The 72,089-nt window shown below is 35.8% G+C and overlaps 4 protein-coding genes, 2 long non-coding RNA genes and 1 pseudogene across 14 annotated transcripts; 3 read left to right on the top strand and 4 right to left on the bottom strand.

Annotated features, from left to right (window-relative positions):
* Nucleotides 1–3,753: 3,753 nt before the first annotated feature.
* On the bottom strand, nucleotides 3,754–5,060 carry LOC140839211 (uncharacterized mitochondrial protein AtMg00860-like). Its single transcript, XM_073205843.1, has 3 exons — nucleotides 4,919–5,060; nucleotides 3,928–4,513; nucleotides 3,754–3,820 (listed from the first exon to the last, which is right to left on the bottom strand). Exons 1-3 carry the CDS (start codon nucleotides 5,058–5,060, stop codon nucleotides 3,754–3,756), a joined length of 795 nt encoding a protein of 264 aa, XP_073061944.1.
* A 7,646-nt stretch (nucleotides 5,061–12,706) lies between these two features.
* LOC140839448 (protein DETOXIFICATION 24-like) lies at nucleotides 12,707–15,572 on the top strand (annotated as a pseudogene).
* A 12,633-nt stretch (nucleotides 15,573–28,205) lies between these two features.
* LOC140839447 (uncharacterized) lies at nucleotides 28,206–30,986 on the bottom strand. The gene is made up of 2 exons (XR_012119731.1): nucleotides 28,835–30,986; nucleotides 28,206–28,455 (listed from the first exon to the last, which is right to left on the bottom strand). It is a non-coding gene; the product is annotated as an uncharacterized lncRNA (long non-coding RNA).
* A 12,973-nt stretch (nucleotides 30,987–43,959) lies between these two features.
* Nucleotides 43,960–59,369, bottom strand: LOC140839444 (uncharacterized). Of its 9 annotated transcripts, none has more exons than XM_073206159.1 (12): nucleotides 59,152–59,369; nucleotides 58,351–58,429; nucleotides 58,081–58,201; nucleotides 57,572–57,657; nucleotides 57,436–57,474; nucleotides 55,996–56,111; nucleotides 55,652–55,899; nucleotides 54,806–54,964; nucleotides 54,509–54,662; nucleotides 45,446–45,585; nucleotides 45,188–45,223; nucleotides 43,960–44,732 (listed from the first exon to the last, which is right to left on the bottom strand). In XM_073206159.1, the coding sequence occupies exons 6-12, from the start codon at nucleotides 56,072–56,074 to the stop codon at nucleotides 44,124–44,126; spliced, it is 1,425 nt and encodes a 474-aa protein (XP_073062260.1). In that variant the 5' UTR covers nucleotides 56,075–56,111; nucleotides 57,436–57,474; nucleotides 57,572–57,657; nucleotides 58,081–58,201; nucleotides 58,351–58,429; nucleotides 59,152–59,369; the 3' UTR covers nucleotides 43,960–44,123. The 9 variants fall into 9 exon arrangements, with proteins under 9 accessions (XP_073062260.1, XP_073062256.1, XP_073062257.1 ...); XM_073206155.1 differs by lacking the exon at nucleotides 58,081–58,201 and adding an exon at nucleotides 58,514–58,579 and having other exon boundaries at nucleotides 59,185–59,369; XM_073206156.1 differs by lacking the exon at nucleotides 58,081–58,201 and adding an exon at nucleotides 58,514–58,572 and having other exon boundaries at nucleotides 59,185–59,369.
* Nucleotides 45,647–49,780, bottom strand: LOC140839443 (uncharacterized). Its single transcript, XM_073206153.1, has 2 exons — nucleotides 48,894–49,780; nucleotides 45,647–48,344 (listed from the first exon to the last, which is right to left on the bottom strand). The coding sequence occupies exon 2, from the start codon at nucleotides 48,335–48,337 to the stop codon at nucleotides 45,833–45,835; it is 2,505 nt and encodes an 834-aa protein (XP_073062254.1). The 5' UTR covers nucleotides 48,338–48,344; nucleotides 48,894–49,780; the 3' UTR covers nucleotides 45,647–45,832.
* Nucleotides 59,272–68,402, top strand: LOC140839446 (uncharacterized). The gene is made up of 2 exons (XR_012119730.1): nucleotides 59,272–59,406; nucleotides 68,330–68,402. It is a non-coding gene; the product is annotated as an uncharacterized lncRNA (long non-coding RNA).
* Nucleotides 62,893–65,717, top strand: LOC140837829 (uncharacterized). Its single transcript, XM_073203926.1, has 3 exons — nucleotides 62,893–64,677; nucleotides 65,071–65,442; nucleotides 65,583–65,717. The coding sequence occupies exons 1-3, from the start codon at nucleotides 62,893–62,895 to the stop codon at nucleotides 65,715–65,717; spliced, it is 2,292 nt and encodes a 763-aa protein (XP_073060027.1).
* Nucleotides 68,403–72,089: the final 3,687 nt, after the last annotated feature.

Raw genomic sequence — 72,089 nt, 5'->3', positions numbered from 1 at the left:
TATATTTGTAAAACCGAAAACCGAAAAACCGAAATAAAAAACCGAAAACCGAACCGAACCGACCGATGAACACCTCTAGTGACGTGGGAGCAGTTGAAGTCTCCGAACATCCATAAACATATCTTGTGTAATTAACTTTTTAACTAATGTTGTCAAACTGATTTAACTTATTAGAGCATCTGTTGGTTTAGTTCACACCATAACTGAATTAATCTAGTCTTAATATCAATATTATCAAATAAGTATTTACTCATATTCCATTATGAGTATATAACATATTTATTTTAAGAAAATAACATTCATAAATAATCATAAAATCTCAGTCTTTAAATTTAATTAAGGGAATAAAAAAATTCTATTTTTAAAAATATTCTTAATTACTCAAGATTATAACATATATCATTTTATAATTTAATAATTCTAAAATATATCTTATTTCGATTTTCTCATGTTCATTATAATTACTGAAATTAGAATCACATCCTAAATAATTAAATTTATTTTATCTTGTTAAGCATCATATTTTTAATAATAATATTGTCACGTCCCGATACCGGGGTGAGTTGACATCCGGTGTTGTTTTACAATTATTCAATCGTAAATCAACAAGCCTCGTAGTACAGTGTACAACCAAACCAGTCTTTTTCATAAAACATACATTGTCTTTACAACATAATCAACTTAACGAACGAGTGCGGAAGCGAACAACGTAAAAATAAAAGATAGCCAAATTCCAAAGTATGTCTTGATCAACTGAAACCTTGTTACCATCCCCAGAAATGCATTTGCTCTTCTTCTTCAACTTGTTTTTCATTCTTATCTGGGAGTGAGAGGTGTAAGGGTGAGTATTTTGTGAAATACTCAGCAAGTGGGAGCCGATCGATCATAATAACACAAGGATATACATATATAGATATTAACAATTCGAAATTCTCCGTGTCTGAACAAACGTCGGAACAATAAATAGACAAAATGATAGATACGACATAACTTATATATATTTATGTAAATGTTAAATGAATTTTATGTCACAATAATAATTCATAACAAAATCAAGACATGATATTAACAATGAGCAAACATAACTTATCATATGCATATAGGCATATCATATATTATTCGTATTGCACTGTTATTTCATTTTATTATCCATGGTGTTACTGATCAGTCCCCTATATGTAATTCCTCTAAGGGGTGAGGCCATATATCGGTTATTATTACCCACGGCATCAGAGCCATAAACTTGTCATATCTTATCATATTTTAGGAAAATTTTCCTTTTTACCATTTATAACTTGAATCATAACAGTGCCTTTAAACATAATTCTTAGAATACACCAATTTGGTGTTTAAGAATATATATTAGAATATAACATGAAACGAAGACAACAAAATTTTGAAACGAAAGGAACATGCACTTGAAATTGATTTAAATATGCTTAACAATTTATCGAAACGAAATATTCATATATCAAATCGAAGGAATATATCATGTCGATCGAAATTTCGAAAACATACTTAAATACTTTAAAATATAATCCCACTTACAGAAAGGTGTTCCAAAATTACGGAAGAAACAAGCTGGAATTTATCGTCCGAAAATCCGTAAATTAGCTAAACTCGTTTGGAATCCGAGCAGTTTTCTTGCCGAAGGGTTTCACAAAATTTTACCGTATGGATGAGGCTGAAATTTTGATATGATGTTTAAAACATATGAAAGTGTAATATGAATGGTGGAGATTAGATTTGAATAAAACGTTGGACTGGAAGTTTCTCTCGAAAATGAACAGAATTTCTAGCTCGAAAATATCACTCAAGAAAAGGTTGATGGTGTTCAAGCTTCATTCATGCTCTAGTTTGAGAGGTTTATGGTGTGTCTTCCCTCATTCTCAAAACATCTATTTATAGGTAAGATTGGATAATAATTCTTATAATTTATGCATGCTTTAAAATATTTTAATTATTTTAGTCAAAAATTTGGGCACAATTGTTTTTCAATGTTTTGGACTCTTGTTTTTCAATGTTTTGAGCTCATGTTTGTCAATGTTTTGAGTTCATATTTGTCAATGTTTTGAACTCCATAATACCTAGTAAATATAATACTAATACTAATAATTAACAATAATAAATCATATTCTTACATTCATCCCTCCTTATTGGAAGTTTCGTCCCTGAAACTTGAGTTTTCTAGATTTTCGAATAGATAGGGATATTGCTCGAACATCTTCTCTTTTAGTTCCCAAGTAGCTTCTCTTTCGGTATGATTAGACCACTGTATCTTAACATAGGAAATGTTGTGTCGCCTTAATACTTGTTCTTTGATGTCCAAAATTCGAATTGGAACTTCTTCGTATCTTAGTTTTTCATTCAGATTACTTTCCATCAGGAGCGGTTCAATTTCAAGAACATGACTTGGATCTGGGATGTATTTCCTCAATTGTGAAACATGAAATACATTATGAATTTTGACATATCTGGTGGCAATGCTAGTCTGTATGCCAATGTTCTGATTCTTTCTAAAATTTCAAAAGGTCCTATGTATCGAGGATGTAATTTCCCAGCTTTATTGAATTGAACAACTCCTTTCATGGGAGAAACTTTTACTAAGCTTTTTCTCCAACGGTGAACTCCACTGGCCTCCTCTTTAGATCAGCCCAACTTTTCTGTCGATCTTGAGCAATTTTGAGTCTTTCTTTAATGATTGTTACTTTGTCCACGTTTTCTTGGACATGTTCAGGTCCAGTTATGGACTTCTCTCCTACCTCATCTCAGTGTAGAGGTGATTGACATTTTCGACCGTACAGAGCTTCGTATGGAGCCATTCCAATACTGCTATGATAACTGTTATTCTAAGCGAACTCAATTAAAGGTAGATATTCACTCCAATTACCACTGAATTCTAAAACACATGCTCGTAGCATATCTTCAAGTGTTTGTATTGTTCTCTCTGTTTGGCCATCATTTTGAGGGTGATAAGCTGTACTGAGAGTAACCTTAGTCCCCATAGCTTGTTGAAAACTTTTCTAGAACCGAGATACAAATCTTGGATCTCTATCAGACAGAATGCTTGCCGGAACTCCATGTAATCGCACAATATTGTCCATGTATATGGTAGCCAATTTTTCCAGATTATAATTCATGCGGACAGGTAGAAAATGTGTAGATTTTGTGAGTCTATCTACGATTACCCATATTCCATTATGACTTTTCCTAGACTTTGGTAAACCTACTACAAAATCCATGGAAATATGTTCCCATTTCCATTCTGGAATTTCCAAGGGTTGAAGAAGTCCTCCAGGCCGTTGATGTTCAGCTTTAACTTGTTGACAGACATGGCATCTAGAGATGTATTCTGCTACATCCTTCTTCATTCCGCTCCACCAAAAATTTTTCTTTAAATCTCTGTACATCTTTGTACTGGCGGGGTGGATCGAAAATTTTGATTTATGTGCTTCAGACATTACTTCCTGTTGAAGATTCTCGATTTTTTGTACACACAATCGTCCTTTCATCCACAGAACTCCCTTCTCGTCTATATGAAGATATTGTGACTTCTTTTCTTTGACTTGTTCTTTAAGTTTTGTCAAAGTAGGATCTTCATTCTGTCTTAACTTGATTGTTTCTTGAAGACATGGTTGTGCAGAAAGTGAAGCTAGGATCACTTTACCCATGTTTTTCCTACTTAAAGCATCAGCTACTTTATTTGCCTTATCCGGGTGCTAGCTTATTGTTAAATCATAATCTTTTAACAATTCAATCCATCTTCTCTACCTCATGTTCAATTCTTTCTGTGTGAACAAATACTTGAGACTTTGATGATCTGTGAAGATCTCGCATTTGGCGTCATAAAGATAATGCCTCCAAATTTTTAAGGCAAAAACTACCGCAGCTAGTTCGAGGTCGTAAGTAGGATAATTTTTCTCGTACGGCTTCAATTGTCTTAATGCATATGCGATTACTCTTCCTTCTTGCATGATTACGCATCCTAAACCCTCTTTTGATGCGTCACTATAAATGGTAAAGCTTTTGTCCTCAGTGGGTAGAACTAGTACTGGTGTAGATGCAAGCTTTTCCTTGAGCGTTTGGAAGCTCTTTTCACACTCCTCACTCCAGTTAAATTTTGAGTTCTTTTGTGTGAGTTTTGTAAGAGGCGTAGCTATTGAAGAGAAACCTTCAACAAATTTTCGATAGTAACCTGCCAATCCCAGAAAGCTTCGATTTTCAGTTACTGTCTTAGGTATCGGCCAGCCGGTGATTGCTTCCACCTTTTTAGGGTCCACAGATACTCCTTCTTTTGAAATGATATGGCCTAAGAAAGTCACACTTTTTAGCCAGAATTCGCATTTCTTGAATTTCGCGTATAACTCTTTTTCTCTTAACATCTGAAGAGTCAGTTGAAGATGTTCTTTGTGATCATCTTCACTTGGGGAATATACGAGAATGTCATCGATAAATACCACAACAAATTTGTCGAGAAATGGCTTGAATACTCTGTTCATGAGATCCATGAAAGCTGCTGGAGCATTTGTCAATCCAAATGGCATTACCGTAAACTCATAATGGCCATATCTTGTTCTGAAAGCTGTCTTTGGAACGTCTTCTGGTTTGACCTTCAGTTGATGATATCATGTCCTCAAATCAAGCTTGGAAAATACTGTGGCTCCTTTGAGTTGATCAAAAAGATCATCTATCGTTGGAAGAGGATATCTGTTTTTGATTGTGATCTTGTTGAGTTTTCTATAATCGATACACAATCTCATACTTCCATCTTTTTTTTTTACAAATAAGACTGGAGCTCCCCAAGGAGAGACACTTGGTCTGATTTGTTTCTTGTCTAACAACTCTTGGAGTTTTTCTTTTAGCTCATTGAGTTCTGCTGGAGACATTCGATAGGGTGCCTTTGATATTGGTGTAGCACCTGGTACCAAGTTAATCTTGAATTCTATCTCACGGTCCGGGACCATTCCAGGTAACTCTTTTGGAAAGACATCCGAAAATTCTTGTACCACTGGAATATCTTCTATATTGAGCTCGACTCCTTCTTTCACTTCATTTACCATTGCTAGATAGACTATTTCTCCAGACTTCGTGGCTTTCCAGGTTTGAGATGCAGAAAGGAGGGATTTACGTTTCTTAGCCTTGCCATGGTATGTGATTTCATTTTGGCTTGGAGTTCAGAGTTTGATAATCTTACGCTGACAATCTACTATTGCATGACTCTTGGATAACCAATCCATTCCCAGAATAACGTCGAACTCCACCATGTTGACTTGAATCAATTCAGCGTTGAATGTGTGTTCATTGATATATACTATGCAGTTCCGATGTATCTTATGTGTTTCAATTGTTTTACTGGTGGGAGTAGCAATTCTAAAAGGTTCAACAAGTATCTCTGGTATAAGCCCTAACTTCTTAGTGAATCTCTTAGAAATAAATGAATGAGTGGCACCACAGTCAAACAACACATAAGTTGAAATTTTATTGATTATAATGGTACCTGCCACGACATCGTTTGCATCATCTGCCTCTTCTTGAGTTATGGAAAACATACGAGCATTGGTCTTATTCTCGTTTGGTTTGTTGGAGGTAGCATTAGTGTATGACCATGTCATTTTCTTTAATGGTTCAGGACAATTAGCAATTCGGTGTCCCATCTTCCCACAATTGAAGCAAGCACCAGTGTTCCTTCGACATTCTCCAATGTGTCGGTAGTTGCATAATGGGCACGGTTTTATGCTTGAGAATGTCGTAGTTGAATTGGAAGGAGTTCCCTTGAATGGTCCACTCGATTGGTTTGACCTTTTAACTGGTTGTTTACCTTGAAAAGATTGTCCAGTAAGAGGTCGTTTATTTTTATTTTCATTTTCTCTACGCTTGATATCTGTCTCAGCTCTAATGGCTGCTCCCATTAAATCATCAAAACCCGTGGGTTGGTAAACTGCCAGAGCTGATTGGATATGGCTGTTCAAACCTCGTTCGAAACGATGCATTTTCAGGATATCATCTGCCATGATGGCAGGAGCATAGGTTCCAAGGGAGTTGAATTTAGAAGTGTACTCCACAACAGACATATCCGGGGTTTGAGTAAAATTCTCAAATTCACTCAACAATTTTAATCTCAACTCTGCTGGATAGTATTGTTTCAAGAATGCTTCTCGAAATCTTTTCCATGTGATTGGTCCTAGTACTTCATCTTTCATCTGTTCTTCTACCGGTTCTACTTCCGGCTCCAATGCCATAATGATGGCATCCTCAAGATGATGAACATGATTCTGCAATTGTTCATTTTGCATAGTCAAATTCTGCACCGAATTCTGCAGTTCTTGAATGGTTGCCTCATCTTGCTGACGGCGTTGTTTTTCCATTAGCAAAATTTGTTGAATCTGAGACTGTAGTGCTTGGAATTCCTCTAACATTCGTTGGCGTAATCCATCCATTTCAAGGGCGATTGTTTGGAAAGCCTCTAGTTTGTTCTTGGTCATTTCGTGCTGTTTTTCTTCTGAGTTAAGATAATAAGCAAACCTTTGCACGTCAGCCCGAAGATGATCTTTGATATCTTCTAGTTCTTGTTTTTCCTTCTTCAAGTTTTCATATTCCAAATCTTTGGCTAACAATTGATCATGATATTTTTGTTGTTCCTCGTAAAGTTGCGCTCTAAGATGCGCCGTTGCAATTTCGTGGTCGCTAAGGGAGAGTTCACGCATACATTTGGGTATTTCAGCGCGAGTACAGGGAGCCATTTCCTGAAATAAAACAAATGGAAAGGCTTAGAACAAGGAGTTATGATATTCACGATTATTACCAAAAACGGCAAAACGTGATTTTTGGATGCTTCAACAATAGAATTTTGCGATTTTCAGATGTCACGATAAGAATAGTGAATATTGTTCATTGGTACGAAGTCGCTAGGGTCTTGCCAAAAACTGACTTTGTCAAATTTCCTATGACAATTTCCCAGCCGGATTATGAACCTGGAGGGCTCTGATACCACTTAAATGTCACGTCCCGATACCGGGGTGAGTTGACATCCGGCGTTGTTTTACAATTATTCAAAATCAACAAGCCTCGTAGTACAGTGTACAACCAAACTAGTCTTTCTCCTAAAACATACATTGTCTTTACAACGTAATCAACTTAACAAACGAGTGCGGAAGCGAACAACGTAAAAATAAAAGATAGCCAAATTCCAAAGTATGTCTTGATCAACTGAAACCTTGTTACCATCCCCAGAAATGCATTTGCTCTTCTTCTTCAACTTGTTTTTCATTCTTATCTGGGAGTGAGAGGTGTAAGGGTGAGTATTTTGTGAAATACTCAGCAAGTGGGGGCCGATCGATCATAATAACACAAGGATATAAATATATAGATATTAACAATTCGAAATTCTCCGTGTCTCAACAAACGTCGGAACAATAAATAGACAAAATGATAGATACGACATAACTTATATATATTTATGTAAATGTTAAATGAATTTTATGTCACAATAATTATTCATAACAAAATCAAGACATGATATTAACAATGAGCAAATATAACTTATCATATGCATATAGACATATCATATATTATTCGTATTGCACTGTTATTTCATCTTATTATCCATGGTGTTACTGATCAGTCCCCTATATGTAATTCCTCTAAGGGGTGAGGCCATATATCGGTTATTATTACCCACCGCATCAGGGCCATAAACTTGTCATATCTTATCATGTTTTAGGAAAATTTTCCTTTTTACCATTTCTAACTTGAATCATAACAGTGCCTTTAAACATAATTCTTAGAATACACCAATTTGGTGTTTAAGAATATATATTAGAATATAACATGAAACGAAGACAACAAAATTTTGAAATGAAAGGAACATGCACTTGAAATTGATTTAAACATGCTTAACAATTTATCGAAACGAAATATTCATATATCAAATCGAAGGAATATATCATGTCGATCGAATTTTCGAAACATACTTAAATACTTTAAAACATAAGCCCACTTACAGAAAGGTGTTCCAAAATTACGGAAGAAACAAGCTGGAATTTATCGTCCGAAAATCCGTAAATTAGCTAAACTCGTTTGGAATCCGAGCAGTTTTCTTGCCGAAGGGTTTCACAAAATTTTACCGTATGGATGAGGCTGAAATTTTGATATGATGTTTAAAACATATGAAAGTGTAATATGAACGGTGGAGATTAGATTTGAATAAACCGTTGGACTGGAAGTTTCTCTCGAAAATGAACAGAATTTCTTGCTCGAAAATATCACTCAAGAAAAGGTTGATGGTGTTCAAGCTTCATTCATGCTCTAGTTTGAGAGGTTTATGTTGTGTCTTCCCTTATTCTCAAAACATCTATTTATAGGTAAGATTGGATAATAATTCTTATAATTTATTCATGCTTTAAAAAAATTTAATTATTTTAGTCAAAAATTTGGGCACAATTGTTTTTCAATGTTTTGAACTCTTGTTTTTCAATATTTTGAGCTCATGTTTGTCAATGTTTTGAGTTCATGTTTGTCAATGTTTTGAACTCCATAATACCTAGTAAATATAATACTAATACTAATAATTAATAATAATAAATCATATTCTTACAAATATTGTTATTGATTCGTAAAAAATAATTTATAGTTTTATTAATAATAAGAATTAATTAAAATAATTTTTTTGTGTGATGAAAATAAATATTGGGTTGATAATTATAATGATAATATTAATTAAATAAAAAATATGAAAAAAATATAGAAAATTAGATGATATCATAATTAATTATTGTAAAAGATTATTTATACTAAATAATCCAAAATCGTTATTCGATTATTTTTGCTTCAAATATATAATTAAATAATTAATAAAATAATATTGGAAACAACAATATAACAATGAAAGATAAGAAATAAATTAATAATAGAATATTCATCATAAACTAATAAAAAATATAATGTTATTACTGAAAAATATAACTACTAAGAATTAAAATTTTATTAAATTTTTAATATTAATATAAATTAACAAAGAGTTTTATTATTTGGGTGATAATGTTTATCTTTTATTTTTGTATTTAAATAATATAAGGACCAAAAAATAAAATGTAGTTAAAAGAGAGTTGAGGTTAAAATATAGGCTTTCTCAAGTACCAATTTACAAAAGATAATACACAGAGACTGAATCCTAATTAAAAATTTGGATAAAATATTTTTCCCAAATTTACAGTTTTTTATGTGTAATATTTTTACCGAAACATTTATTTCTGTACAACATATTAATTAAGTTATTTTCTTACCAAAATTTTAGCACTAGGCCTCTATCTGATAAGCTGACGATTATCTATCGTCTAGCGTTTAAACGATTTTTTGAAGCTGAAATCTTTTGAGACATTCATGAATATTATGTTTTTTTATTCTATTAAAATTTAAAATTTTAATAAAAAGTTAATATAATATATAGATATTAATAATTTTTATACATCAATGAACGAGATCGTATGTTTACTACAACATTCACGAAATTTCAACTTCTTCAACATTTTTCCAACCTTTTTGCTGGTGTTAAAGTTTAAAACTTTAAACTGGAGTCAAAGTTTTATTTTCATTTTTTTTTAAAAAATACGAAACAGCGAGACATCCGATCCGTGCCATTAGTGACCTATACTCCCAGCAGATCTGCCACCATCATTGACGTTTGGTACTTGAGATGGAGGGGGCGGTTGTTGAAGATGGTGAAATGGATTCGTCCGGTATGCAGGGCTGTGTCGATTAGGAAGCAAATGAGTCCAATAACTCAGGTCCATCTCTTTTTTCGAGCTCAATTTTTTTTAAAAAAAATTATTATATATAATACTAGTTATTAGATAGACCAAAACCAAGTCTTTATTAAATGGAACTTGCTTAGCATGTTATCGATTTATTCCCCAATCTTTCCCAATATTCATCTGCATACAAGCCTTAATCGACTCCAGTCATTGCGTCGTCTCTAAATTTGATTGAAAGATCCGTGAGGAGCTGTAAGTCTATTTTCTTGTATTTGTTTTGTTCGTGTTTCTAATTTTCTATTGTAATTTTTTATTTTCTTCGGGACTTTATGTGGTATTTATATCTACGTTTTTTTTGACTGAAATTTTGGTGGATGTAAAGCTTATCCGGTTTTCAAATGCTCATATTGCTTATAAAATCTTGTTGACTGTCCCGGTCACAGTAGTAAGTGCAGAACGATGTTTCTCAAAGATAAAGCTCATCAAAACTTTCTCCGATCAACCATGTCACGAGAAAGATTGAATGGATTGGCTATGTTATCGATTGAGAAAGAAATTGCTGAACAACTTGATAATACAGACTTGATTAGTATTTTTAGCTCTAAAACTGTGATGCGGTTTGTTTTTTAGCGATCATTTTGGACATGTTTGATATTATTATTTTTTTAGTTTTTTATATTGTCTTTAATGTATTGATTTAATTTAAAAAATTGCTATGGAACGAAAAAAAATATGAACACATATTATGATTCGGAGGCCTCTTTTTAAAAGTTAGACTCAAGCTCAAATATTGTTAAAATTAGCCCTGCCGGTATGGTTCAAAATTTTGGTTTATCGGTAAGTGGGTCGGACGGAAAGTCACACAACGGAGATTAGGTGTTGTCCGGTGTTTCTCCTTTTGTCGACCTTTTTCTCTTCTTCTGACTCACCCTCTTCTGATGTGCAGATCGTAAAATGGAATCCATCCATTTTCTTTTTAAAAAATATAATAATGAGTGAGTCTCATGTGAGACCGTCTCACGGATCATAATCTCTGAGACGGGTCTATCCTTCCCATATTCACAATAAAAAGTAATATTCTTAACATAAAAAGTAATACTTTTTCATGGGTGACTCAAATAAGAGATCCGTATCACAAATACGACCCGTGAAACCGTCTCACACAAATTTTTACCTATAATAATAATAATAAAACAAGTTTATTGTACACCAGTATGCAGGGTATCATCATCACACACACACATATATATATATATATATATATATATATATATATATATATATATTATAAAGTCGAAATTGGTAGAAATTAAAAATAGCAAATTATGTATGATTAAGACATGATCATGATGATTTTACACTCATCGATGTAATCAGTGACAATAATATTAAAACATGGCAGTGACATTTGTTTAATAACCACGTAAAAATAGTCCTGTGTCCTTAAATTTGAAAAAATATTATCGCTCGTGTATTAATGTAGCCGGGGGACAACATTTGTCAGATGTTGTCGGGTTAATTTATGGTTTCGTTGTCAAATGTAATGATGGACTGAACTATATATTAAAGATAAAAACATGTGTGAGACGATCTCACGAGTCTTATTTGTGAGACCGATATCTTATTTGAGTCATCCACGAAAAAGTATTATTTTTTATGCTAACGCTATGTTTGGTAGGATAGATTATGGGAGGATTAAGGAACGAATCACATATTATCCGTTGTTTGACTCGTCTTTTAGCTTACATTTGATAACTTCCGGCCCGTGATAAAAACACTGTACGAGACTGAAAACAAGAGAAATTTGTCCCAACTTTTTGGTGGTATAGTGAATCCTGAAGTGAACAGTAGTTGATATTTATGCTTCTCGTTCCCAATTTACCCTTTTAGCTCACCAACCCAAAAAACCAATCTCTTCTCATCTCTCTTCCATTGATGCCTCTCTTACTCCCTCTCAGGCTTCGAAGCTCTTTGGGTGACATACTTTTCTTTCTTCTGTAGCAGTTTTTGGAAGCATCCGTGTCTGGAGGTAACTGATGGAAGATGGATGGAAGATAAACCAAATCGTATGAGACCTGTAATTGATGGAAGATAAATTAAATGGAGGTATGAAAAAAAAATTTGTAAAACTTACTATGCAAGATATTCACCAATTCAGTCGTCCTCACTACACCCAATTTTGCGAGGCAACGATGACGAAATCAGAAATCGGTATGAGATTCCCACAGCAACGGAGGTGGTAAGGGTTGAGATTTCGGTTGACGAAGAAATTCTGGTGCCTCCCAATTTTTACGAATTACATTTGTGTTATTTTTAGTAAATATATATTGTAAAGTTAATTATTTAATTATATATACAAAAAAACTAAAAATATTATTTTAATTAGAATTGAGGGTATTTAGGTCATTACATTAAATTGTGAAGAAATAATCCCCCATTTTAAATTCATACCAAACAACATGTTATTTATCCGACCATGTTATTAATCCATATATTTCATTCTTTAATCCCTTTGATTATTAATCATTCACTTATATCATCACTCGTACCAAACGTAGCCTAAGAGTATTACTTTTTATTGTGAATATGTGTAAGATTGATCCGTCTCACAAATTAAGATCCGTGAGACGGTCTCGCATGAAATCCACTTTATATTAAATGGTATCTATCGGACCACAAACTAATAATCAGTTTTTTTTTTTTTTTTATTACAACTCACGCAGAGAGGGGGATCGAACCCGGGGTGGGAGGCCAGCTAATCCGACGGGTGAGACCATTGGGCTAGAAGCCCGTCTCAACTAATAATCAGTTTTTGTAGATACTAAATTGAATATATTTAACAAACCACGCACCACCTCGTGCAATTGTCGAGGTTGACTCCTTGGAAATCGTAACCATTCATTCCAACCGCCGGTTAAGTGAACCCTTCATTTTCGGGGAAGAAGGTTTAATTATTTTTTATTGCATTTAGAATTACATTTCTTATAGTAAGAACTCCAGTCTTGAGTTTATTCATGCACAAGCAGATTAATGCCTTGTGTTAGATATTTGAGCAAGTAGAGTTAGATTTAGAGCATTGGGTTGGAACCAAGATCTTGACTTGGTGAAGTGGCAAAAGGTACTTGTGCCTTGTGAATTATGCAAAAAAAAAAAAAGTGTGATTCATAGGAGAAATTATGCCATTTGCTCGCAGTGGTTAATCGTATTATTAGTTAAGTCTGAGTCTAAGTTCTTTGTTGTAGAGCTATGGACGAGGAAATCCAACAGAGGCTGCTCGACTCAGGGCAGGAGGGTGATTTGAAAAGGAGAATTTGTCAAGAATGGAAAAAGATATGGAGGGTTGCGTTGCCCAGCGTAATCTCGAGAGTAACTTCTTTCAGCGCAATTTTAGTTACCCAATCGTTTATCGGGCACATAAGTTCTGTGGATCTTGCTGGTTACGCACTTGTTCAGACTTTGATCGTCCGATTCGTTAACGGGATACTGGTAATTCGGCCTATGTGACCATTTACATGTCTTCCTTTAACTGCATCTCTGCAACTCAGTTTTCTTGATAATGATTAGATGTTTCGAGTTTTCATGAATCTCTTGATGTGTTAAAACTATATGGGAGATTATATTTGGCCACACATTCCCTTTTACTAATGTCTATTTCCACAGTTAGGAATGTCTAGTGCAACTGAAACTCTATGCGGCCAAGCATTTGGAGCAAAACAGTACCATATGATGGGTATTTTCTTGCAAAGATCATGGTTCGTTGATCTCATCACTTTGACAATCTTGCTTCCCTTGTTTTTCTTCGCAACTCCAATCTTTAAGCTCCTGGGTGAAGAAGAGACCATCGCGAAAGCTGCAGGATATATTTCTCTATGGTTCATACTCTTCTGTTATGCCCTCGTCTTTAGCTTGACAATACAAATGTATCTGCAAGCACAGCAAAAGAACATGGTCATTGCATGGCTTTCGGTTATGCAGCTCGCTGATCCATGTTCCCCTATCTTGGCTTTTTGTTCGTTTCCTGGATTTCGGGATTGCAGGTGCAATGGGTTCTCTGTGTGTATCTTCATGGCTTGTTGTGTTTGGAGAGTTTATATACATTTTTGGTGGTTGGTGTGGTGATTCATGGAAAGGATTTAATGTGGCTGCACTGAAGGATATTTTCCCGGTTGTGAAACTCTCGATTTCTTCTGGTCTTATGATTTGGTAAAATGTTTCCCTTCAATGTTCAGGTTACAGACTTACGTGAATAGCGTATACTTGTTTAATTGATCAAGGGTAGTTATTGTATAGCTTGGAGTTGTGGTACTATGCCATTCTTGTCTTAGTGGCAGGATACATGAAAAATGCAGAAGTTTCCATTTCAGCCTTCTCCGTTTGGTAAGAATTTGATTCATTTTCATCCTGTTTTGCGTTTAATGTAAAGATGGCCACTAAAATCCTCAGACTCTCAGTATCAACATCACCGGCTGGGAATTCATGATATGCTTAGGACTACTTGGTGCGGCATGGTAAGAATTTGTTATGTATCTTACGTGCTTCGATTCAAATCCACATATTATCACTAAAGATTTGAATCTTTTGTTTGGCGAATGGCTTCTTTTGATGTTATAGCGTGCGGGTCGCAAATGAACTTGGGAGAGGAGATGCAAAAGCTGTTAGATTTTCAATCAAAGTCCTACTCTCCACTTCAGCTGCCTTAGGGATCCTCTTTTGGATTCTTTGCTTAGTGTTTGGCAAGAAAATTGGATACCTGTTTAGCAACGATGAAAATGTTGCCCAGAGAGTGTCTGATCTCTCTGTTCTGCTCGCATTCTCCATGTTGTTCAATAGCATTTATCCAGTTTTCTCAGGTTTTCCTTATTTCAACTTCACTATCCGGATTGAAAGATTTCTCCATCTATGAAATTCTAAACCTTAGTTTTTAAGCTACGCTTTAGTGACTTGTAAATGTTTCAAGTAAATGAAACACGTGAATTTCAAATCTGTATGTCATGCTTGAAAAATCCCGGAATTTTGTCGTCGTCATCTCAGGTGTGGCTGTCGGAGCTGGTTTGCAAGCAACAGTGGCTATGATCAACGGAGTTTGCTTCTATCTGATCGGTCTACCAATCGGCCTGTTTCTTGGATATGTGACTGATCTTCAAGTAAAGGTAATACATGCGTTTCCTATACAACTAACTAAACATATATATATATTTATATATATATATATATATATATATATATATATATATATATATATTTACAATTCGATTCACTCAAGTAGCGAATTTAGAGAATATCTAACAAGTAACACAGTCTATAGCTGAATCGAAATGGGTAAATACTATAGATTTATATGATCCTGACTCTTCCATCTGAGAGCTCGGATGATCACTAAGAAAATATCCAACTTTCAGCAATCAAGAACACAGACACTATACCAAACCTCCTTTGTTAGCTTACAGAAATTCGGGTTTTCAATCTTGAACTCGATATTTTCCTTGACACATCATGACACCGTACTTTTACTTGAAAAATGACGATGATCTAACAGGGACTTTGGATCGGATTGCTGTGTGGAGTTATCAGTCTGACACTTGCTCTGAGTTTCATGATGTGGAGAATAAGCTGGGATGAAGAGGTATTCGATCTTCGTTCGCCGGATGGATTAATTTTTCTATCGTTTTCTTTCGTGTTTATTTGGTCGGGACTAAAAACGGCCATAACAGGTATTGAAAGCTTCAGCACGGCTCAAAAGATGGTACTTGAAAACTCCTGATGAGGCTAATAAAGCGACTGATCCTGCCTAATCGAGTTCTAGCTAGGAACATGATACAGAGCGTGGGGAATTTCGTGTCTAATTCTTTTGAATGCAAAAAAAAAAACCCCCAAAATTCTTGTCCTTGATTTAATTTTATTTTTTTCGTGCCATTTTTGTAGATTTGTATTTGGGATTTCTTTTAGTGACTCGTGAGAAACTATTGTATTTGCTCTCGCTTGCATTGAAATTTGAGCGTTATTAGTTCTTTTTTCTTGTGATAGTGAAATAATTAAGTGCATTTCTTTTTATACTTCTCATGTTTTCACTATTTATCATCAGTGATGAGTTTTTTTTAGCTCAATCTATGCTTCTTAAGAATTTTGAAAATTAAAATTTGTATTAGAAAATATCGTACAAAATGTGTATATGCACCAAAATATGTATTTTATTTCTGTCTGTTTTGAGCATCAATGCATTTTTATGGGTTTATTTTATAAATTATTAATCTAGTTTTAACTGATTCTCGATTATATCCTTAAAGACCAAAACTTGTGTGAGACGTTCTCACATGTCGTATTTTGTGTGACAAATATTTTATTTGGGTCATCCATGAAAAAATATTACTTTTTATGTCAAGAGTATTATTTTTTATTGTGAATATCGATAGAGTTGATCCGTTTCACAGATAAAGATTCGTGAGATCGTCTAAAAAAAAACCTAATCATCCCTAAATATTTTTAGAGGCCAATTCGTCCCTCTTCATTTAATATTTATCTTGATATCATCCCTTCAATCAACTCCATCATTTGTGGCTGACGAAATCACAACGTGCATCACGCGGGAGGATTTGTTTCACCCTGCCCGTGCAGGCAATATGAACGGCCCGGATCACTCCATATGAGTGATCCGGGCCCACCTCCCTGTAAAAAAAAAAAAAAAAGTGACTCGGAAAAATCCGAGCCGTTGGATCGACTCTGACGAGCAATGCCAACAGGGCACGCGTGAGTGTGTCCCTAAAATAAAGACCCGATTGTATATGCTCTTGCAATATATCCAAATTGCATAATCCTTTTTGTCTCAGTTTCTTTCCAAGCCGCTGAATTTTCATCGATTGCAGGCCTCGATGGCGCCGGGAGCACGCACCGGCCTTGTTCGACCATATATGTGTATCGCTGATCTTTAAACGTAAAAAATCAATGTGGTCGAAAGAAGCCATTGTCTGCTCCCGATGCCATCGCAGCCAACGATCCACGGAAAGGTGCTATTATTTTGTTAATTTGTATCGATTGCTATATTTATTTTTTGACAACTACTTATTATTAAAAATCCTCCACCCCCATAAATTTTCCGACTCCATTCCCTACCACAAATGACGAGTTTCCGGTAGGGATGATGTCGGGACAAATGTTAACATATAAGGTACAAAATTGGTCCGCAAAAATCTTTAGGGACATAATCGAGAATCCGTTGGTACTAAATGGATATTTGAATGAATTAAAGTCATATTTAACGTTTGTTTCATTCTTCATGTTTCATTTATTCTACATCTTCTATTAGAGATAATAAATTCAAATAATACATTGTCTTTTTTAATATATACATTTTAATTTTCATATTTATAAACATATCGTGTAATATTTTGAAATAAAAACGCAACTAATTCCATAATTAATATAATAATAAATGGACAATCAAATCCACCTCCATTACTCTTGATGCAATGAATCCCCAAACCCCCCAACAATTTTTTTTTAATTTGTGGAAGTAAAACAGGAGAATGTTATTATGTGTGTAGCATAGACAAACCCGATAGAGAAAAATAGGAGACGCATAACTTCGTTAAGCTAAATTTCAAGATTTCAAATGCGACCCAATTTTTCGAATTCTTCTAATTGTTTAGAATAAGTATGAGCAAATCAAATTATTATAAAACATTGTTTCAGCAACGTGTTTGGACTTATTGAAAAATCCTAGAAGAAAATAAAACTGCATCAAACTAAATGAAAATAAATATCGAATTTATTCAAAATAATTTGAACTACAAAAAAAATAAAAAAATAAAAGAGACCAAAAACTAATAATCTGTTTTTAAATATTTTTTATTTTTTTACCAACAACTAAATATTGTTTTCCACCTCAGTACAAATCTTGAGATCAATCATCCCCTATACTTCCATCCGCCGGTTAAGTGAACCCGTCATTGACAATCATTTCCCACTCGTGAAAGAATCTGCAAAAGAACCTTTTCATTTTAGGCAAAAACTTATTTGAGACGATCTCGCGGATCATATTTTGTAAGACAGATCTCTTATTTGGGTCATCCATAAAAAAAATTATTTTTTATGTTAAGAGTATTACTTTTCATTGTGAATATCGATAGAGTTGACCCGTCTCACAGATAAAGATTCGTGAGACCGTCTCACAAGAGACCTACTCTTAGTTTTAAAACCAACCAGCTAGCTATATATTGGAAATCTTCCAATAAAATATATTTCACCTACTTCCAACCGCCAGCATGTAAATTTTTCTGTCATTTTATTTTGGTGTTTATTGGTGGAGATTGATAATGGGTATTGAAAGCTTCAGCACTTGGGTTTTGTTCTAGTGACTCATGAGTTGTCCGTAGGTTGAAATATATATATAATATATGTTTCAAAAGACGAAGATGAGAAATGATACATTACAATTAATCAATTTTTTTCCTTGAGAATTCATCTGTTTTTAATATTTCTTGTTTGATTTTGATCACATGATGAAAAATATCTTGGATCTTAGATCGAATGTGTTCTTCTTTTATTCGCTTGTTGTAATTAGCTTTCTCTTGATATCAGGTGCAACATTTTGCGATACAAATATGAAAATAAAATATAAAATTAGATACATAGATTACATGAAAAATCCATAAAATTTATTAGGGTAAAAATTACGTGTAAGATGAAAGAATTCAACTATAATATTTTGTAATTACAACCTTCACTATGCTTTCAAAGAGAAAACACTCTCTTACTAGTTACAACAAGAAAAAATACATCGACATAACTATTATAAGAATAAGCAATCAAATAAATATGCTTGTACTGTGAGAGAAAAAACTTGATGAAAATATGTCTTAAAGAGCCAATTACGAATCAATTTATAGATGCATCTCACTGAATTTTCATTCGGATAACAAGAACCAAATTTTTCATTGCCATAATTATGACAATTCATCAATACTATATGTCGAATATCATCTTTCACCATCAATGCTATATGGGAACCATTCATCTTATCTCATTTGGAGACTTGATTGGAAATCAAATATATCTCAACATATATTTTTCAATCTTGTCATTTTCCGCTGCTTACGTTTTTGCTAGGTTATTTGAAGAGATTTCTTCTTCAAGATCTCCATGACGAAATATCGTTTTCACATCTAACTGTTTTAGATGTATGTCAAACACTGCAAACAATGCCAACACTACTCTGACTATTGTATAACAAACAATAAGAGATAATATCTCATTAAAGTCAATTAATGTCTTCTTTTAGAGCATATCTTTTTACCACCAATCTAACACCCTTCACTAGGCTATTGCAATTAAGCTTGATCTTATAGACTCATCTGTTATCAATGGCTTTCCTCCCTCGTGGTAGTGTAACAAGATCCTAAGTTTTATTCATGTCTAATGACCACAATTCTTCTTGCATTGTTATCATCCACAAGGATACTTTTTTTTTTTTTTTGAATTTCAGCAAATTTGCAAAAACGTTTTCGATATACTGAACCATTGGATCAACCTGAAATTTGGTGAGTACGTCTGAAATGGGATCAAATAAATTATGAACGGTGAAGATTGATGATGGAGTTAATTTGAATCAATGTATGGGCAAAGAATAGAAGCTGTCGTTTTTCTCGTATAAAATCTCTGCAATTTTCTTGCGGAGGTCGGTGATGTAATTGTAAATATTGAATGGGGTTGAATTTTGTACAACATATTTAGAACTCGATTTAGTATATTCGAGAAACATGGAATAACACATTCAGAGCTCTTTATCGAGGGCGAAATGTTACGGACTTGTAATGGCTGTTATAAACCTATTAAATTCTATCATTAAGGTGGTTGAAATACTTGGTCAATATGGTTTTAGAACTAAAATTTAGATGGCTTGGTATAAGGTCAACATGGCTCGAAATTTAGAGGGGTTTGATTCTTGTTTTGTGTTGTACTATCATGCACAAGGTAGAGACATTTATAGGGTGCACAGAAGCTTGACGTTCAATTATGATAATTACCATTAAATTGCCTCTTTATAGTCATAAATTTGTCACTAATTGTCTGCATAATGGCTAGTTAAATATGATATTCAAATATAAACTAAAGGTTGAATGGTGGTTAAAGATCTGTTCAAAAAAAGGCATTTAACTTGGCCATTGAATTTTAAATTAAGGGGATCTTAATATATTGTTACAAATCTGAATATCACATGTCGACAAATGCTTGGTCATTGGTGATAAATTTCGAAATGCACATTTGAAATGAGTGGATATTACGCTATAAACGAATAAAACAATATGAAAATCGAATAAATAAATTCCTGTTATTATTATGTATTTATAAATCATAAAGAATTTATAAAATATTAAAAATATAATAAAATATGTTGAAATTTGGAATGAAAAAGACGTAAAATATTTGAAAATAGACTAAATAGATGAAAAATTATTGAATATATAAAACTGTAATTTGCAGAGAACTAGTTGTTTTGAGGGATGTTGAGGTGTCTGTCTTGGAATCCGGATTACCTATAGCGGTGGTAGGCACAGCAAATGATGATATGCTTACATGGCATTTTTTTTTTTTAATTCTTCTCTTTTTCTTCAATTTTTTCCCTCTCTTTTTCTCTTTTGTTTTTCTTCCATTCTTCCAATTTTTTCCCTCTTCTACAAACATTATTCACACATTTTTATATGAAATAATATAAACATTTTAATTTTGTATGTTAAATTAATAATTTGGCAATTGTGTTCACCTATCAACTTTCTATTTGGTGATATCTAAAAATTTTGTAGTGGGTAAAATCTTAAGCCAAAAAAATTTTAATTCTTATAATATTTATTTTTATAATATAGGTACAATTTGATCATACTCACCGTTCTATTGAAACCATTGATTTCAATAGAGATATATCCAATAATGCTCTTGAGTAGTTTTTTTTTATTTAAAAATAGCCGATTAACATCGTTAGTTGAAATGAAGTCTCAAAACGTGTGAATTATTTATTTTTGATGGAATGTGGTGTTGAATTTTAGTTTTTGATATTGCATGATGAAAATGTTCTAAATTTTAATTTAAGCATTAACATGTTAATAGCTTTATATTGCTAAAAATTTTGTTCATTGAAAAACAAAATTAATAATACTCATCAAATTCGAAAAAAATGATACGATTTTTCACATGAAAAAATTTAATATAGAAAATTTTAATTGTAAAATTATTAATTTAACATAAAAGAATTAAAATGTTTATATTATTTTATATTACATGTGTGAATAATGTTTGTGGAAGAGGAAAAAAAAATAGAAGAAAATAAACGTAAAACAAAATAGAAAAAGAGAGAGAAAAAAGTGAAAAAAAAAAGAAAAAAAAAAAAAAATACCATGTAAGCACAACATCATCGTATGATATGCTTACCACCACTGTAGGAGATCCGGGTCCGTCTGTCTTTATCATTTCTTCCGATTTCTTCTTTTGTTCAACCTGTGTAGTTTCGTCCACTCCATGTTCGATTTTACATTATCATCGCCACGATCTTATCTGGTTTGACTGTTTACCCACTTTAGACCCATTCAAATTATTTTTTAATTTAATGTTTTTGTTGTCAAATTTTTTTCCTTGGGCTTCAGTGAATTTAATTAAGAAAAAACAATTTTAGCCCAAGCAACACCAAAATACTTTCCATTTCTCTCTGTTTTGAACGTCATATTTTTTTTTTTTCATTCTTTCTGTTGTTTATATGTTTTATATACAAAATTTGTGTAAAATTTTTAAAAATTATTTAGTGCGCAGGATTTTTTTTTTGTTTTTTTTTATTAGTGTAATACTTTTCAATGCCAATATTGGAAATATAAACATTCAGATATCATGGTATATCTAAATGTAAAGAAAAGAAAAAAAAATGTGATTTTTTGTTTAATCGATCAGACTGAACATATTAATATTTATCCATATTCATTCTGTACTATTTAGGTTAGCATTGATATACTGTTCTTATATTTTAATTTTCTTGACTTTTCTTTTCTTTTCTTTTCGTTTTTTTTTTTTTTTGCAAATTGGAACCCATTAACGATTAATTGAATTTGTAAAGTTTTGTTTAATTATTTGACTGTTATTGTAACTTCAACCTGCTGATGTTTCAAATACGGAATAAGAAGTTAATATGAATTGTGAGAAAATTAATTCTTATTTCAAGAAACAACTTTTTCATGTCTTTGTCTTGCTTACTATCGTATTGGAGGATAGCATTTTGTTGATCCCAATTTCGACCAAAAAAAACACGTAAGAATAATCTCGTAGTGTTTGTCTCTTTATCAAAAGATATAACTTATGATAATGATACAAGTTACTCACATATTTTAAATTTTATAGCAGCCCAAGAGACACGATTCGACCGCTCTGCATATCAGGAACGATTATTACACCTCAATAAATCTTAACTGTTTATTTTATCCTTAATATCGGGTTAATCATTTTATCATGCTTTCCTGGACAATATTTTGCTTTAAATTTATGTGTGTCCCCATTCCTAATTTTCTTAGGCGAAGAGAGATTGGTTATAATTGGAACAAGAAAAGAAATACATTATTGCTAATGCAACACACCGATTTCATAGAAAGCTGTATGAATATCGAAGGACAGTACAATACTCATTTTCTAGATTTATTTTAGACTCACCACACAACCTCGAACTTGAGATTCAAAGTCTCTAAAACCAACCACTCTGTTACAAATAACTAACTGGTCGACCACAGTATCAAACCAGCTTAAGTTAATACAGAGTTTACAATATTAAATCAGACATGAGTCCCATTTTTGGTCTTGGAGCCGCAGCAGAATAGGCAAAGTCTGGGCGGGCAATTGCATGCACAGTCACACAGGCAGTCATCCAGTTTCCGTTGGTATCTCTCTGTGGAACCATTCTCCATTAAAGTTCCAAGGTATTTCTTGAATCCGGCAGTAAGATTCATATTGGAAACAGGGTACTCGTTGCTATTCGAAGGAACGTGAACAGATGCAGGATTGGTAAGGCAGCACCAGAGTGCAAACCCCACCAAAAACGCGAAGATAATTGTTGGCAATGCACCGGTATTCATGATCTTGGGCATGCTTGAGTGATTTTGAGATGAGAAAATTAATGGGCTCCTAAGGGTGTTATATAGTGTAGAAGCTGGTGGGTGGGTACAAGAAGATGGGTTTTTATGCCGTCTACTTGGCATCTTTTTTGCCTATGATGGCTTTTAAATATTCTCCCTCCAAATTAACAAGAAAATCATTTTTAATATACTAATCTGATCTATACTTCATTATTAAATTAGTCCCTTAATTAATTTTAAGGGTCTCTATTTGTGTTCAAGTTCAAACAAATATTAATTACAAGAAGTCATGGTCTGAACTTGTGTGTCATTTCATTTGTCTCTACCTAGACATTAGCGAGTGGCAACTGCTTTTTGTTTTGGAGGGATTATATGATGCCGAATATTTTCTTGATCCCAACTTTGAGCAAGGCTTAATCTTTGCATTAGCTACGCTTTTATAACTCTGTCTCCGTCCAATGATTGCCGTTTGGTTCTCAGGAAAAAAAATATCAGTAATATTCAGTTGATACTATATTATTAAGTTTGAATTTCTTAGAATAAGGAACTTTGTATCATAGTGAATTTTTTTTAATTCATTTTAATATAAAAAAATTATTATAAAAAAATAATTAAAAATAACACAACATTGCGATGCGTGCGAATGCTTGATAGGCTCATAATAGTTTGTATTTTTATTGTCATATCTTTCATTGTTACAACTACCAACGTGCTTAATTGACACATTTTTTGTAATTTTATTATAGAAGTAAGTTTTCTGTTCTTGCGATAAATTTGGGCTAAAAAGAGTGATTTTGCATCACAATTAAAGTTGCCGGTATGATCTTAGTGGAAGACGTGAAGCAGAAAAATTCAGAAGATGTTTTTGGATAAGGCGTGATCACGCCTTGTGACAATTCCTAAGCTGCCTAGTGAGATAAAGAATTTTCACATCAAACAATAAATAGAAGACATAGTTTTTTATATTCTTAATGGATATTTCCTAATATCTTTTATTTTTTAGTAATTAGGTTTAAATTTAGATATTTGGACTTTTATACTTTTTTGGACCTAAAAATAAAAACAATTCCTTTCTTTCCTACAAAAACTCACGTTCAACAAGAGGCGGCACAATCAAACTCCCAACCTCCTCCAACAAAAGAAAAACAATTCACGTGAAGAGCAAAAGAAAGGCGCAAGGATTTTCTCTCAACACCTCTCCACAACTTTAGGCTAAGTGTTAGTTCTATTCAGGGGATATTTTTACTATTTCAATTTATCACTGTGAGGCATTTGTGCTTTAATTTAATATTCGTGCTTTGTTAAAGTATTTGTTGATTTATGATTTATTTATATGAAAGTTGTATGTTGATTAATCTGACAATTTAATTCGATATATAATTTTCTACTGCAATCCATGAATTCAATGATCCGTAATTTTCATGAACGATTGGTACATGAGTAACGATAGATTAGAAGTGTTGTGCTATCATAGCATATTTAATCTAAATAAATCAACGAAACTGTACTTATCAATTGCAGCTATCTCGGTTGTTAGATTTCAGGATTAACTACCCTGGAGATCAAGACATATATTTTCACGTACAATAGTTAAAACATGGATATTAATTTGGCGTCATTCTGTATGAATTTTGTCCTTTTAAATGATAAAATTGTTGTTTGTGATCAAACCATGAAAAATCAGAAGATGGTGAATGAATTCTGCAACGAATGAGAGTTGAGACTAGTGTTAAATATTTTCTCCTTGAGAAGAATTTGCTCTGTCTCGGTGCTTCGGTTATGTGGCAATCTTCTGCCAAGATACAACAATTTTTTTTTTTAAAATGCAACACAGTAATTTGCAAGAACAATAACCAGTAACAGATTGTGCTTTCTTTTGTATAGAAATAAATATAAAGAAGCAAAATGGGTGCAGGAAAAATGCCTTCAAAATCTGATTCAAAAGTGGTTGTCAAGGATCAAAGATCATGTATTTAATGTTTTTTTTAATCTGCAAGGACATGTTTCTTGGTCATATTGTCACGCCCCGGGACGGGGGTTGGTTGACACGGGCATTGCTCTCAAATTTACATTCGAAAGTAACAAGCCTCAGAAGTACAAAATTCAGAAACCAGTCTTTTATTCATAATAATCGTTGTCTGATACAAGCTCAATGATAAATGTTTTACAGCGTAAATGTAAAACCAGAAATAACATTGCTTCTACAGATACATCGGAGAATATAATCTAAAACTGAAAGTAACAGTCTTCTCCTTCACCATCCCCAAAACTGGTTCTGCTCCTCTGCTTCTAATCTTTCTTCGTCGTCCTTATCTGAGATGTTTTGGTGGGTGAGTGATATGGTTGTCAATCAGTAAGCAGGGGCGGGAATAACTCCCATTTCGAAATCGTTTTCAACAGAAACAGTAATACAATAATATGCAGAAACTCTTTATTTCAGAATAGAAATCAGTGTTCAGAAATCAGCAGTCGGGAATCAGTATTCGGTATTCAAAAATCATAATTTAACAAGTAAGCACTGAGCACATTCGTGAATTTCATGGCTAAACTGATATCAGTCCCCTATATATTCTCTCCTCTAAGGGGTGAGGCCAGTAATCAATAATCAGTAATGTTCAGAATATATATTCTTACCACTAGTTCACTAAGTTTCAGTGCTTCGAAATCAGATATCAGGATTGAAGAATATACTTTGCTTTAAAACAGAAATCATCAAACGGTTTTCAAGATATTTATACATAAGCCCACTTATAATAAATTGCTGGAAGTGTTTCGGTTGAAGTCTGAAATCCGCTTGTTCTTGCTACTGGTTTCTGCTGCTCGAAAATCAGCACTCCCTTATCTCAAATATTTCAAGTGATAACTTAAGATTTGTGTAACACCAATTCAGAGGTTGAAGGTGCTATTTATAGGCCAAAATCTGACTGTTAGCCTCCCAAATAAATGGCCATAATCTGCCATTAACAGCCTTTATTTCATGTTAAATGCTTCAGTTACAACTCAATAGCCGAATTAGTAACTGTTTGCTGGAATTCGCTCTTCTGCTGCTGGATTTTGTCTGTTGGATTCTGTTTGCTGGATTTTGTCTGCTGGAAAATATCATCTTCTGAAATATGAGTTGCTGCTGGAATTGTTAGCTTCTGCTGAAATTGGCCAGCTGCTGCTACTGCTGGAATTTCAGGTTCTCACATCTCTCCCTTCTTATAAGAACTTTCGTCCTCGAAACTTGGCTAAACATGATTCTCAAAGAGGTAAGGATATTGTGCTCGTATCTTTTCTTCCAACTCCCAAGTGGCTTCTCTTTCGGTGTGGTTGGACCATTGTATTTTGACATATGGAATAGTTCGTCGCCTCAGTACTTGGTCTTTGAAATCCACAATTCGAATCGGAATTTCCTCATACTTCAGCTCTTCATTTAGGTTGCTCTCAACCAGAAGTGGTCCAGCTTCCAGAATATGACTTGGATCAGAAATATATCTCCTCAGGTGCGATATGTGGAATACATTGTGAATTCTTGACATGTTGGGTGGGAGTACATCTATAAGCAAGTGTTCCCACTTTCTCAAGAATTTCAATTGGTCCGACTTATCTGGGATTCAGTTTCCCAGCCTTATTGAATCGGATTACACCCTTCATGGGTGACACTTTCACACATGCCTTCTCTCCAACTTCAAATTCCACAGGCCTTCTTTTCAGGTCAGCCCAGCTTTTCTGTCGATCTTGTGCAGTTTTTAATCTCTCCTTGATCACAGCAACTTTATCCACTGTTTCTTGGATTAGTTCGGGTCCAACGATGGCTTTTTCCCCTACTTCCTCCCAATACAGTGGTGATCGACATTTTCGTCCATACAGAGCTTCGTATGGTTCCATTCCAATACTACTGTGGTAACTATTATTGTATGCGAACTCGATTAAGGGCAGATGTTCGCTCCAATTGCCACTGAAGTCTAGAGCACAAGCTCTCAGCATATCCTCAAGAGTTTGAATTGTTCTCTCTGTTTGGCCATCGGTCTGAGGATGATAGGCCGTACTAAGAGTAACCTTTGTCCCCATAGCTTGTTGAATGTTCTTCCAAAATCGAGATGTAAACCTTCCATTCCGGGATTTCTAATGGTTGAAGAAGTCCACCAGGTCTTTGGTGCTCTGCCTTGACTTGCTGGCACACGTGACACATAGAAACAAACATTGCCACGTCTTTCTTCATTCCATTCCACCAGAAATTTTTCTTCAAATCTTTGTACATCTTGGTACTGCCAGGATGTACTGAAAATTTTGACTTATGTGCTTCATACATTACTTCTTGTCGAAGGTCATCAATGTCTGGTACGCACAATCGTCCTTTCATCCACAAGATTTCTTTGTTACCCGTCTCGAATTCTGGTGCCTTGTCTTCTTTAACTTGCTCTTTCAGCTTCACTAAAGCGGAATCTCTATCTTGACTCATTTTGATGGCCTCTCGAAGGCATGGTTATGCTGAAAGTGACGCTATGATTACTTTGTTCATATCCTTCCGACTCAAAGCATCGGCTACCTTGTTTGCTTTGCCTGGGTGGTAGCTTATCGTCAAGTCGTAGTCCTTCAAGAATTCAATCCATCGTCTCTGCCTCATGTTTAACTCTTTCTGAGTGAACAAGTACTTGAGGCTTTGGTGATCAGTGAAAATATCACACTTAGCACAATATAAGTAGTGTCCCAAATCTTTAGTGCGAACACTACTGCAGCTAATTCAAGGTCATGCGTTGTGTAATTCTGTTCATACGGCTTCAACTATCTTGACGCGTATGCAATCACCCTTCCCTCTTGCATGAGTACACATCCTAAACCTCCTTTAGATACATCACTGTAGATGGTGAAGTCTTTGTCTTCCATCGGTAATACCAACACTGGCGTGGAGGTAAGTTTCTTCTTCAAAATCTCGAAGCTTTGCTCACATTTCACTCCATTGAAACTTAGAGTTCTTTTGTGTGAGCTTGGTGAGAGGTATGGCTATTGAAGAAAATCCTCCAACAAATTTTCGGTAATAGCCTGCTAGTCCCAAGAAACTTCGAATTTCGGTCGCATTCTTTGGTCTGGGCCAATCTGAGATTGCCTCTGTAACATTTCACTCATTTTTAAAAAAATGCGGAATATATATATATTTTTTTTATTAAAGCTCGTATTTTCGAAATAACATTTCAAAAATTGATTTTAAATATTCGAACATAAAATAGCGTCGTTTAAAAATAATCACACTCATCTTTTAAAATAATCATATTTATTTTAACATAAAAATAGGCGTGATGTCGTACTGAAAATATCATTTAAAAATACTCATAAGCATTTGCAAATAAAAAGGAGTAAAAATCGTAACAGAAAAATATAACATTTAAAAATGATTTTAAATATTTGTCAGTAAAAATATCGCAGTTTAAAATAACTCAACTCGTCTAAAATCATACGTAAACATAAACGTATAAAAATTCTTAAAATCATCAACGTATGAAAATATTCATCTCCTCTCAATCTCATAAATCGTAATGCGGAAAACATGTGGTCCTCGGGTCGTGTCACCTTACCAGGTCTGCCTACTAAGAGTTCAGCACCTCCAGTCTCCTCATCATTAAGATCACCTGCATCACACACGTCTAGTGAGTCTAAAGACTCAACACACCTGCACCGTTAATAACAAGTACATATACGTAGCACACAGCAGTGAAAAATATCATACTCAATATATATTTCATGAACTTAAAAGCATTCGTGTCTGCAGTAAAAATCATATATGTAAACGTGTCCTTTAAAAACATGGTAATAATCATAGCATGTCATCTCATGTCATCATATACGTAAACGTGTCGTGTAAAAATCATATCGTGTAAAATCATGTCATCTCATGTCATCATATACGTTTACGTGTCGTGTAAAATCATATCGTATTAAAATCATGTCATCATATACATATACGTGTCGTGTAAAATCATGTCATCTCATGTCATCATATACGTATACATTTTCTTTTTAATTGAATTCAGTTCATTAGCTGTGACTTTCGTATCATCATGTCATCATGTCAGTCGATGGATCCATCTACGTATAACCACAGTACTGGGCGGCGGGGACACCAGCGACACTCTCACCCGTCAACTGGGCCTTGGCCTATCATATCATCATATCGTGTCAATGGAAATACGATCGTCGGGCTCCCTCTGGGGCCTTCTCCCGTAAACGGGCTCCCTCTGGGGCCTTTTCCCTCATGATATCTCCAATCATATCATCATGTCATCTTGTTATCGTATTAGTCACAACTAAATCACTTCCTTCAAAACGTGTCATCATATTCATCACTTAATAAAATCATGCATATACGTAATTTTTTTCCTTTAAACCAAGCATGCAACGCATTTATCATAATTACATAAAAATCATGAACGTGATGCATAAACATTTAAATCATGATAAAATGTGCTCAGGGCGCTGCCAGGACCAACATCTCACCCCAGGTGCTAAATGACCATTTTGCCCCTGGAAACCCAAAAATTATCATTTTGCCCATAGACGTAAAATTTCACTTCTTTGACATTTTCTTAATTCCATTGACCGTAACACGTCCCAAATAATTATTTAAGCTTACAAGAACTTTCCCATATTTTTATTTGGCTTAAATCTATGACTTTTAAATTAATCTTTAAATATAACCTATTAATGCGTTTTAATCCCGAATTAAACCAAACCTTAGCATAGAATTCCCAAATTAAAAACTTAGACTTCTAATAATTATTTGAGCTTAAATAAAATTTTCCATAAATTTATTTAAGCTTAATCTAGACGTTTCAATTAAATCTTTAATTAAAGTTTCGTGCGGCGATTAAATCCCGAATAATTCCAAAACTCATTATTTTGATCCGAAGCTTACGAAACTCCTAAAAATATCCCAAAACATATTTAAAAGCATCCCTAGACGTAAACTCGAGCCCATTTCATAACTTAACCGAATTGTTTTAAAACTTGGACCGGAGTCCCGGTTTTAACCCGAATTGACTCGAAACTTAACCGAATTTTTCCCATCTTTTTACCACACCTAATAAACATCTAAAAGGTCCTAAAAACCTCAAAACCATACCTTTAGAGACTTGAATAATAGGCCAGCAAGCTGCTGGAATTTCCAGCAAATGCTAACCCGAAAGCCTTAGTCACCATCTTTCCTTAATTCGACTCCCATGCTTAAACCGACTCGAACCGGACCCAAACCAGGCCCTAGACCCAACCCTTAGACATAACTTAAGACCATGAAACACCCATTTCAAACTCAGAACTAACTCCCGAGCCCCAAAGCAAGCAAGAGCATGACTAGCCTAACCCGTCTTCCATTGGTGCAGCTGGTTGCTTACTGGTCCAGCCACCTTCCCTAGCCAACCCAGTCTGAACCAACACCACCAGGCCCTCCCTAGGACCCTAAGGAACGACCCAAGACACTGCCCCATGCCCTGGCCCCGTCCAGCAACCGCCCCAAACCCCACAGCCGTAACTTGCTCTACGTGAATTCAAGTTGTACAGCCGCAGCTTTCTTTGTTCAGCCTCTTGGCTGCCGCTCCAGGCCATGAACCACCATAAAGAGACTCATCCTAGGACCCTTATACACGCACCAGACCATAGCCTCAGGCCCTCAGCCGATCCATACACCTGACCGAGTCCCACAACCAACACAGTGCCTCAAACCTCAACTCTCGGCCTACAACCAGCTCTCAATGTCTCGACTCCAGCTTATAGCCATCTCGATCCTCAACATTTTCAGCACCTTAGGACCTTAATTAATTCGACAGCCCCTTGCACCATAGTAACAAAAACGTGAGATGTATGCAACAAAATACGGTTTTCGTGCCAAACCAAGAGCATAAAAGCTTTGCCGTTCCAATACCGAAAAATGCATAAACATAATACACATGACAGCACATATATGACGTGAATGATGCAGAAATAATGATACAATGCGTGCCTTGATGCTTCCTACGCAAGAACGTCGAAGAAATGAGCAACGGGGAAACGCCGGAGAAATTTTCTTCTTTGCAAAAGTGATCACCGAAGCTTGTCTGAAGAAGGAGCTGAAAACCGAGAGAATGGAATGGAAAACAAGGAGAATTATGATGAATGAAGAGGCTGTCGGTTGGTGGGAGGGTGATAATTGGTTTGGGGTCAACCATGTATTATTTAAATAGTTAATTATTATGTTAATGAGTCCTTATTTTAAATTAAAAAGAATTAAAAGAGTTTAAGCCCAATAATCTTAAAAGTTGGCCCATTAAATTCAAACACACTCCCGAAAAATATTTTGTGTTGAAACATTTTTTTGAAAATATTAGCCGAACCCTCAGAAATTCACCCGATTCGATAAAATTTATGTATCGTTAAAAATTAAAATCATACGGATAAAAATATCCAATAAATTCTAATTCATGAAAAATATCTTTAAAACATCTTATATTAATTAATAAAAATTAATCGTGTAATAAAAATAATTTTCTTGAAAATTCTCCGGTCGCCGCTTCTCGTTCGTGCGCGAAATGAAACTTAAAATCATAGTGCATGAACTTTTAACATTTCATGAATTAAATTCTACCATGCAATAGTAATGCATAAAATACATAAAAATAATTAAACACAAATTAATAAAATAAACATGTATTTTATGCTTTAAAATAATTTAATAAAATACCAAAGAAATTTAATAATTTGCATGCATGTGGTTCACGTAGACTTTTAAATTTTCGGGACGTTACAGCCTCTATTTTATTTGGGTCCACAGAGACTCCTGCTGCTGATATTATGTGTCCCAAGAATGTGACGCTCTCTAGCCAGAATTCTCATTTCTTGAATTTGGCGTAAAGTTCCTTTTCTCTCAGCGTCTGGAGGGTAAGATGAAGATGTTCTTTGTAGTCTTCTTCACTTGACGAATATACTAAAATATCGTCGATGAATACCACCACAAACTTGTCTAGAAATGGCTTGAACACTCTGTTCATGAGATCCATGAATACTGCCGGTGCGTTTGTTAACCCGAACGGCATCACCATGAACTCATAGTGTCCATATCTTGTTCTGAAGGCTGTCTTCGGAATATCGTCTGTGTTGACCTTGAGTTGGTGGTAGCCTGACCTTAAGTCGAGCTTGGAAAAGACCTTAGCTCCCTTGAGTTGGTCAAACAAGTCATATATCCTTGGAAGTGGGTATTTATTCTTGATTGTGATCTTATTCAGTTCTCTGTAGTCGATACACAATCTCATGCTTCTGTCTTTATTTTTAACAAATAGGACAGGAGCTCCCAACGGAGATGCGCTTGGTCGTATCTGCTTCTTATCCAACAACTCTTGAAGTTGCTCTTTGAGTTTTTTCAATCCTGCTGGAGCCATTCGATACAGTGCTTTTGAGATTGGTGTAGCATTGGGCACTAAGTTAATCTCAAATTCCACTTCGCGATCGGGAAGTTCGCCAGGGAGTTCTTCAAGAAAGACATCCGGAAATTCTTGTACTACCGGAATCTCTTCTAGTGTAAGTGTGGTTTCTTTCTTTACCTCGCTTAACATAGCTAGGTAAACTTCTTCTCCATTTTTCATGGCTTTCCAAGTTTGAAAAGCAGAAAGAAGAGTCTTTCGTTCTTTTGTCTTGCCATGAAATGAAAGTTTCTCTTGGTGTGGAGCTTGGATGGTTACCGTCTTTCCATGACAGTCTACTAAAGCATGATTCTTTGCTAACCAATCCATTCCATGAATTACCTCGAATTCCATCATGTTTAGTTGAATCAGGTTTGCCTTGAAATTCCGATCTTCTATGAGAACACGAATATCCTAATATAGAGTGCGAGTTTCTAAAATACGATTTGCAGGAGTTGCTACTCTATATGGTTCTTCTAAGTTATCAGTCTTAGCTCCTAACTTCTTGGCAAATCTCTTAGACATGAATGAATGCGTAGTACCACAATCAAATAACACATAAGCAGGTATATTATTGATTAGAATGGTACCGGCTACGACATCATTTGAGTTGTCAGCTTCTTCTTGAGTGATAGCATAGACTTGCGAATTGGGCTTGTTCTCCTTAGGCTTATTTGGAGTTGCTCCGCCTACTGGACCATTCCTCGGATCCGGAAAATGACATTGAGCAATGCGATGGCCCATCTTTCCACAACGGAAACAAGCTCCCGAATTCTTAAGGCATTCACCAGTGTGAGTGAATCCACAATTTTGGTACTTGACTCCTTCTTTGCTTGATGGAGAAGAAGTGGTTCCTTTGGCTGGATCACTGGTGAATTGGTTGCTTGGAAACCTAGGCCTCTTGAATTGTTGGCCCTGTTGGTATTGGCTTGACTGAGGACGTTTGAGTTTCTTCTCACCTTCACGCCTCTTAATGTCATTCTCAGCCCTGATGGCGGCTCCCATCAATTCATCAAAACTGTTGGGCTCGATAACGACAAGGGCAGATTGAATACGGCTGTTCAATCCCTTCTTGAAGCGATGCATCTTCAAGGCCTCGTCTCCCATGATGGTTGGGGAGTAAGTTCCCAATGAGTGAAACTTAGTGAATACTCCACCACTGACATGCTTTGTTCTTGAACCAAGCTTTGGAATTCTGATAGCTTCTGCACTCGGACTGCTGTCGAGAAGTACTGCTTCAGAAATGCCTCTCGGAACCTTTGCCAAGTGACAAGTCCCGCCTTTACCATAGCTGGTGAGACTCCTTCCCACCATTTGGCTGCTTTATCCACAAGAAAAGGTGTAATCACATCTACTCTGATCCTTTGTGGAACCTCAAGTAGTCGAAGGTGATTCTCCACTTCTTTCATCCAATTTTGTCCGACCTCAGGATCGGAGCTTCCATCAAAGTTTGGGACTCTTGCTCTTCGGAGAGCCTCATATTGCTGCTTAGTCCCATTCTGAGCTGGAGGTGGTGGCGGTGGCTGGTTAGCATTAGGGTTCACTAACCTTTGTAGCGTAGTGGCCACAATCGTGGCTATAGCCATCAAATCCACTTGACTGAGGTCAACTGGTGATGGTGGTTGTGGTGGTTGTTGCTGTTGTGCATCCTCATCTTTGCGGTTATTATTGCGGTTTCCATATCTAGGGTTGCGGTTGTTTCTCACTGGTCGTCCGTCCATTTCCTACAATACAAAAGTTCTAAGGTTGTGGCGGAATATGGACCAAATAAAAGAAACAAAATGATTGAGTAATTGCTCAAGAATTTAAATATGAAACCAATTGATAGAATAAATTTTATTGATTTCTCAAGAAAGTGCAATTACAAAGAAACATCGAAATGAAAACAGAAATGCAAATGGGACAAGTGTTATTACAAAGAACTACTAACTGATGTTCTAATCTATCACTTCTCCCAAATCTAAATCCATCTGAAACTCTTCAACTTCTTCTTCTTCTTCGGGATCCTCCTCGGGTTCATCTTCAAGGTTGGCTATTACTGCTTCTAGATGTTCAATATGACCATGCAGAACTGCATTCTGGTCACTAAGAACTTCAAAAGTATCTTGCAACTCATGAATTTGAGCATCCGTCTGCTCACAATACTGATTATGCTGATGCACAAGTTGGTGATTCTGATCCTTAAGCACTTGGATCTTCTCAACCAAGGTATCACGTAATTCGATTAACTCTGCAACCGTCTCTTGGGAGGTTTCGAACTCATCTTGAGCTTTCCTATTCCCCTCTTCTACCTCATGCAAATAGTGAGCATATATTTGAACATCACTCCTTAAGTGTTCTGCTCGACGCTCTAACTCATCCTTGTCCAGCTCGAGGCAGTAGTTATGTTCTTTTAGTTTCTCTAGCTTCCTCTCTAAGCTCTTAATGTAGCTACTCTGGTCCGCCATATCCTACATCCCAAAACATGAGAGTGAAGATTCAGAAATGATATCAAGAATATAGGTCGAGTTATAGACTAATACTGGAATGAACAAAATCAGTACTGCCAATATCTTTAATAGAAGAAATAGCTCAAAAATTTTCTGTCTCAGAATCCCGTGAACATTTTACTAAAAATCCTTCACATCAAGAACATGAATGATACCAAGTTTGGTGTAAGAATGCTGAGCCATTTGGAAATGAAAAATCCTCCAAGTTTCAAAAAGTTGGAATATTTTACGGAAATGATGATATCACTATATTAAAGAAGGATTTTGGGGTTCGTCGGTGGTGCTAGAATAATTGAATGGTTCTAGGTTAGGTTCTTCTCATCGAGAGCTTTCCAACGCCTACTTTTAATAGTAAAAATTCCTCCTGCATCAAAAGTTATGGCCGTTTGAAGTTTGCGCGAAAAAACCTCAACTTCCATGCCATTTGCAAGGTCTACTGCATTCGCTTGCTGGAATACACTGTCTACTTCAGTTCTGATGCTACTGCAATCAATCTGCTACTTTTCCAGCATTGTCTGCTGCCTTCCAGCACTATTAGAACCAGTCTGCTGCATTCCGAGTCTACTGACCCAGTCTACTGCATTCAGATCTACTGTTTTCCATCTACTGGTTCTAATTTCCATCTACTGCTTCTTGTTTCCATCTACTGGATCTGATTTCGGGCTACTGGTTTCTATCTACTGGTTCTGGTTTCCATCTACTGGTTCTGGTTCCAGATCTACTGGTCTACTTCTTTGTTTCCCTACTGATTTTCCTAACTGTACGTATTCACTCTATCATTTCAGTAGTCTTAGCTTATTTTCAGTAGTATATTCCCGAAATTTTCAGAACTTATTTTTCAGAAGTCTATTAGAACTTATTATTTCTAGTTCCTCCTCCCCAGATTATGAAACCTGGCTTGCTCTAATACCACTTCAATGTCACGTCCCGGGACGAGGGTTAGTTGACACCGACATTGCTCTCAAATTTACATTCGAAAACAACAAACCTCAGAAGTACAAAATTCAGAAACCAGTTTTTTATTCATAATAATCGTTGTCTGAAACAAGCTCAATGATAAATGTTTTACAGCGTAAATGTAAAACCAGAAATAACATTGCTTCTACAGATACAACGGAGAATATAATCTAAAACTGAAAGTAATAGTCTTCTCCTTCACCATCCCCAAAACTGGTTCTGCTCCTCTGCTTCTAATCTTTCTTCGTCGTCCTTATCTGAGATGTTTTGGTGGGTGAGTGATATGGTTGTCACTCAGTAAGCAGGGGCGGGAATAACTCCCCATTTCGAAATCGTTTTCAACATAAACAGTAATACAATAATATACAGAAACTCTTTATTTCAGAATAGAAATCAGTATTCAGAAATCAGTAGTCGGGAATCAGTATTCGGTATTCAGAAATCATAATTTAACAAGTAAGCACTGATCACATTCGTGAATTTCATGGCTAAACTGATATCAGTCCCCTATATGTTCTCTCCTCTAAGGGGTGAGGCCAGTAATCAGTAATCAGTAATGTTCAGAATATATATTCCTACCACTAGTTCACTAAGTTTCAGTGCTTCGAAATCAGATATCAGGATTGAAGAATATACTTTGCTTTAAAACAGAAATCATCAAACGGTTTTCAAGATATTTATACATAAGCCCACTTACAATAAATTGCTGGAAGTGTTTCGGTTGAAGTCTGAAATCTGCTTGTTCTTGCTACTGGTTTCTGCTGCTCGAAAATCAGTACTCCCTTATCTCAAATATTTCAAGTGATAACTTAAGATTTATGTAACACCAATTCAGAGGTTGAGGGTGATATTTATAGGCCAAAATCTGACTGTTAGCCTCCCAAATAAATGGCCATAATCTGCCATTAACAGCCTTTATTCCATGTTAAATGCTTCAGTTACAACTCAATAGCCGAATCAGTAACTGTATGCTGGAATTCGTTCTTCTGCTGCTGGATTTTGTCTGCTGGAAAATATCATCTTCTGAAATATGAGTTGCTGCTGGAATTGTTAGTTTCTGCTGAAATTGACCAGCTGCTGCTACTGCTGGAATTTCAGGTTCTCACACATATGATGTGTTATTTTGATCAAAGGACATGTATGAACCACCAAAAGACACCATGAAGTCTGTAAAACTCGAAAAACCATCATTAGTTCGTGAATCAGTGTGCATCGCACTGGAACGACCAGATTTGGCTTCCCCATCACGCCTGTTGCTGCCTAGAAAGTTCAAGCATTTAGGCCGTCCCAAAGTGCCTGCTGCTGCCTGGAATTATCCAAGCAACAACAGCTTCCCTTTTTGGCAAGCTCGGATTACTTTAATCCATATTTGTTTGATTTTTAGTATTGGATTCTAGTATTCATATAGTACGTAAAATGTATGTGTATAAACATATATTTCGATGACAAATTTTTTTTAAGGGGTTAAGAAATATAAGACTCTATAATTAATTATTTGATAATTTGACATAATTATAATAATTATTGAGTTTATTAATTAAATAATTAATTATACCAAATAAATTTTGAAATTGTAAAAAATATGTATTTTAGAATATCGGATTTAATGCGATATAAAATATACTTGGAGTTCAAATAACATACGAGAACAAAATAGAGACGAAATCAGGATAAATTGACACACATTACTATTATTATTAAATAAATATAATACACACATATACAAACACCATCTCTCATTCCAATAAAATAAAAAGAAGAAGAAAACCCATCCCCAACCTCTTTTCTCGTCATTATTGTAGCATCAATAAAATAATCATCAAAACTTCTCCGTCCGACGTCGTAACTCAAAAATTATTGACGTGTTTGTTCCCCACCAAAGTTTGCTTCAAATCTCTTCATATTTGACTTCAAATCCTTGTCCAAAATTCGAAAATTCTGCTACCTATATTGTGAGATTTCTTGATCTCATGGCCCTTGATTTGGTTTGAACATATGGTAGCTTGATCCAACGGTTTCGGTGCAAAGTTGAAATGATTTCCTTCCAAATAACCAAGCAACTAATCCTTACAAAATATTGGCATTTAACCTAGAATGAGTCTCATGTGAGACTGTCTCACGGATCTTAATCCGTGAGACGGGTCAACCCTACTCATATTCACAATAAAAAGTAACACTCTTAGCATAAAAAATAATACTTTTGTATGGGTGACCCAAATAAGAGATCCGTCTCACAAATACGACCCGTGAGACCGTCTCACACAAGTTTTTGCCTTTAACCTAAGGGGATTTTCGAAACTCCCATGTAATATTATGTCTCAATTCTTTACTTTGTGTGATACTCAAATCTTGCAAGAAAATTCCCTTCCTTATTTTCGAAAATTTATTTGTACTAGTGCATGAATAATTCTTTTGACAATAAGAATTTTCCCATAAAATGTTTCCAATACAAGGATTAACAATATAATTGTCATTTATTCCAAGAATACAATATCCCAATAATTCCCTTGAAATAATGATTTCAATTGCTTAAAAGACTCGGTTCTCACAATATTATTCCAAAATTATACAAAATTTACATATAAATTTTTTAAAAAAATTGGACCACCCAGGCTCGAGTACATGGGCATGTAGCTCCGCCACTGACTATACGGTTTTTTTCACTCTCTCCATGACTCGCGATCTACCCATATTTCTTTCACACAATCTCCTCTTATTTGCAAGTCATTTGAATTATTTGAACCAATTTTGAATTAATGGACTTTCTCTTCCTAAGTTTGATTAAGACCCAATTTTGGGTCTGTCTAACTTTGAGCTTAATTAAAATATAACCCAACAATATATATAATAATAAATTCTTCATTTATATATATTTAGATTCAACGCTTAATAACTAAACTGTAAAATTCCTTCAAAAAAAAAACTATACCGTAAAATCATTAAATGCATGTTCAAATATTTTGAATTTTTCAAGTGGGATTAGCCACATGAGCCATGAATCGTTGTTTTTTATGTTCGTTTCTGTCCGCACGGAGCTCTGTTTTTGAGTTTTTTTCTGCGCGTGGAAGGGGGGCTGAGCTACTCGTAGATTCCAACTTTTCTTCTCATTTCCCTTTGTACTTTAGGGATTGAAGATCTCATGTCCTGCTTTATTTTGTAGCCCAGAGTTTTTTTAAGATATACCAATTTTTAGGCTTCAAAGTTTAAGCACTTCGATTCATTTTGGTTCAAGGTTGAGATTTGTGGTATAATATGCTTGTTTTCTGGTTGTTGCGATTTATTCAATGAGAATTTTTAATTATGATCAAAATAGAACATGTACTGCTCTGTGTTACTTTTTTGGCCACTTGAATAATTGAATTTCAATCAATTATGAATTTGATATGAATTTTCTATCAAAATGTGTCCAAACTATATTTTGTATTTGAGTTGGGATGAAAACCTACTGTATCTCGGGAATATGAGCTGCGTGCACTAGGATTCAAGAATTTTAGCTCACATAAAAGTCTACGCGTTATATTTGAAATGAAACCAGAATCATTTAATTCCATTAAGAATCGAGATAGTTATACCTGTTTTCTTAGAATTGCTCTGTTACATAATTCTGTCCGTGAATTGGGTTAATGCAGTGTGTTCTAATAAATTTTGACCACAAACGATTGAGAATTTGATTATGTTTTCAATTGTAGAAACTAGATATTTTAGTTTTATTTCATTAATAATTTACGGATATTGATTTGAATCAATACTGAGTTAAATATAAATTTTATGCTATTAAGTGTCAAATCCGCAAACCGTGACAGAACCAACTGCACTTGATATCTAGTTTTGGGTGTATAAGCATGTCGAAATGATCGAATCTCACATTTATGTCTTCTGTTGAAATATGATGGTTTGAGTTAGGATTTTCAGCCGTATAATAAGTATATTTTGGATAAGTATTTGGTTGAGTTGAATCTCTAATAAAATCATTCTAGGTTGAGAAGTTTGGAAAGTTTTATATGGATTATTTGTTATTGTGAATTGACGTAAAAAATATTCGACATGTTATCTTATTTGTTATATCGATGAGATCAAAGTTGAGCTTGTTGACCACAAAGTTTGTTTTAGACATATTTGTATGATTCAAAGTTGTTAATGTTATTATGTGGAGTCAAATGAGTTGTTAAATACCTTGTTGATGTTATATTCAATTATTTGACATAATTATGACATTTAGTTTAGGGCATGATTTTATGGCATTCATGTTGAGCCATATCTTTCTTGTGACATATTCCTCTTGTTATATTTTAGTCCTGGCACTCATGGTTATTTTGGAATCAACCGGCGGCTTTCGAATCGAGTTATCCTTGATATTGAAATTATGATTGTCATTTTTTTTATGCATTTTATGTGTGACATGCACTTGAAACATTGACATCATACGTTGTTCGTTATCGTGCTTTCCTTTTGTATCATTATCAGCTGTATGAAGGCCAGTCATGTATGTTTATTAGACACAACAAGACATACCTCATATATTTGGCAAGACAATTTAGCTGGATGATGATGTAGCTCCCCTGTGTTATTGCTCGAGCATTATTCTTGTTGTTATTATACCGTTTATTGGATGAGTCTGTATATTTCATTGTACTATATGTATATGTATGATTTTTGATTATCGTTATTATTTTTTAATTGTTACATACCAGAATCCTAACATCAATATTTTATACTAAGGAGGGTATTGTGGTTGCTGTTGGGAATCATGGTAGGTTACTCGAGTAGTTTTGCAGCACCAGGCAGAAGGTCTGCCAGTGAAGCTCGTGATTGAGATAAGATTACTCGATTCTCAGAGTTGAAGTCTCGCAGTTAGTCCATTTTTATTATATTGGAGTCTGGTCATTTTATGTCAGAGTCTATTTACCGTAGAGATACCCGTGTATTTGTATGGTAATTTGGAGTTGTTATGGTGAATTTGGATTTAGTTTATGTCTTGTTAGCCTTGCTGACTTTATTGGAACTGTTGTCTGTGGATTGTTGATTTTTTCCTAGTCGGAACTTGTGTGTGATTGTTTATGGATGTAGCGGTGTCTTCCTTGAGTCATTTTTCTTTTACATGTATTTTCAATTTTTGATGTGTCCTATTTGGGGAGGTTGTGCCGAAATTTTTTCAGGCCATAAGTCCATTTTTAAGTATTTTAAATCATTGTCCACTGCAAATTTAAATTTAATCATGATTGGTTTATAATTAATACTAATTATAATAACTAGGCCTCACAAGAGGCATTTTTACACGAGAATGGTCATAAGCATTAATCTTCCTCAAGATAGTTTCAACATAATGATACCGAGATATGAATATTGTGTCAGAATTCATAGAGATTTTAATCTCTACTATAATATCAGCTATGCCAATATCTTTCATATCAAAATATTTCTTCAACATTTTTTTTTTGGTTGTCTTGATCATGTCTTGACTACTCTCCATTATAAATTTGTCATCTACATATAGACATATTATTACATAAGATTCTCACGTGTTTTTAATGTTAACACATTTGTCATATTAGTTAATCTTAAAACCATTTGACAACATTATTTTGTCAAACTTCTCATGCCATAGCTTAAGAGCTTGTTTAAGTCCACACAAAGACTTAATGAGTCAGCATATTATTCTTTCCTTACCCAAACAATATAACTTTCGATTGTTCCATGTATATCAATTCCTCAAGATCACCATTCAAGAAAGTAATTTTGACATCTATTTGACATATCTCAAGGTTATACAAAGTTACAATTGCAATTACTACACGAACGAAAGTTATTCTTGAAAATGATGAATATGTATCGAAGAAATCAAGGCCTTCCTTCTACCTATAGCCTTTAGCCACCATAGCCACCAATTTAGCCTTGCATTTTTCTATTGTTCCATCAACTTTATACGTTCTTTTTAGGACCCATTTGCATTCCAATGGTTTGATATCTGGTATAAGATACACTAGTTCTCAAGTATGATTCTGCAATATGGAATCTATTTTGGTATTGTTGGCTTTTTCCAATAAGGATATTTAGGACTAGACAAAGCAACGTGTAAGTTCTTTGGTTTGTTTTCCAAGATATAAGTGTGAAAATCTGGACCAAAGGACTTCAAGGTTCTAGCCCTTTCACTTCGTCGAGGTTCTTTTGTCTTAAAAGAACCTCTATGTGTTCCATTGTTTTTATCTTGTGAAGGTTCATTAGTAGGTGCAGAACCTTCAACTACCATTTCTATCTTTCTTTTGCTAGATCCCTCTTCTTTCCTTTCCTATATTTTCAAAGAACGCTACATTTTTTGAATCAATTGTCATGTCTGCACTCATTTCAAAATTTTAAGACTTGTGAACTATAAATCTATAGGAACTGCTATTATGTGCATATTCAATGAATATGCAGTCGACCTTGTTTGGCCTAACTCTGACTTGTTTTGGCTTTGTTATTTCAATATTGACGAAGCATCCTCATCCTTTGAGGTATTTGTAAGAAGTTTTATTGCATTTTCACAACTCATAAGGAGACTAATCATTTTTATTGTGTGGAATCTTGTTTACTACGTATTTTGCAGTCTCATAGAGTTACTTCGCAGTCTTGACTTGAAAATACACATCATAGAGTTCATTTTCCAGTCCATTCAGAATATAGTTCATGCACAGAAAATCACTTTGATTCAATGTATCTAGTGCAGCCCTCTTATTAGGGTAGAATTCTTTACTGGGAACGATGGGAGGATCTTCTTTAAAAACCTTGCCAAACTCAGTGCGGTAAGGTAGAATAATATCTTTTGTTGCCATTTTTAAAATCTGCGCCATTGAACTTCTTTGGTTTTTCCCCTTGCGCTATTGGGACATTTGTTGTAGTAGATGAAGAGACTATCTTTCGATTTTTCAGTGTATCGATGAAGTAGAATAAAATTCTTCTTAAGATTGTTGTTTGTAAGACCTTGAAAAACCTGAAGATGGTGAATGAATTCTACGAATGAGAGTTGAGGCAAGTGTTGAACATTTTCTTATTTTCCCCTCGTTGGTGTTTCGGTTTTATGACAATTCTCTCCGAAAATACGACGACTCCTTTTGCAAATACAACACAGGATTTTGAAGAACAATAACCAGAAATGTAGTGTACTCTCTCTTGTTTAGACAAAAGTATAAAGAAGAAAAACGAGTGCATGAAAAATGCCTTCAAAATATGATTCAAAAGTGGTTGTCAAGAATCAAAGATCATATATTTAATGTTTATTTTTTAAATCTGCAAGGACATGTTGCTTAGTCATATGATGTGTCCCTTTGATCAAAGAACATGTATAAACCACCAAAAGTCATCATGAAGTATGTAAAACACGAAAAACCATAATTTAATTCGTGAATCAGCGAGCTTCGTAATTGGCAGCTCAAGCGCACCGCCCTGCACTGTCCTTTTTTGGGCGGCCGACGCGTCCTATACGCTTTTGGAGCTCAGGTTACTCTCGATGCTACCGTTTCGAGTTTACTCCAACTTAGTTTACTTAATTTCCATTCATTAAGTCTATAAATTCCAAAAAATATTCTCATAAAACACGTATATTTAACGTAAAATTGTTTGTTTTGGTATTTATTTTTACGAAGTAAGAGCAGATAAAAATAGTTGTTAAATATATCAAAAAATACTGGTCGGGGAGAAAAGAAAAGTAAACAAAATTTAGTTTTCGAGTATATTTTGTAACTTAATTGTTATGATCAGTTTTTCAGAAAATATGGGATCCAACAATATAATAATTTGCCAAGCCAAGCCAAGCCAAGCCAGCCAAGCCAGCCAAGATGCTATACAATTCAAGTAGATATATATCATTCAAATAACTTTGTAAAAAAAAGAAGATACTTAGCTTAGCTAACGACATCCATCCTACAAAATAGCAGGCGTAAGGGCAGTGATTACCCTTCAAAAACATTCTATATTAATGCTTTATCATGCAACACATTATAATATGGTTTCAATTTATTATGAAGATAGAAACAGCTAGCTTTTAACGATTTCTAAAACAGAACAGAAACTGTATATCAATCAATAAACATTACAAATATTTGAACATTGAATTTTTTAGATTCGTTTCGTGTTATGGTATTTTTACGTGCGATAAACGTGCAGATTACGTGCATTTTGTTAAGTTAACAGGAAAAATATGACAAGTAAAACTCCGAAACTTAAAATTACCAGGTGTGTGTGTATATATATATATATATATATATATATATATATATATATATATATATATGTCAACTTCCAAGTTGATTTTTGGCTACGTTCTATCTACGGTTATATACTCTTCTACTTGTAGTTTAAGAATCCTATCATACCCGGGATAAACGAATGCAACAAAAACATCATAAAAAATCCCTACGCTATCAGTAACTATCATGGTATTATACGAAAATGTCACTGTTTCTGTACAGGAGGGATAGACGGTTGGTGCCCATAGAATCCGGTACCCACTGTCACGAAATGTCCACCACTTCCAGGTTGCTGATGCTGCTGAGATGGCGGCTGCTGGCTGGGTTGCTGCGGTGATGATCCAGGCCCACAATATGCCATAGTTGGAGGCAGTAGTTGGTTGCTCAAACCATGGTTATAAGAGCTACCAACTGGTGGGTAATACGGAGCTTGTGATGGGATCAATTGAGGAAAATAGGTAGAACTAACTACCTCGGCATTGTTCAAGCTAGAAAAAGGTAGTGGTGGTGGTGGTGGTGATTCTAGCTTGGGCCGTTTCAACCCAGCACTCCTTGATGCCACCTCTTCTGTTACGAGAGATGAGAGCACGGACGTAAGCATCTGCGCAGAAGATGATATGGAGGTAAGTTGTGCGGCTAGAGCAGCAGCTGCCGCCTTCGTTCGCTCCTCTTCGTAGGACAACGAAGGCCCAACCCGATTTTTCACTGTTGAAAACCCCGTTTCAACCATAGGTTGATTCATTGTCCGAAGAATTGGGGAAGATGCTAGCTTCAGTTTTATTTTTTCTGCTTTCTTGATCTGGCTCTGAGCAACCTACACGTCACAAGAACTGTTAATGCACAAAAGGCGCACAAATAATATGATCTTTCAAGATAACGCAGCCAAATATCAAGAAAATCAGAAACTTCATAGTTTGAATCTAAGAAATTTTGGATTTGATTAATTTTTAAATCCATTGCTGCCACAGTACAAAAACGCTTGTACGTATCTTTTTGATTTTGTATCAATAGATAACAAAACAATAAAATTACTTATCATATAAATAAGGAAACATAAGATCCCGCACTTATGGCAATCATGGCGAGACCTGCACAAGACACCACCATCACTAACTCATAAAACGAAAACAAAAACACTGCAAACGTCCACCATATTCTCTCTTCAATAGAAGAATAAACTGAAGACAATATCAATCAAGAATGTAAATTCCCGTGCAATGCACGTGGTTCTTGCTATATATAAGTGCATGAACGAGATAGAGAGATTACATGTAACTCAGTTTGAAGCAGATCCAGCTTTGACTCCTGGAAAAAATAATTTGTCAGAATTTAACAACTGACGACAAAAAATGTAGACCATGTGATTATCACTCTCTTAGATCAATTTAGCATTTTTACGAAGAATTGAGACACTAAACTAAATAATAAGACCGATCGAATTCAAATACTACAATAGTACAATGCATAAGCAAATCCACATAACTAACTTCATTGCACAAAAATAATTTCCAAGAAATAAGACCATACTTGATCCTGCAGAGCTTCTTTGATCTGAGAAATTAGAGGGACTCTAATTGCCGTGGAGCTCTCAAGCTGGCTAATGCACTGCTGAAGGATGTTCTCTTGTTTCTGAATGTAATCCACTATGTCAGAACCTTGCAGGTTGCCTAAACACAAAGTCAAAGATCAATATTTGATGTTAACAAGTTAAGGAATGGGTATCTTAAGCATAAAGTCAGGGCCGATCCTAACAATATTTGGGCCTGAGTCTAACTTTTAAAAAGAGGCCTCTGAATCATAATGTGTGTTCATATTTTTTTTAGTTCCATAGCAATTTTTTAAATTAAATCAATACGTTAAAGACAATATAAAAATCTAAATGAATAAAAATATCAAACATGTGCAAAATGATCACTAAAAAACAACCCGCCTAACAGTTTTAGAGCTAAAAATACTAATCAAGTCTGTATAATCAAGTTGTTCAGTAATTTCTTTCTCAATCGATAACATAGCTAATCCATTCAATCTTTCTTGTGATATTGTTGATCGGAGAAAAGTTTTGATCAGCTTTAACTTTGAGAAACTTCGCTCTGCACTTGCTACGGTGACCGGGACAGTCAACAAGATTTTATAAGCAATATGAGCATTTGGGAAACATCCATCCATTTTCTTCAAGTAATTCACTACATCAATGGCCGATTTTGCTTCTCTTGGTAATGAGCACCGCAAGAATGTCAACTCCGAAAATAGATCATCCCCATTAATATCAGAACAACCCTTATGAGTCAAAGAATTTTCAAGATTTTTGCAAGACCCCAACAAAGTTTCATCATCTGCACGTTGTAACCTCTCTAGATTGAACAAAAAACCAAATGTTTCTTCATATTTTTGAAACTGTTCAAATCGAGCTTTCATAGAAGAACGAGCTTGATCGATTATAAAGAGAAAGTAGTTAATTCGAAAAGATTCTGCAGCTGATTGTATCACTTCTTCACTGTTACTTTCACAAAATTGTTTCTTTCTTCGAATAACACGTTTCTCTCGAAATACAGCTTCAATGCCCATCTCACATGCCATTTCTTTAGCTTCAACCATGGCCTTATCGTAACCATCTTCTCTAAATTCTTCAAGAAATAAAACAATTCCTTGTAAAAGTTTGATAGCAACATCAATATCCATATTTTCAGATTGAAGAAATTTGCTCACAGTGTTGATAGCATGCAACAACTTGTACCAAATTACCACACCAAGCAAGAATTCAAAATTCTCAAGTTCATATAACGCTAAGGACTCAGCTTCACTCTTTGTTTTGGGATCTTCACTGTCATTTGCCAAGTCATACAAAGCATCTCTTATTTGTGCAATTTGCTCCTTTATAGGTTTAACACTCTCAACATGACTTTCCCATCTTGTTTGTGATAATGGCTTAACTGTCAAACCCTTCACGTGATCTTTGAAAATCTTCCACCGCTTGGTAGAAGAGGAGAACAATGTATATATCCGTTGTATTACTCCAAAAAATGACATAGCCTTAGGACAACAATTCGCCATATCACACAAAGCTAAATTGAGACTATGACAACCACAAGGAGTATAAAAAGCTCTGGGATTCATTTCAAGCAACCTTTTTTGTACACCTTTATGTCTACCTTTCATATTAGATCCATTATCATATCCTTGACCTCTAATATCATCAATATCAAGCTCAAGATTGACTAAAGCATTTTTAAGATGCATAAAAAGCCCAAGTCCCGAAGTATCATCAACATCTAAAAATTGCACCCAATATTCTTCTACTTTTGTGAAACTTTTTGAATCATTTAAACATCGTATGACAATGGACATTTGCTCTTTGTGACTGATATCAGGAGTACAATCTAATATGATTGAAAAATATTTTGCTTGTCTTACCTTTGCAAGTATTGTTTTTCTTACCTCGCTTGCCAACATCTGTATCAACTCATTTTGAATTCTGCAACCAAGATATGTAGTATAAGTCTCATGGTCTTGAATCCGTCGGAGGTGCTCTTTCATTACTGGATCAAACTCTGCAATCATTTCAATCATTTGTAGAAACAAACCATTGTTTTCAACATAAAGTTTTTCACAACTTCCTCGAAATGCTAAGTTATTTTTTGCCAATCGTTGAACAACTGCGATTATCCTCTGTAACACTTGTTTCCAATGCTCTCTTTCTTTATTAATTTGTATTTGTACTCCTGCATCAATCACTTTATTTGTCTTCAATCTTCTTTCCAATTCAAGCCAATTCGTCATACACTCCATATGCTCCTTACTCGCTTCATGATTTGCAAGACATCGACTCAAATTATGCCAATCATTGTATCCTTCATTAGCTAACTGACCATATCCAGTCTTGGTTACTTGCTTCTTGAATAACTTACAGCAAAAACAAAAAATCTTGTTACAAGAAACTGAATATAATAGCCATCTTCTATCACTTTCTTCCCCGTTTGGCAAAATTCTCTTATAATGTGACACATTGAAATGCCTGTTAGCGCTATCTTTAGGAAACACATTTATGACATCTCTATTCGGACCTCTTTCTACTAAAAAGTTTCTAACTTTTTGATCAATGTTGTCCCACTTTGCCGGATCATCAGACCAAGTTTCCTGATTCAAGTTCTCATATTGAACAAACTCTTCATCTTTCTCATGATTAGTGAATACATCCACATCGACAGACTCAAGGACTTTTTTAGTATCAATCTCATTCTCATCCAATTCATTATCTTGTTCTCTGCTAATTGAATTATCAACCGTGTTTTCAACCTCTGCAACTATGTTTTTGTTTGAAACAAAGTACTTGTTGATATCTCCAGCTTGACTTTGAATCATTTCTTCAATCTCTAGCTTTCTTTTTCTTTTTTGAGACCCAGACATATACTTAGGAGGCATGATTAACCTAAGAATTCAAAAAATAATTCAATGAACAATTTAATAAATAAATGACACAGAATTCAGATACAATCCACTGTTTATTCTAATTTTACACTTTCTCCAATATCCCTAAATTCTCAAATGTGATTATGATTAAGTTAATCTATTTTTTCATATAATTAATTCATCAATAGACCAAACCAATCACAGTACTTAATAGAAACGTTTCACAATGTACTTGTAAGTTGTAATTGTAACATTAAATGAGTTGACAGCCTTAGTTTTGGTGCGAATAATATAGATCCGGGATTAATAATTAGAGCCTAACTACATGGGCAACAAAGATTAATTTATTCCCATAAATTAATTTCTGCAAGGAGCACAGCTTAGTGTGAAGTACTCCACTACAGGCTACAGACTACAGTACTACACGATTATTATTGGAAATCAGGTAAATTTATGGGAATAATGTGGCCCATAGTTCCAGATCTGGATGCGTTATGCGTGTGCAAAACTGATTTACAAGCTTGAGTCAAACATCGACAAGGAATTCACAATGACAATTGACAAGTACCTGATCTTTAACAGTAGAAGGAGCGGGTGAAGGTCCAAGCTCGGGTGCAGGAGATGGAGGCGACTGAACAAGAGCAGGAGCGGCTGTCGGTTGTGAACTCACCGGCTCGGAATCCGGCGGAGAAGTTGAGACCGTGGGTGGAGAACTCACGGGAGCTACTGCCGGAGGAAGGGAAACAAAAGGAGCGACTGGAGCTGCAAAAGAATCTCTTATAAATTTATAATACTTTAGTATATATATAATAAATTTTTTTTGAGATTTTTGGGCCCCCAAACAAGATTGGGCCTGAGTCAATTGACTCCTTGGACTCAGAATAGGCACGGCCCTGCATAAAGTACAACCAACCGATTAAATAAAAAAACAAAAGCTATCACACACGTTATCACATTTATAGTGTGTGATTGCTGAACCAACCGAATTTCTGTGCTTTTTAGAAGTTTGAAGCAAGGTCTATATCGTGTTTGGCTTTAAATAAATAAAATAAAACTTTTGCTACATTTGCTTTCTTAATAAAAAAGTGTTTCTAGGAAAAAAAAAAATTGACGTTGGCTTGAGCTTTTAAAATATAAAGAGTTCGAAAAAACTCAAATCTACAAGCTGGCAAATGTCATATTTACAGATTCTGATTCTTTCTAAAAAATGAAAAGAAGAAAGTTTTTTAAGCATAATATTCAAACATGAAACTACTGTTGGTTATATAGAGTTGAATAAAACGTGTTTTACTTTTTATCTTTCTTGTATTAGACTAGCACTTTTACACTTACAGAAGATTGCGGCTTAAATACTTGTATTCATCCTACACAGCAGGACTGAATAATTGAAAAAATATGGTGAGTTTTTCAGCTCATTTCTTTGCATTTAACATGGTATCAGAGAGTGTGTTTCGATCCTACCTCTTGATGCGATACATGATCTAGCTCACTCGGCTGGGATCTATTGTGTGATTGTCGCAATTGAACAGCGAAGATTGCGAAGACAGACAGAAACCTGATCAAAGTAGCTGCTGACGATTAGCTTAATTGATCAGTGCTTAATTCGAGTCATGGCAAATTCAGGTAATTTCAACGATCCTTTGTTCTTGCATCTTTCTGATACACCAGGAATGAATTTGGTGAATGATCAACTGCTTGGGGTCGAGAATTATGGAATTTGGAGTCGAGCTATGATATTCGCATTAAGAGCTAAAAATAAGATTGCGTTTATTGATGATTCTTATCCACGACCTACGGTTGGACATGCTTCTTTGCAACAGTGGGAGCGATGCAATGCTTTAGTATTTCATGGCTTATGAATACTATTTCTAAAGAGATTTACGGAGGGATTGTATATTCAACAGATGCTTCAATAATTTGCAATGATTTGAAAGAACAGTTTGATAAAGTGAATGGTTCTCGAATATTTTCTATTCATCGTGATATCAGCCGTATGACTCAAGGAAATAATACAATATCAGCTTACTATTCGAAACTCAAACATCAATGGATGAGTATGCTTCGTTGGTTACGCTTCCTTCTAGTGAATGTGACACAGCAAGGAAATACGCGAGTCATGATCATCAACAAAAACTACTTCAGTTTCTCATAGGATTGAATGATAGCTACATGTCAATTCGGGGCCAAATCCTTATGATGAGTCTGCTCACAAGTGTTGGACAGGTTTCTCAAACTAAAGAAACTTGTTGTGGCTGTGAACTTAGCTGAAGACAATGCTCCTAAGGAATTGTTGACAGAAGATAGCATTTCCCCTGCTCCAGTTTTTACTCAAGAACAATATGCTGAGATAATAAAGCTGTTGGGAGGCCATAACATCCATAGCATGAACACACTAGTCGCTAATATGGCAATTAACGTGCTTCCAAAATTTTATACAGATTGGATAATAGACATAGGTGCAAATGAACACATGACTGGATGTCCATCATTGCTGCAAAACCCATGGCCAATTCATCTAATTCTGTCAAGTTGCCAAATGGTAATAAGCTGTCCATCAGCCACATTGGTTCAGTATTTCTATCTCCATCAATTACCTTGCATAATGTACTTTGTGTTCCTCATTTTCAGTTTCATCTTTTATCTGTTTCCAAGTTTGCCAAATCTCATAATTGTTGTGTCACCTTTTATCCGCGATTTTGCTTGTTTCAGGACCTAACAAGTGGGAGGATAGTTGGGATTGGTAAAGAAAAAAATGGGTTGTATCATCTTGTCAATCAGCTGATCCAGCACTTCAACCCCTCTTATACTGTAACTTTATTGCCTTCTTCTAATCCCAGTTGTAATACCTTGCATTACCAGAATAATTTTGTGTGTCAGAATTCAATATCGGTTGACTGTGACATTTGGCACAACAGATTAGGACATATGTCTGTTTCTAGGATGTATTTGTTACCCTTTTTGACAAAGAATATATCATTAAAGCTAGGGGTGGATTTTCGGTATACCGTGGCAAAAATATCGATATCAAAAAATTCATACCGGTACCGTTACCGAAATTCCGAAATTTTTCTATGGAAAAAATTCACACCAATACCATAATGATACCGAAAAAAAATTCGATATACCGAAAAAATGTGGTATACCTAAAAAAATGTCGGTACGGTATGATTATTTTTCGGTAATTTCGGTATTTTTCCCACCCCTAATTAAAGCATTGTTCGATTTGTCCTCTATCAAAGCAATCTAAGTTAGCATTTCCCAAATTAAACTTGACAAAAACCTTGTCTCCTTTTCAACTCATACACATGGACATTTGGGGTCCATTTAATACACTTATATATACTGTGGAGAGATATTTCTTAACAATTGTTGATGATTTTTCGAGATGAACTTGGGTTTTTTTGTTGCAATCTAAGCTAGATGTGTTTGGGATTCTTACACAGTTTTTTCGCCTTAGTGAACACACAATTCTCTGCTCAAATTAAGTCCATTAGGTTGGACAATGCAGCTGATTTTTTCAAATCTGAGTGTAGCAAATTTTTTGCCTCACAAGGTGTTGTTCACTTCAGTTCTTACCCTTATACACCACAACAAAATGGAGTGGTTGAGCGCAAGCATAGACACATCCTTGGCATAGCTTGATCCTTAAGATTTCAAGCTTCTCTTCCTCTACGGTTTTGAGGTGATTGTGTGTTGACATAAGTTTACCTCATCAACAGAACAACAAGTCCTGTTCTAGGAAACAAAACACCTTTCGAGATCTTATTTCACAGAAGTCCAGCATATAATCATCTTAAAGTTTTGGAATGTCTTTGTTATGTTACATCCCCCACCATTGATCACAAATTTTCTGCTCGTGCCATAGATTGTGTCTTTTAGGGATATTCCAATGTCCAAAAAGGATATTAAGTCAAGAATATTTAGAACAAGAAATTTTTTGTCTCACGAGATGTTATTTTCCATGAGGACTTGTTTCTTTTTGCTGAGAATGTGCCATTTGTTTCCCCATTTCCAACTTCGTCTACTTGTCCAGAAACTTTCCATGAAGATGAATGCCATCTTCAATCCACAAACGAGTCTTCGGTTTTGCCACTGCCAGGTAGTGATCATGTTTCACCATTGAGAAGATCTTGTAGGACTAGAACAATTCCTCAGTGGACGAGAGATTTTTCTTGTCCTACGTTGCCTCAAAGTAACTCTACTCAATGCTTGTATCCTATCTCTCAACACCTTTCTTACTCCAAATTTTTTCCACCCTATCAAAACTTTGCAGCTGTCGTTTCCTCATTTTCAGAGCCTCGCTTTTACCATGAGGCAGTAAGAGATCCTAGATGGCAAAAAGCTATGGAATTAGAGCTTGCAGCCCTGGATTCTAATCGTACTTGGGATGTGGTTGATCTTCCTGATAATGTTAAACCCATTGGTTGTCGATGGGTGTACAAAGTAAAGCATCACCCGCATGGATCAGTTGATAATTCAAAGCCCTTTTGGTTACCAAAGGGTATATGCAACAACTGGGAATTGATTTCCATGACACTTTTTTTCCTACTGCCAAGATAGTCACCATCCGTTGCTTGCTTAGTTTGGCAGCAACTAATAACTTATCTCTAACACAAATGGATATGGCTAATGCCTTTATTCAAGGTGATTTGGATGATGAGATTTTTATGACGCTTCCGCTTGGCTATCACATTCAAGGTCATCATAAAGTATGTCATTTGCGCTAGTCGTTGTATGGTCTTAAGCAGGCTTCAAGGCAATGGAATCATAAATTTGTAGTGATAATGCAAGATGCTGATTACACACAATCCCACCAAGATAACTCCCACCATGAGATTCCCAGCATATCACCATTCTAGTGGTTTATGTGGATGACATTTTCATCACATAATTCAGAGTTAATTGCAAACCTGAAGCATTTCTTGCACTCTCGTTTGCATATCCGAGACCTTGGCAAGTTAAAATATTTTTTGACATTGAGATTACTCGATCACCTAAGGGAATCTATCTAAATCAACGCAAATATGCATTGGAGCTCATTGCAGATACTGGTATAGCTGGGAGCAAACCACTCGATACACCTATGGAACAAAATAAGAAATTGACAACTGTGGAGTTGGATTACATTATTGATCACTACAGACCTGGTAATCCTCATGATCCTTTGTTGCACAGTCCAGACTCCTTTCAAAGACTGGTTGGTCGGTTGATCTATCTTACTATCACACGGCCTGATATATGTTATGTGGTTCAGCATCTTAGCCAATTCATGCATTCACCAAAACAATCTCATATGGCTATTCGAGTGGTCAAATATCTCAAGTGTTCTCCTGGTTTGGGTATCTTGTTGACATCAAAGAACTCTATAGTTCTTTCAGCTTATTGTGATTCCGATTGGGCTTCTTGCCCTATGTCCAGACGTTCATTGACTGGATTCTGTGTTAAATTTGGTGATTCCTTATTATCTTGGCGAACCAAGAAGCAAAATACCGTGTCGAGATCTTCGGCCGAAGCAGAATACCGAGCTATGGCAGCTACCACCTGTGAAATCGTTTGGATCTGTGGTATTCTGCATGATATGGGAGTCACACTTCCTCAACCAGCAACTTTTTATAGTGACAATAAAGCAGCACACTTCACATTGCTGCTAATCCAATGTACCATGAGCGTACTAAACATATTGAGATAGATTGTCACGTGGTCCGTGAGAAGATCGCGATGGGACTCCTTCAAACCGCTCATATCTCTACCACTGATCAACTTGCTGACATCTTCACCAAGAGCTTGGGAGAGGATCAGCATCAGTATCTACTGTCCAAGCTTGGTACTCGAAACTTGTATCAACCTCAAGGGAGGGGGTGTTGGTTATATAGAGTTGAACAAAACGTGTTTTACTTTTTATCTTTTTTGTATTAAACTTGTACTTTTACGGCTACAAAAGATAGCGGCTTAAATACTTGTATTCATCCTTCACAGCACAACTGAATACTTGAAAAAATATAGTAAGTTTTTCAGCTCATTTCTTTGCATTTAACAACTACTACTGCTTTGTATCAAAAATACTTTCAAAAGCAAAGCCTTGCTGAATAAAATATTATTTAGCTATCTGATTTTGTTTCCAAACTCGCCTATAATCCATTTCCAACAAGAAGCAAATCTAATGGAAACTCACCCAAATCATACCTTGAGAAGAAGCATCTACAAAATCGACTATTTCTTGAATGCTAGAAACGGCATTTCCACAAATGTTTAAGGTGGTTTCTTCATTTACTTCTTCTTCTCGTACCAAATGGAAAGTGGTTAAAAATTTTCTTGGAAAGCCTCCAACAGCCGATTTCTAGGATCAACCAAAGGGGAACATACTGTTAAGAAATTGACCAACGTATGAGGTGAAAGTTGAGAAGCAGAAAGCCAAAATACTGCTGCAATCGGATGAAACCTGGACCGATTAAGCTCGCGCCTCGATGGAATTATACTTACATCTCTTTTTAAAACCTTGATAGGATCAGAGTTCTTTCGAGTGGTAATATCAGGAGAAGGACTTCCACTGTGGATTACAGAAGGATTCTCTCCCAGCATTTCATTTTTAAGATTTTGAACCCTCGATCCAAATACTTTCCGTTCTTCCCAGATGTCAACCTACCGTAAAGAGCGTGCAAGATGTCAGTAATCAAGAAGATGACAACAAACTAAAGGGTCGTTGATAGTAGTAAGCTCTTAGAAAAGGATCACAGACTATGATTCAGAAAAGTATGGAGTTCACTAAAAGTGCAGCATTCAAAAGATAGGTAGTGGACGACAACTCCAACTTAGAATTGTAATCTCAATCAGCGAGAAATGAACAGAAGTTCTATGGTTTCACAACTAAATTCAGTAAGTACAAGATGTACACTCCCACCCACCGTTCAGAGTTCCCATAATAATTGGCTTAATATCCCTCCCTAGCATGGTTGCGTTTTTAAAGTCCATTATTTTTGTTACATCTCTTATTTTCTTTACCCAAATTAGTTCCATTTACACACACACCTAGTTAACAGAAGCTAACCAGAGTGAGACAGAACTGTGCTTACTTTTAAGAAACTTGGTTCTATTGGGTCAGGTTAAAATTTGGATTGGTGCCATAATATATAGGATAATCTATCAAAATTAAGAAGCAATCCTCATCAAACATATAGAGCAGAAAGGCATGACTATTTGTATAGGACACAAAAAAGTGCATAATCATTCATAGTATCATGGCAAAAGCAAGCCACGCATATGCAAGAACAAGAAAAGAGTAAAATGAAGTTATAGGATCAATCGAGTAAGTAAGTAGAAAAAAAGTACCAATCTAGACAAGACTTTTCTGCAATTTTCATCGCCAGTTTCATGAACAACCTTCAGAGCTGATGGAAGGACCTTCCAGTAGTCGCTCACAAATTCACGGCCCTTACGCCTGCTATTTTGTAGGACGTCGTTAGCTAAGTATAAAAAGGAAACTAGTTGCTCCTTTTGTGCAGATTTAAATAACCCATCCCATATTTCAACAACTTGCTTGGCCCTTTTCCGGTGAGAAATGCACCATTGAGACAAAGCTGATTGGTGATTGGATGTGGAAAGAAACCACAGTATATTATATATCTACATTATCGCATTCAATACAAAATGGTAAGGGTCAAAAGAAAGGATACATTCTATGCTTTGTCGAGAACTGTTTAGTTTAGACAAGTTCTCCATCAACAACTGCTCATTGAAATTCATATCAGCCATTCTTCTATTTGAGGAATTTAATTACACCGAGAAATGCCTGCAATAGTATCCATGAAATTAAACCTTAGAGAAGTAGAAGAAAATTTGGTTAGCAGGTGAAGGTGGAAAAAGAGATAATGTCATGTAATACCAGAAAGGAGAAGATGAAAATGAAGCATCTCAAGCCAAAGCTGACAAACAGTTTAAAACATAAAGCAATTAAGAATGTCAACAAAAAAGAATTTAAGGGGACAAAAAAGGGTCTTTATTTTATTGCTCCTTTCCTACCACAATCCCAAATTATAGAGGCAAGTGGCTTGATGACCAATCTATTGATCACCAAGCTCTTAGATTCTGATGCCTTAGCAGAAATAAATAAAATCGGGAATTCACACCTAAATCTAAACCTATAAACAAATGATTTGCGGAAGCAAAGTCTCTCTTTGACATAGGAATGGCTGTGATCACATACTAAAAAAAACAGAACAAAGAGGAAATGAAAAGAAAAATAATTTATCGTCTGAGATTATAATTCTTCTTAACTGGGAATTCAACTAAATAAAATTACCTAGTCAAATGATATTCACTGCATTTCTCCAAGAAGATGTAAAAGGAATTTGTCTCATACATCCCAAACATTTTAACATAATTTCTAAATTATATTAAAGTATGGCCCAACTTCTCGATCCTGACTTCTTAATCCTTGTGCTCTAAACCTCCAGAGCGAACTAACTCCATTCCTCCGGCATCTCATATGAAACACTTGCATCATATTTCAGGTAAAGAGTGGGTTGCCAACTCAGTAAACATACAAATGAAATAAAATACTAATAATAACATAAACCATTTTCAAAACATATATTGTATACATTTGTCAAAGGGAAATTGAGCATATACTTATATCGTGGTACATAAACTCGGAATTATCTCACAATGATTGCATGAAAAGTACTCGCCTCAGACAATATGGTCCATACCCATGCTAAGAGGGTGTATTAACAAATACTGATTTTTTCGCTATGGGTCTTACACGCTTCTTTAGCCTCGTTAATGGAATTAATCCCGTCATCATGGGTCCAGAACAGGCCTTACCCATAATTAGATCTCAAAATGTTTTAAGTCACAGTTTTTAAATCTCAACTAGATGCACATGATGAGGAGAAATAATAAGACAACTTTGAATCACCATTTACTAGTTCATTAAATTTTGTATTCGACGGTAAGTGTGATAATACAAACTAATTGGCATGACACAGATCGTGGATCTAGACGTTACGAATTATGCAACCAGGGACACCTATTTACTTTGCAATCCTCAAAGATCATACTGGAGATTTGGTCAGGACAAAGAGAGCATAAAAAGAGGAAGTCTAAACTCATACCAGTTAGAAATATGTGAACACTATATCTGGATTGCTGATCTGCAATCAAAATTGGAGTATCAAACATGATGAATCATAAAATCAAAATCACAGCAAAGCAAAGCAAAGCAAACAAATGAAAAGGAATAAATCTTACCAAAATTTGCCTTAGAATTAATGCTAATCAATTTTCTAGCACTTGACTTCTATTCACTATCTGAGTGAAGATGTCCAGGTCACAGTCTGTGCACAACAAAAAAATGGTTACTGCAATGAAAAAAGTAAGACTGAATAAATAAATTTTTTCTCTTCAAATTTTTTTTTCCCAGATGTTGAATAACAACATGGCTTAAATTGCAAAGATGTTTGTTGAAGATGAAAATTTCTAGGCGGCACAGAAGGAAGGGAGACAGAAACAAAGTGGGATGACTTAGGGTTTTAGAAATTTATATCGAACCTTGTCGCTATTGGTGCATGTTAGTCGTCAACACGTTTCATTTACGTGTATTTTATTCTTAACCAAAGCACTTGTGCCATGTCTTAAATGATTTTGTACAACCATAGAGTTTCTCATTTTGGATGATATTTCAAAGAGTTTGACCACACTATTACTTTGCTAATTTTATTACAGAACGTTAACCATCCAATCGATGGCAATATGCATACCAGTAAGTACATCATGTTCCAGCTACTGTAAATGTGCATTGTTTCTCTTAATCGTGACAACTAGGGGAGTTGGAAAGTTTCTCAGTTTACATTTTGCAAGATCTTCAGAAATCCAAGTGTTCTATCAGATTGAAGAAGCAAGTGTCAAATGAGAGAAAAATATTGGCAAGTTTTATGTTATGGTTTAAAAGAATGAACTACAACCATATCTGATGCAACGATTCCAAACTTAAAAGTACTCAGCCAATCAATAATCAATGCAAAATATACCTTCTAAATCGCAACTGTTGTTTCCTCTGTCAGCAATTGAACTAAATGTTGAGACTTTTAAAAAGCTTTCTGTGTGAATCTGTAATAATCAACCCAGAACTATTCAAATGGATGAGTAAAAACACTAATTAAACATATATTTTACGAAGAACATCAAGCTTACGATGGTTATAAAAAGGCCAATAAGGGGTGTGCTCAGGCTCAAGATGTAGCAAAACCAGCCTTTGTGCTGATGACATGCCAAACACAATCCTTATCAGGCATGTACTTTGAGCCTAAAGCATGCATCTTGGTGCATCTTAAATGAATGGATTATGTATTCTATGTGAAATTTGCTTTTATAATCATTCATATTAGCTGGATAAATTTGTTTTCTTGTTGTCAAATGGACTGAAAATTATATACCATACGCTGTAAGACACAATTTACTCGATGTTTCTAGATTTTAAAATATTATTCATCTATGTGCACCTCGTGCATGTTTTAACTTGTGCCTGGCTTCCAAGGCACATGTTACCTTAGCGCACATGGTGACTTTAATAACTATGATTCATATATTTAGTTAACAAAACAGGGCTATTTTTGGAGACGTTTAATCATGGACATTGGACAAAGAAGTATACAAAGGCATAATTGCAGGTTTGAAATGTTCTAAAGGAAACATTACAAATTAGAAAACCCCATGTTGATACCAACTCAGTTTCTCTTTCTGAAATCATTTCATCATTACACATCACAAAGATAATGATAGAGGAGATAATTCATGAGACACAGCAAAACTAAATTTTGGTTGAAGCATACATAGAATGTAGTGATTTCGAATGTCAAATTTACCATAGTTGCATCACTTTTAGAGGAATCCAGGAGACACAAGCTTCAATTAATTCTTAAAAAAGGAATTTTTTACTTGAATAGATCCTTATCATATCTAAAAAAACAAGAAAGCAACTTCTTCATTGAAACACGCTCCTTTCAGTAAGTTTTACACATCAGTGCTCAACGTCCATTGGCTGATTGGCATATGCAGTGGCGGAGCCACAGTCCTTAGCTGAGGTTGTGAGAACCCGAATTTCCAGCATTTCAGCAGCTATGCAAAACTCCAGAAGAAGTTAATATTTCCAGCAGCTAGCAATATTCAGTAGCAAGGGAAAATTCCAGCAGAAGCTAACAATTCCTGCATCAGCTGATATTCAGAAGTTGATATTTTCCAGCAGATAGAATTCCAGCAGATATAATCCAGCAGCAGAAGAACGAGATTCCAGCAGACAGTTACTAATCCAACTCAAGACTGGTAACTGAAGCATTTAAAATGAAATCAAGGCTGTTAAATGCAGAGTATGGCCATTGATAGGGAGCCTAACAGTCAGATTTCGGCCTACAAATAACAGCCTCAAGTCCCTGAATTGGTGTTACACAAATCTTGAGATTATTAAAGAAATTTTCGAGCTAAGAGGGTGCTGATTTTCGAGCAGCAGAAACCAGTAGCAAGAACAAGCAGATTTCAGACTTCAACCGAAACACTTTTAGCAAATTACTGTAAGTGGGCTTATGTATAGATATCTTGAAAACCGTTTGATGATTTCTGTTTTAAAGCAAAGTATAGTCTCGATTTCTGATATCTTATTTTGGATGCACTGAAACTTAGTGAACTAATGGTAGGAATATATATTCTGAACATTACTGATTACTGATTACTGATTACTGGCCTCACCCCTTAGAGGAGAGAACATATAGGGGACTGATATCAGTTTAGCCATGAAATTCACGAACGTGCTCAGTGTTTACTTGTTAAACTTCTGATTCCTGATTACTGATTTTTGAATACTGAATACTGATTTTTGTTATGAAAATAAGAATTTTTGTATATTATTCGTATTATTGTTTCTGTATGAAAATGATTTCGAAAATGGGAGTTATTCCCGCCCCCGCTTACTGAGTGACAATCATATCACTCACCCACCAAATCCATCTCAGATAAGAACGAGGAAGAGTTGTTAGAAGAAGAGGAGCAACATCAGTTTTGGGGTTGGTGATGAAGATCGTCATCTTAGTTCTGATTTATATTTTATTTTCCGCTGCATCTGTTCAGACATTGTATTTTATGGTTTTACATTTCCGCTGTAAAACATGTATCATTGAGCTTGTATCAAACAACGATTATTATGAATAAAAGACTGGTTTCTGAATGTTGTACTTCTGAGGCTTGTTGTTTTCGAATGTAAATTTGAGAGCAACGCCGGTGTCAACCAACCCCCGTCCCGGGACGTGACATTGAAGTGGTATCAGAGCAAACCAGGTTTCATAATATGGGGAGGAGGAACTAGAAATAATAAGTTCTAATAGACTTCTGAAAATAAGTTCTGAAAATTTCGGGCTACTATAATAGACTACTGAAATAATATAGTGAATACGTACAGTTAGGAAAATCAGTAGGGAAACAAATCAGTAAACCAGTAGATCTGAAACTAGAACCAGTAGATGGAAACCAGAACCAGTAGATGGAAACCAGTAGTATCAGACCAGTAGTCTGAAACCAGAACCAATAGATTGAAACCAGTAGATCTGAATGCAGAAGACTGAGTCAGTAGACTCGGAATGCAGCAGACTGGTTCTAACAGTGCTGGAAAGCAGTAGACAGTGCTGGAAAAGCAGCAGACTGATTGCAGTAGCATCAGAATTGCAGTAGACAGTGAATTCCAGCAAGCGAATGCAGTAGACCTTACAAAAGGCATGGAAGTTGAGGTGTATTTCGTGCAAACTTCAAACGGCCGTAACTTTTGATCCAAGATGAATTTTTACTATTAAAAGTAGGCGTTGGAAAGCTCTCGACGAGGAGAACCCAACCTAGAACCATTCAAACGTTCTAGCACAGCCGACGAACCCCAAAATCCTTTGTTAAGATAGGGATATCACAATTTCCGTAAAATTTTCCAAAATTTTGGAACTTTGAGGAATTTTCATTTCCAAATGGCTTAGTATTTTTGTACCAAACTTGGTACCATTCATGTTCTTGATGTGAAGGATTTTAGTAAAATTTTCACACAATTCTGAGATCGAAAATTTTTTGAGCTATTTTCTACTATTGAATGTTATAGGCTTACTGATTCTATTCATTCCAGTACTTGTCTATAACTTGACCTATATTCTTGAGATCACTTCTGAACCTTGACTCTCATGTTTTGGATGTAGGACATGACTGACCAGAGTAGCTACATTAAGAGCTTAGAGAAGAAGCTAGAGAAACTTAAGGAGCATAACTACTGCCTAGAGCTGGACAAAGACGAGTTACAGTGTCGAGCAGAACACCTGAGGTGTGATGTTCAACGATATGCTCACTATCTGCATGAAGCAGAAGAGAGGAATAGGAAGACTCAAGAAGATTTTGATACCTCTCAAGAGACTGTTGCCGAATTCATCAAGTTACGTGATACCTTGGCAGAGGAGATTCAAGTACTTAAGGATCAAAATCACCAACTCGTGTACCAGCATAATCAGTATAGTAAACAAACTAATGCTCAGATTCAAGAACTGCAGGACACTGTTGAAATTCTTAGCGACCAGAATGCAGTTCTGCATGGTCATATTGAACATCTGGAAGCAGTAGTAGCCAATCATGAAGAAGAACCCGAGGAGGATCCCGAAGAAGAAGAAGAAGTTGAAGAGGATCCTATGGATTTGAGATTAGGAGAAGTGATAGATTAGAACATCAGTAGTAGTTTTCCTTGTAATGACACTTGTCCCAATTGCATTATGTTTAAATTTTCGAAGATCATTTGTAATTGCACTTTTGTGGAAATCAATAAAATTTATTTCAATTCCATTGGTTTCATATTTAAACTTTGAGCAATTACTCTACCATCGTGCTTCATTTGTGTAGTCCATATTCTGCCAACAACCTTAGAGCTTTCATATTTGTAGGAAATGGACGGAAGACTAGTGAGAAACAACCGCAGCCCAAGATATGGAAACGGCAATAATAACCGCAACGATGAGGATGCACAACAGCAACAACAACCACAACCACAACCACCACCAGCAGTTGGCCTAAGTCAGGTGGACTTGATGGCTATAGCCACAATCGTGGCGACCACGCTACAAGGGTTAGTGAACCCTAATGCTAATCAGCCACTGCCACCACCTCCAGCTCAGAATGAGACTAAGCAACACTATGAGTCTCTCAGAAGAGCAAGAGTTTCAAACTTTTATGGAAGCTCCGATCCAGAGGTCGGACAAAATTGGATGAAAGAAGTGGAGAATCACCTTCGACTACTTGAGGTTCCACAAGGGATCAGAGTAGATGTGATTACACTTTTTCTTGTGGATAAAGCAGCCAAATGGTGGGAATGAGTCTCATCAGCTATGGTAAGGGCAGGACCTATCACTTGGCAAAGGTTCCGAGAGGCATTTCTGAAGCAGTACTTCCCGACAGCAGTCCGAGTGCAGAAGCTGTCAGAATTCGAAAGCTTGGTTCAAGAACCAAACATGTCAGTGCTGGAGTAATCATCTAAGTTCCACTCATTGGGAACTTGCTCCCCAACCATCATGGGAGACGAGGCCTTGAAGATGCATCGCTTCAAGAAGGGATTGAACAGCCGTATTCAATCTGCCCTTGCTGTTATCGAGCCCAACAGTTTTGATGAATTGATGGGAGCCACCATCAGGGCTGAGAATGACATTAAGAGGCGTGAAGGTGAAAACAAACCCAAACGTCCTCAGTCAAGCCAAAACCAACCGGGCCAACAATTCAAGAGGCCTAGGTTTTCAAGTAGCCAATTCACCAGTGATCCAGCTAAAGGAACCACTTCTTCTCCATCAAGCAAAGAGGAAGTCAAGTGCCAAAATTGTGGATTCAATCATACTGCAGAATGCCGTAAGAATTCTGGAGCTTGTTTCTGTTGTGGAAAAATGGGCCACCGCATTGCTCAATGTCCTTTTCCAGATCCAAGAGATGGCCCAGCAGCCGGAATAACTCCAAACAAACCTAAGGAGAACAAGCCAAATGCTCGAGTCTATGCTATCACTCAAGAAGAGGCTGACAACTCGAACGATGTCGTAGCTGGTACCATTCTAATCGATGATATACCTGCTTATGTGTTATTTGATTGTGATGCTATGCATTCATTCATGTCTAAGAGATTTGCCAATAAGTTAGGAGCTAAGCCTGATAACTTAGAAGAACCATATAGAGTAGCAACTCCTGCAAATCGAATTTTAGAAACTCGCACTCTATATCGGGAAATTAGTGTTCTCATAGAAGATCAGAATTTCAAGGCAAACCTTATTCAACTAAACATGGTGGAATTCGACGTAATTCTTGGAATGGATTGGTTAGCCAAAAATCATGCTTTAGTAGACTGTCATGGAAAGACGGTAACCATCCAAGCTCTACACCAAGAGAAACTTTTATTTCATGGTAAGACAAAAGAACGAAAGACTCTTCTTTCTGCTTCTCAAACTTGGAAAGCCATGAAAAGTGGGGAAGAAGTTTACCTAGCTATGTTAAGCGAGGTAAAAGAAAGAACCACACTGACACTAGAAGAGATTCTGGTAGTACAAGAGTTTCCGGATGTCTTTCCTGAAGAACTCCCTAGCGAACTTCCCAATCGCGAAGTAGAATTTGAGATTAATTTAGTGCCCAATGCTACACCAATCTCAATAGCACCGTATCGAATGGCTCCAGCAGAGTTGAAAGAACTCAAAGAGCAACTTCAAGAGTTGTTGGATAAGAAGCAGATACGGCCAAGCGCATCTCCGTGGAGAGCTCTTGTCCTATTTGTTAAAAAGAAGGACGGAAGCATGAGATTGTGTATCGATTACAGAGAACTGAATAAGATCACAATCAAGAATAAATACCCACTTCCAAGGATAGATGACTTGTTTGACCAACTCAAGGGAGCTACGGTCTTTTCCAAGCTCGACTTAAGGTCAGGCTATCACCAACTCAAGGTCAAATCAGACGATATTCCGAAGACAGCCTTCAGAACAAGGTATGGACACTATGAGTTCACAGTGATGCCGTTCGGGTTAACAAACGCTGCAGCAGTATTCATGGATCTCATGAAAAGAGTGTTCAAGCCATTTCTTGACAAGTTTGTTGTGGTATTCATCGACGATATTCTAGTATATTCGTCAAGTGAAGAAGACCACAAGGAACATCTTCGTCTCACCCTCCAGACGCTGATAGAGAAAGAATTGTACGCCAAGTTCAAGAAATGCGAATTTTGGCTAGAGAGTGTCACATTCTTGGGACACATAATATCAACAGCAGGAGTATCAGTGGACCCTAAGAAAGTAAAGGCAATCTCAGATTGGCCTAGACCAAAGAATGTGACAGAAATTCGAAACTTCTTGGGACTAGCATGTTATTACCAAAAATTTGTTGAAGGATTTTCTTCAATAGCCATACCTCTCACCAAACTCACACAGAAGAACTCTAAGTTTCAATGGAGTGAAAAATGTGAGCAAAGCTTCGAGACTTTGAAGAAGAAACTTATCTCCACGCCAGTGTTGGTATTACCGATGGAAGACAAAGACTTCACAATCTACAGTGATGCATCTCAAGGAGGTTTAGGATGTGTACTCATGCAAGAGGGAAGGGTGATTGCATACGCATCAAGACAGTTGAAGCCGTATGAACAAAATTACCCAACGCATGACCTCGAATTAGCTGCAGTAGTGTTCGCACTAAAGATTTGGAGACACTATTTATATGGTGCTAAGTGTGAGATTTTCACGGATCACCAAAGCCTCAAGTACTTGTTCACTCAGAAAGAGTTAAATATGAGACAAAGACGATGGATTGAACTCTTTAAAGACTACGACTTGACGATAAGCTACCACCCAGGCAAAGCAAACAAGGTGGCCGATGCTTTGAGTCGGAAGGATATGAACAAAGTAATCCTGACATCACTTTCAGCACAACCATGCCTTCGAGAGGCCATCAAACTAAGTCAAGATAGAGATTCCGCTTTGGTGAAACGGAAAGAGCGAGTTATAGAAGGGAAATCACCAGATTTCGAGACGGATAACAAAGGAATCTTGTGGATGGAAGGACGATTGTGTGTACCAGACATCGATAACCTTCGACAAGAAGTAATGTCTGAAGCACATAAGTCAAAATTTTCAGTTCATTCTGGCAGTACCAAGATGTATAGAGATTTGAAGAAAAATTTTGGTGGAGTGGAATGAAGAAAGACGTGGCAATATATGTTTCCAAGTGTCACGTGTGCCAGCAAGTCAAGGCAGAGCATCAAAGACCTGGAGGACTTCTGCAACCTCTAGAAATTCCAGAATGGAAATGGGAACATCCATGGACTTTGTTGTCGGGTTACCAAAGTCTAGACAAAGCCATGACGGCATCTGGGTAATCGTAGATAGACTCACGAAATCTGCTCATTTCTTACTTGTCCGCATGAATTATAATTTGGACAAGTTATCCATATTGTACATGAATGAGATCGTACGATTGCATGGAGTTCCAGCTAGCATACTGTCAGACAGAGAACCTAGATTTACATCTCGATTTTGGAAAAGCTTTCAACAAGCTATGGGTACTAAGGTTACTCTTAGTACGGCATATCACCCTCAGACCGATGGTCAAACAGAGAGGACCATTCAAACTCTGGAAGATATGCTGAGAGCTTGTGCTCTAGACTTCAGTGGTAATTGGAGCGAACATCTGCTCTTAATCGAGTTCGCATACAATAATAGTTACCACAGCAGCATTGGAATGGCACCATAGGAAGCTTTGTATGGACGAAAATGTCGATCATCACTATATTGGGATGAAGTCGGGGAAAAAACCATCGTTGGACCCGAACTGATACAAGAAACAGTAGATAAAGTTGCTATGATCAAAGAGCGACTAAAAGCTACACAAGATCGACAGAAAAGCTCAGGCTGACATGAAAAGAAGGTCCGTGGAATTTGAAGTTGGAGAGAAGGCATATGTGAAAGTGTCACCCATGAAGGGTGTAATCCGATTAAGGCTGGGAAACTGAATCTCAGATACGTCGGACCATTTGAGATTCTTGGAAAGTGGGAACACTTGCTTACAGATTAGCACTTCCACCCGATATGTCAAGGATCCACAATGTTTTCCACATATCGCAGCTAAGAAGATATATTTCCGATCCAAGTCATGTTCTTAAAGCCGGACCACTTCTGGTCGAGGGCAATTTAAATGAAGAATTGAAGTATGAAGAAATTTCAATTCGTATTGTGGATAACAAATACTAAGTACTGAGGAGAAGAACTATTCCATATGTCAAAATACAATGGTTCAACAACACCGAAAGAGAAGCTACTTGGGAATTGGAAGAAAAGATGCGAGGGCAATACCCTTATCTCTTCGAGGATCATGTATAGCCAAGTTTCGAGGACGAAACTTCTCATAAGGAGGGAGGGATGTGAGAACCCGAATTTCCAGCATTTCAGCAGCTATGCAAAACTCCAGCAGAAGGTAATATTTCCAGCAGCTAGCAATATTCAGTAGCAAGAGAAAATTCCAACAGAAGCTAACAATTTCAGCATCAGCTGATATTCAGAAGTTGATATTTTCCAGCAGATAGAATTCCAGCAGATATAATCCAGCAGCAGAAGAACGAGATTCCAGCAGACAGTTACTAATCCAACTCATGACTTGTAACTGAAGCATTTAAAATAGAATCAAGGCTGTTAAATGCAGACTATGGCCATTAATAGGGAGCCTAACAGTCAGATTTCGGCCTATAAATAACAGCCTCAAGTCCCTGATTTGGTGTTACACAAATCTTGAGATTATTACTGAAATTTTCGAGCTAAGAGGGTGCTGATTTTCGAGCAGCAGAAACCATTAGCAAGAACAAGCAGATTTCAGACTTCAACCGAAACACTTTTAGCAAATTACTTTAAGTGGGCTTATGTATAGATATCTTGAAAACCGTTTGATGATTTCTGTTTTAAAGCAAAGTATAGTCTCGATGTCTGATATCCGATTTTGGAAGCACTGAAACTTAGTAACCTAATGGTAGGAATATATATTCTGAACATTACTGATTGCTGATTACTGGTCTCACTCCTTAGAGGAGAGAACATATAGGGGACTGATATCAGTTTAGCCATGAAATTCACGAACGTGCTCAGTGCTTACTTGTTAAACTTCTGGTTCCTGATTACTGATTACTGATTTCTTAATACTGAATACTGATTTCTGTTATGAAAATAAGAATTTCTGTATATTATTCGTATTATTGTTTCTGTATGAAAATGATTTCGAAAATGGTAGTTATTCCCGCCCCTGCTTACTGAGTGACAATCATATCACTCACCCACCAAACCCATCTCAGATAAGAACGAGGAAGAGTTGTTAGAAGAAGAGGAACAACATCAGTTTTGGGGCTGGTGATGAAGATCGTCATCTTAGTTCTGATTTATATTTTATTTTCCGCTGCATCTGTTCAGACATTGTATGTTATGGTTTTACATTTCCGCTGTAAAACATTTATCATTGAGCTTGTATCAGACAACGATTATTATGAATAAAAGACTGGTTTCTGAATGTTGTACTTCTGAGGCTTGTTGTTTTCGAATGTAAATTTGAGAGCAACGCCGGTTTCAACCAACTCCCGTCCCGAGGCGTGACGTAGGTGGTCCTAAAATTTTTTTAAAAATTTATAGGTAAATTTTTATATAATTTTGGATAAATTTTATATTTACCAATTTAAAATGTCAAAAAATTTTAGAGATTAAAATTCTAACGGGTAGAATCGTATTCCTCGCTCTAGCCATATGTAATACACACACGTTAATGGAGATGCATACATAAAACACTAGAAGTACACATATCCATACAGCTAACAATTCGAAGAATATTTTTACTTCAACTGCACTCTTTTAAGACAAAACTCAATAAAAACCAGTTAAACAAATACACTAAAAACAGAAACTAACCCGGCACCCAGAAATACCTAAAGAATTACTACCAAAAACTGACCTGCAGGCTGCAAAGTAATATTGCCTTCCAAGTTCCACCTGCTGCACTTCCAAGATAACGTTTGTTTTCCAATAACAAACTAGAAAAAATAAAATTTATATATAGTAGCAAAATTTCACAAAAATCAATTTAGAAAACAAATGCGTTCAAATATTTACTCACAAAAAAAAAAAAAAAAAAGAAATAGGAAAAAACCGTTGAGAATATGGGTGTTTCGGTCGAAAGAGGTAGAAGAGGACGTGGGACCCTTATGTGGGCTGTTGTTTAGGAAAAAACTTTGGAAGTCGAAATAAGGAAATAAATAGAAATTGAAGGGGTAAAGGAAATTGCATGATTGGGAATATTATATGTTAAATATATATATAAACTGAAGGTTTTTTTTTTTTTTAATTTAGCTCGAGGATTTTTTTTATTTTAAATGAATAAAAATATAAGGTTAGACTTAGGGATGTAAATGAACCAAACCGTTTGCGAGTTATTCGAAACTCGACTCGATAAAAAGTTCGTTTAAATTCATTTGTTAATCGTATCAAGTCAAGCTCAAGCTCGATTCCGAGCTAAAAAATTTAATCAAACCAAGCTCAAGTATAAGGATATTCGGCTCGTGAGCTCGCAAACATGTTCGATAATAGGCTCGCAAACTCGAGCTCGGCTTGTTTAGGTGGCTCGTAAGCTTGAATTTTGGGTTGTTCAATAATATACCGAGTTCATGTTTTTTTTTAGTTATTATTTTTGTCGTTTTGATTATTTATAAATGAATTTACATTTTTATGTTTGATTTAAAATTAGTTCATAGATATATTTAATTTTTAACTGAAAGGGGATCGGTTACGGTGGCCGGAAACGCAACGGAAGCACAAAAATTTTCGATTTTAGCATATAAATTTCGGCCACCTCAAGATTTGTGTAGGAAATACAATAAAACACAAAAATGACATTCATAGTGTGTTTAGAAATGTACCTATCAATCTTAAAAGATTGATGATGGCTCCAACTTAGTTGATATACAACTAAGCTCTTGATGGCAAGACAATCTACAAGCTTCACCTTGTTCTTGAATCTTTCCTTCAAAATTAGGCCCACCACTAGCAAACTAGAACCCCTCTTATTTTGCACTAGAAAAATAAAAGGATTTTTCAAAGAGAGGTATTTTTCTTCCTCAACACTTGAAGAGAAAAATTGAGAGAAAAACTTGGGAGAGTTGTCTTGAGAATTTCGGCCATTGTGGTTTCAATGAGGGGGAAGGGAGACTTGTCTTGAACTTGCAAAAAGTAGAGACAAAAGTAGCATGACAAGCCTTGATAGTTGCAAAAGTTGTCTCCAACCCTTCACCTCCCATGCATGCATATTATATGGTTTATTATCAAAATAAAAACCATGGACTAAATTTAATTATCTCAAACATATTTGAGACTAATTAAACATTACTTGAATGTACCCAAGTCCCACTAGTTAAATAATTAATTTAAATTGAGCTCTACAAGACTCAATATAATTTAATTAATTCAACACTTGAATTAATTTAATTATTTGGACTCTACTAGGTCCACTAGTGTTTAATTAATTCAACACTTGAATTAATTTAATTTAGTCCATAATAACGTTTATGAAAATCACAATTTTCAAATACATTATTCAATTGGCCAAATTTTAATTTAGGAACACTTCCATAAATTAAAATTTACATTTCTCTCATAGAAGTCATACTTCTATTTTTCCATACACTTATAAACTCATTTATAAGTCGTTCAACACATTGAACTAATTTTACTTCTCAACGGGATTTAGAAAGCCAACACTTGTGTGGCCCTCAATGGTTCATTGATACAACTAGCCGTGGGTTCACATCTCCATGTGATTCGGACTAAACATGTCCTTATATGAGCATACCCCAATTGCTCCATTCTTACTTATCAACTCCTTGATAACAAGAACGTCAGAACTCAAGTCTGATAGCACCCAACGAATCATGTTAAACGCCTAGCAACATCGCTTACATGATTCTCTAGGTATCAAATGATAGTGCCTGCAAGAACCATTCAATTATGGTTAGCGTACAGTACGGTCCCTTCAACTCATATATCCCGACCGATTCGACAACCATTGGTTTATCGAGAGTTGTCAATGAATCGATACTATGTGTCATGTTGTAGTTGCATCGATGGTGTAATCTATGAAACCCCTTTCATAATTACCACCATACTCTGATCAGGGATTTCAATCTACATACACATGAGGACACATAGGATATCCATACCCGAAGGTAAGCGGTGAATCCCCGACTACAATGCATCGACTCCTATATGTTTCGACAGAACACCCAACCTTGCCACCTGATGACCCCATGAGAGTCGGTAAACAAGCCAAAGTGTAATTCTAGCACATAGAGTCTCAATGTTGTCCCGGGTCATAAGGACTAATGGTGTACAACCATAAACTAGGACTATTCCACTCGATAAGTGAGAACCCCTTGGAAAGTCCTTTTATGGAGGGTTATTCAGTGCACTCTACAAGGAGCACCTATCTGCATGTTCGGACATCACAATGTCCCCTACCAAGAAACATGGTACTCACATCGCAGATACTAGTCTCTAACTCGAGCGGCCTATATCCTTCTTAGTGGCGGCTGAATCGACTAGGAACCGTTTAGAATATACAGTATTCCAAATATGAGTTTCATGATACTCATCATATGAGCATCTCATATTCTTTCTACTATTTGTATATTCAAGGACTTTATCTATGCAACTAGCATGAGTATACAGATAAAGATGCGCCAATATAATAAATTCAAATTTTATTAAAATAAAGATCGTTTATACATAGAGTTTCATCGTGAACATTTGGCCAACACTTGGCTCGACGGGCACCTACTCTAACAATCTCCCACTTGCACTAGAGCCAACTACCCATATACTTCAGACCCATTGATTCACGATGCTTCTCGAATGATGTCCTGGTAAAGGCTTAGTTAGTGGATCAGCAACATTATCTGCGGAGTCGACTTTGTCAATCATGACATCTCCTCTTTCCACGATCTCTCTGAGGATGTGGTACTTTCTCAATACGTGTTTGGACTTCTGATGAGACCTCGGCTCCTTTGCTTGAGCAATCGCTCCCGTGTTGTCAAAAAACACCGGGACAGGAGCAACTCCATTAGGAATGACGCCCAACTCTTGGACGAAATTCCTTATCCAAACTGCCTCCTTTGCTGCAGCTGATGCAGCAATGTATTCTGCCTCAGTGGTGGAATCCGATGTACTGTCTTGCTTGGAACTCTTCCAAGAGACAGCAGCACCATTGAGCATGAATATGAATCCAGAGGTTGACTTTGAGTCATCAATATCGCTTTGGAAGCTAGAGTCGGTGTAGCCTTCCAATTTTAGTTCTCCACCCCCATAGACCAAGAACAATTTATTGGTCCTCCTCAAATACTTGAGGATGTCTTTCACAGCTTTCCAGTGTGGAAGACCAGGGTTGGATTGATATCTACTCACTACACTTAGTGCGAAGGCCACGTCAGGACGTGTAGATATCATCCCATACATGATGCTACCAATTGCAGATGCATATGGAATGCGTGTCATCGCCGCTATCTCTTCATCAGTCTTGGGAGACATGGACTTGGATAGGGACACGCCATGACACATTGGTAGATGTCCTCTCTTGGACTCATCCATCCAGAACCGCTTCAGGATGGTATCAATGTATGTGGACTGGGTGAGGCCAAGCAATCTTTTTGATCTATCTCTATAAATCTGTATTC

Source organism: Primulina eburnea, chromosome 8, assembly GCF_022965805.1.
Source record: "Primulina eburnea isolate SZY01 chromosome 8, ASM2296580v1, whole genome shotgun sequence".
Classification (NCBI taxonomy): domain Eukaryota; kingdom Viridiplantae; phylum Streptophyta; class Magnoliopsida; order Lamiales; family Gesneriaceae; genus Primulina; species Primulina eburnea.
This window is presented reverse-complemented; position numbering and strand designations above follow the sequence as displayed.

Coding starts and splice junctions, on each gene's coding strand:
- LOC140839211 (XM_073205843.1), bottom strand. CDS start 5,060: ATGGTAAATGAAGTGAAAGAAGGAGTCGAGCTCAATATAGAAGATATT. Junction 4,514..4,918: donor CAAGATTAACTTGGTACCAG/GTGCTACACCAA, acceptor ATGCTCCAGCAG/CTTTCATGGATCTCATGAAC. Junction 3,821..3,927: donor GCATTAAGACAATTGAAGCC/GTACGAGAAAAA, acceptor AGATCTTCACAG/ATCATCAAAGTCTCAAGTAT.
- LOC140837829 (XM_073203926.1), top strand. CDS start 62,893: ATGGGAGACGAGGCCTTGAAGATGCATCGCTTCAAGAAGGGATTGAAC. Junction 64,678..65,070: donor ATTGGCCTAGACCAAAGAAT/GTGACAGAAATT, acceptor TATGGTGCTAAG/TGTGAGATTTTCACGGATCA. Junction 65,443..65,582: donor TCGATAACCTTCGACAAGAA/GTAATGTCTGAA, acceptor CACGTGTGCCAG/CAAGTCAAGGCAGAGCATCA.
- LOC140839444 (XM_073206159.1), bottom strand. CDS start 56,074: ATGGCTGATATGAATTTCAATGAGCAGTTGTTGATGGAGAACTTGTCT. Junction 55,900..55,995: donor TTCTCGACAAAGCATAGAAT/GTATCCTTTCTT, acceptor ATCACCAATCAG/CTTTGTCTCAATGGTGCATT. Junction 54,965..55,651: donor GAAAAGTCTTGTCTAGATTG/GTACTTTTTTTC, acceptor TCTTTACGGTAG/GTTGACATCTGGGAAGAACG.
- LOC140839443 (XM_073206153.1), bottom strand. CDS start 48,337: ATGCCTCCTAAGTATATGTCTGGGTCTCAAAAAAGAAAAAGAAAGCTA.